This window comes from Nipponia nippon, unplaced genomic scaffold, assembly GCF_047370975.1.
Source record: "Nipponia nippon isolate SJK-2023a ecotype South Korea unplaced genomic scaffold, ASM4737097v1 scaffold_2, whole genome shotgun sequence".
Classification (NCBI taxonomy): Eukaryota; Metazoa; Chordata; class Aves; order Pelecaniformes; family Threskiornithidae; genus Nipponia; species Nipponia nippon.
In genome coordinates this window covers 70,212,972-70,285,060 of record NW_028262336.1, presented here as the reverse complement: position 1 = coordinate 70,285,060, position 72,089 = coordinate 70,212,972, and the positions used below count along the sequence as shown (strand labels likewise).

At 35.7% G+C, this 72,089-nt stretch overlaps 1 long non-coding RNA gene across 1 annotated transcript; it reads right to left on the bottom strand.

The window, feature by feature from the left end:
* Window positions 1-35,255: 35,255 nt before the first annotated feature.
* LOC148055833 (uncharacterized) lies at window positions 35,256-58,238 on the bottom strand. Its single transcript, XR_015705143.1, has 6 exons — window positions 58,151-58,238; window positions 43,482-43,639; window positions 39,358-39,449; window positions 38,562-38,643; window positions 38,211-38,294; window positions 35,256-35,346 (listed from the first exon to the last, which is right to left on the bottom strand). It is a non-coding gene; the product is annotated as an uncharacterized LOC148055833 (long non-coding RNA).
* Window positions 58,239-72,089: the final 13,851 nt, after the last annotated feature.

Genomic DNA, 72,089 nt, shown 5'->3' with positions numbered 1-72,089 from the left:
ACAATGTTAAGATTTTCCATGACTTTCACGCCTAATTTTAGATCACCAGTTTGGACTGGAGCTGGATAGTGGTCTGATTTCCTCCATATGGCAATGGGGTATTACCACCTGCCAAGGACACTCTGTCAACCCTGGTGCTCTTCCATCCTAATAATCCAGTATCCTCCACTTCAGCAAAAGTTAAATAAAGGAAATGCTTGCTAGTCTAAGGATGAATATGAGGCATTCAGTAGAATATAACCTAGTAATAAATTTTCTCCTTTTTATTTTCAGGAATGAGGATGAAACCCTGTACTACTGAAATTTAGGAGGACCATGATTTTAATATGGAGGTCTTTTCTGGAGCATAACTGGATCTAGGGAAAAAGCAGAGGATAAATATAAAGATGAGTGTTGCCTAGTAACACTAATATTTAGCTGATCCTAAGAAGCTTTAGCATGCTTCTGGATAAATAGCTATAATATTAATGAAACAACTTATGAAAAGTACGGATTTGGGGTAACTGTAAACCATCAATCTCTTTTGAAACATTTAAACCTACTGAAACCCCTCTTTTTTACTTTCTCCAATGTTCTCAATTTTAAGTACAAATTCTCTTGTACTAACCTTCTACGTTTTTATTTTAGTAACCACTTCTCTCCAACCCCCCTTTTATGTACATATGCAGACATGTGGTGATGGTTTTGAATGTGGCAGAAGTTCTGTCAAGCTGAGGCTGTTTATGATAGAGGTTAGTAAATATTTTCGTGGTTCAGTTTTCTATTCACTCCAATAAAGGGAGAACATAATGCCTGAGGAAGTGGCTGTGTCGCTAAGACTAAAGGTTTGGTCTCAAAACCATTTCAGTGAACATCTTCAGACTGTGGGAAAGAAGCACCTGAATAAATGCTTAATGGCTAAAATTTCAACCATTTCCATACACTTTTCTCAGTTTTTCCTAAACAAAAAACAATCTTGGAAAGATAGAAAAGCAACAAAAATAAATAACATTTCCTTTAACTGTTGATTTTAAAGCTTTGATCTCTCACATGTGGTTAACTGGCAATATACTTTTGCAAGACGTGACTTTGCTTGCTCCTCAATTATATGAAAGACTTGGTTCAGAAGCTAATAATTTTTGCAGAGGCCAGTTAAGATTGATGTCCAATGCATGTGCAATTCATGGAAGAGACTGTTACAAGAAATAACTTCACATGGTTTTAGAAATTTGGAATTATTGAATTAGTCAAGAAGAGTCTAAATTCAAATCAAGTAAATTAAAGATCACCAGATACTTCCACTTGCTAAACAACACTTTGGCAAGAAAAGTTTTAGAATTAAAACAAAACAAAACAAAACAAAACAAACAAATAAACAAAAACCCAAAACATTTTATTTCTATACACAAAAATACTATTATAGTTAAAGGCTCATTAAAAGGGAAAAAAAAGATTATTGCTATCAAATTGGTATTCTTCAAAAAACAATCATGTTTCCTTTCATATCTTTGTTGGAAATCTAGCTTGCTATAAGGCTTTTATATGGCAATGATGTTATTATGTTCTTTTGCATTGTAATGATGCTATGTTGTAATGAATTTTGATGTCATTACAGCAAGGGAACAGATGCTGCAATTAAGGCCACTAAATGGAATTCAGTCCTTAAAGATTCATATATCCGGTGTGAAATTTTAATACCCTGTGTAGTATTTATGACATCATTGGTCAGAAGAGGATCAATAATAAAATTTGGACTACTGTAATGGTGCAAGGTAGAAATTGTCAGAGAAACTGAGACATCATTTTCTCTTCTCAGACTCTAAAGCAAAATGGAGCTGATTTGCCTTTGCCCTGAAATTTATATGATGAAAAGTGGAACTGCTGCTAAATCAGACTCCTAGAATTTTTCACTCACACTTTTCAGGTGCCAGTGATAAGATAGGGAGAATAGACAACCAGATGTATTAATTTAAATTACATCCATGACACTTTACATATACTGCAGAAAAGATATTTTTTTCTAAAGCAAAGGACTATTGCTAACGTAACTATTTGAATGCTATTGTTGTAAAGCACTTAATTCATACTTTACCCAACAGTTTGTTAGAGTGGTTTCAGTTTTTAAAAAGTGAAGGAACTAATTTTCTCACTAAACACAAAAATCAAATTGCACCGAAACTTCTTTAACTAGTGTTTGGTCTCAAAGATGACTTCAGAGCTCTTTCTACTTCTACCTGTGATGATTCAACTTTGTCCTTGTATTCCACAAAAGTTCAATTCAACAAACAGTTAAGTTGTAGGGGTAAAGTTGAAGCTCGACTCTTTCTCTTGTGCTTTCAAACTATGGAAATTACATCTAAGTTTTAGATTAATTTCTAAGGCATTTAGAATGATTTTAGAATGAATCATTAAATGTTTCTGAATATTTTGTAGATTATTATTGTAAGCAAGTATTATGACTATTGCTACACCTACAGGATTTTGAACTTGTAGGACACAGGGAAGCTTTTATTAAATAGCCATGCAAAGAATAAAGACGATTAAATTTTTCTTTTATTAACTCCTACCACTACTAGTAAGCTTTCTGTTTAGACAATTACTGCTGTGAGACAAAAATGTCAATTTATCTTGAGTGAATTAAGGCTTAATTAACCTTACTTTCCCTCAAGGCCATTGATCTGGAAACAGCAAGTCAGTAATTGAATGTTGTAGCTACCACAAGCCCAGTTTCTTAAAACATGTGATTCATTTTCCTGAACTACCATGAGAGCAAGTGTGTTCTGGCTCTTAACAACCCTTTTTCTATAGCTTTCAATCCATCAAAAAAGATTCAAATTCATGATGGTTCTAGTATGAAAACATTCTGTTCATTTTACGTAGTGACATTATAGGACAAATTTATTTTTGTTTTTTATAATCTTACTTAGTTGAGTTGAATAAATTTTATAGTTATGTTACTATAGATGAAGCACAGATGATAATTTGTGTTATAGGACAAGCTAATGTGTTGAAAGAGAACAAACTGCATTTATCTCATTTGTACTACTTGGTAGGCTGTGATATCAGCCTTTATGCTAGGGATGGAGACGCTGCTGACATTTTTAGAGGTTTGTTATTGAACTGCAACAACAGCAAAACCTTTTCATACCTTTCTTGTTTAAATAACAGCAAAAATGTTCTCTATTCTTTATGGCCTTGTAAAAGAATAACTGCATGGCAAGTTTTGATGAAGTTTTCATTTGGAAGATTGGTAAGTGAAGAGATTCTAAAGGTAAGACAGAGATTTTGCCAGCCTATAAAAAGCTTCTGAATCTATTAAATGCATTCTTCTTATTTTCATTTAAGTTTGACTTTTTTTCTAAGATAGGAATTATCAAGAGCTATTATAAGCCATTGAGAGTGACTGCATGTAGAAAGTGGGTTTTTAATCTGTATTCTAATATTTCTTTTTTGTGAACAGTGTCAAAAAGGCGTGTGTGTAAAGGTAAGAATTTTCAAACTGCCGTATGGATCTGAGAAGCGACAGTGCTCTTTGAGTGAAAGATATACTAGCTAAAAGTATGGGTATCATAAATCCATTGAAAATTTCATGAGAAATCCAAGAAACTATTTTCAACAGATCAGAGCACAGACTGAGAAGTCATAAATAAATTGTTCTAACAGTACTGAAGCTCCAGGCAAAAACTGTAGGATTATGTGAACACAAAACTTTACTACAATAGAACATCAAAATAAAGATATTCTAAGTGTAGCATAGGACAGTGAGCTGTCACACTGACTTCTTGAGTAGTACGATTGAATAAAGACAGCTCTGCTCTCTGAACATAGACGTTTTCACTTATGATCTTTCATTCATGACAGTTTTAACACGCACACTGACGTTACAGTTCTGTAGTTGACATCAGATTAAATTTAATCTTCAAAACTGGCAGTGCTTTCTATTTTGGTTCCAGACCTAAATAGGTACACAGCGCCAATTTCAACAGCTAGATTTTCTGTAGACCTTATAACTTGTATTATTAGGATCAGATTTTTTTATCCTAAAGTATCTTCCCAATGTGGTTCAAGAGGAACCTCCACAGACTGTATTTGCATTGTTATCTGAAGACAGACCTGGCTCTGTCTAGGTCAAATGTTTCTCTCCATTACTTTTACTACCCACAGTATGAATGTGGCATTTCAAGATTCAGGGATTTCAGTGGCATATGGAATCAATCCACTCTCTTCCAGCCTTTATAGGTGGCATAGCAAAGTGTGATGTAGCAACCTCACTCTCTTTCAAACATACACAAACTCATAAAACTGAAGTATTTTCAGTAGTTTGGATTTATAAGTTCCTGTCATCTCTGAACCACTCTTACTGGCTGGCTGCTGGGAAGTAATTCATTCCAAAACGTAAGCTGTTTTTCAAAGTTCATGTAACTGAGCTAAAATTATTTTGCCCTGGTCTTCATTTTGTAATAACAAACTCTGATGCACTATTGGACATCTCACAGCTCATCAGCAATGAATTTTTAGTGTTTAGTACACAAAAGGTTATACATGACACTCCTCCCTGTTAGGAAAGTGTCTGCATGAAAATGCCTACTAGTCAGTTTTGGGTTTGGTCTGTTCTCTGTGAGAGTAATTGCTTTAGCCACTGGCCTTTTATTTCTGCCAGGGCCAGCTGATGATCTGGCAGAACATTGTGATCCAGGGTACTGAAGAGTCCTCATAAATCCAATTACATTGGCCTGAAAGTCTGCACTCTGTATGCAGGCAAGAGAAGATAATGAGTAGTAATAAATGTTCATCAAGGAACACTTGCGTAAAGAATTACTTCAATTTGTGTGTATGTCAAAATAACTTGTCTGTGTAGCAAACTCCGTCTCCTTCAATGCTAGTTTCTGGTCTCAAACTTTGCATGCATATTCTCAGATGCTGTGTTGCTAGTGCAACACTTTTTATCTAGCAGGTGGCTGACAAATGAAAAGACATTCACAGCAGATGCAGACCGGCATCTACAGATGCAGACTGTGATCCTGGAAAAATCTTTAAAAATAGATTCAGCTTTCTACTTTGCATCACCACACGTGTTACATGGAGGAGTCTTCTTGCTGTCATAGGTGTGAGGTGTGGGTGGCCTTAGACTTTTTGCATGTGGGTGTGTGGACATAGGAAGGGTGTTGAGCAAATCATTACAGAGACAGCTTTTAGCTAGACTGAAGCTTCATTTTTCATTTATCTCTTGTTTCATTGGTTGCAATAGATGTAATCATTAAATTTCAAAGGAAGGTGGTTCTGCTTGTTAGCTTTCTGAGAAAACTGAAGAAAATGAACTCACTAGAAACTTAGTTGAAACTTCTCTTTCTTCTGCTATGTTCCTCTGTGTGGCACCTGAGAGCTCCAAACTATTACTTCTTACAAACTGTTTCAGTAAGAGAGTTAATCAAAAGCAAAAAGAATAATGTTCAGTGCTATTTTGCCTCCCAAAAATGAAAACAAAATAAACCAAACCATTCAAAAACACATTTAAGGAATTTAAACACATTAAACACCTCAGACTTACTTGCTGCTAACACACATGGGTCTAGCAAGATCTGCCTGAAAAATTTCTGTGTTATTTGAAAAGTTTTGGTTAAAGCTGTACTATTTTGGAGTTCATATTAAATTACGTCCGTTTGTTGAAGACTTTTCAAGGGCACTGCCAAATATACTTCCTTTGTGTGCAGTGCGAAAAATAAGATGAAGTTGAAATTGTATAACAGAAGGTAAAATAAAATAAACCAAACCAAACCAAAATAAAATGAAATAAAATGGAGGGTTTTTCCCCTTGTCCTTTTTATTGCAATAACTGTATAGATATGCTGCATAAGAAATCGGCATGTATTTTCTTAATTATGTAACACTTACAGTACATGTACACACACATTCATTTAAACAGAGACTTTCTAGTTGATTTCTCGATCCAAAAAGCACAGTAAACACCACCAGAGGACTGACAAGTTATTTAAAGGGAGATCAATTACTCAGCATTGCACAGATAGATTCTGGATTAGGTAGAGTGCTAGAATAACAGAGTGGATAGAGACCACAAAATGAAGCAGAGAACAGCCTAAAGAAGAATGATGTCTGGGAAAAGTTAAATGTAAATATAAGGAGAGAAATCCAGACTTGAAAAGCAAATCCAAGCCCTTCCTGAGAGTTCTCTTGGCTGAGAATAACATTTGTATATGTGCATAATTTTTTCTATATGTTCATAAATTAAAAATATCCTAGTTGAAGAGAAATGTCTATGCAAAGAATAGACATTTATGATGGTTGCCTCTGATAAGCTTTGATCAGAGTAAGGTGGACAGTCAGCATTTTAAGGTTCTAAATAATCAGAAAGTTTCTTTGTTTCACTGAGAATTTCACAGTGAAACGCTCTCTAATGTTAGCTGCCTATGTTTACATTGACTCCAACGACACACAGTTGTCACCAGTAGAACCATGGCAAGTCCTCCCATTCACTGAACAGATTTTGGATCATGGTTCATATGCACAGACTGTTTTCTGGTTTTCTTTTATTTTCTGTTTAACTTTTTTCATTCTAGTAGATTTGTGGCATGCTTCATCTTTTCTGCTTTCACATGTACCACTTTGGGATCTTTTATTTGACTTTAAGTAGAAGTAGGTTTTTAACCGTTATCACAGTTTAAGATTAAGTAACTGTGTGGAGATGAAATGGAGACTCAGATACCAAAACACTTGAAACACAGAGATATGCAATTTCACAAATTACACAAATTTGCTGTTCTGCAAGAGAGATGATGCAGTCCAGAAGAAGAGTCAGGCAGGCAAGCTTAGTCGTATCCAATCTATGCTGTGCAATGCAATGTCTTGGTGTGATAGCCCTGAGCCACCTCTAAATGGACTATTCTATTTTCATGGCAGAAAGTAGTGTAAAATGAGGCTAACTCAGGTCCCAGTGCAGGACATGAGGTCCTCATGATTTCCTTTTCCATTTTGTTATCGCCTTTGGCTAGACAGCAACAAATACCATGACAGTTTGAGAGCCTGGTACTTCTGCTGGGTAACTGAATTGCAAGGTTGCAAGAGAAGACATTCATGTTGGTATGATTGCTATTAAAAAAAAAATATTTAATGCACAAATAACAACTGTTCATGGAAAATTAATGAGGTATATAACCAGGAGAACTGATGTCTTGTGAGGGAATCAAAGAAAGAGAACATGCAGTCATCTAAAAACATGTACAAATTGTACTATTATGTAGCAGGTAATGAGAGAAATACAACTGAGGAATCATAAACCTGGTCAGCTTTGCTTTGTATCGGCCTATCTGTTGACATGATTTTTATTTTTTCACTTGATTACAATAAATTTGAAATTAAGCTGAAATGGCTTTGTTACTATAATATTTTTCTCAAGTAATCATTCAAAAATACCATCAACACTTGAGGAAGCATATCCACAGAAGTTTTGAAAAGCAGTCCCCATATTCATCACCAGAAGGTCCAGGGAAAGACTAAGCAGAGTTGACTATCTGGTTTCTAGACATCTTTCATACCTGCACTGCACTTCATTGTGTGGCATAGGTAAATTCTTAAACTCAGTCTGTGCTGGAAACCTATTTCTTTTCACGGAAATCGAACTGGAAATTGATGAAGTTTCTGAACTGAAGTATTGATCGTACACTGTTTTGGAACTACTAGTCTACTTGATTGGTACACCTATATAAATAAAACATCATACACTTTGAATATTTCATTATATTTGATTTCCCTTCCATTAGGCAGTCCTATGAGATCCCATAATTCTGCTGCACTCAGTAGATTGTAGTGGTATATGACATTTAAAATTATTATTGTGGACAAGAAAGGGGTGGTTACAATGTACTGTATCATTGTAAACAATTAACTAGATGCTATTTCAACAGACAAGTGTCAGCAACAGGATAGTGCTGAGTAGGACAAGAGTAAGAGCTTAGTAGTTATATTTCTGACAAAAATATATGTTTACAAACAAAGGAGAATTTCAAAGAAAGATGTGTAACTATATACTTAGAACTGGAGCATTTAAGTGCAATAAGCATTCAAGAGAGGGGAAAAATACGAGCCACAATTTTACATCTTAGTTTTATTTCATCTTGAACTCTTACTTTTAAAAGAATAAATCTGGGCAATTTCAATCATTTGTCAGAGAAATATTACAATTTACAAGATTAATTTAAATTATTTTTAAGCTGGAAAAGTATATTTTCTTTCTTCATTTGCATGCAGACATGGTTCCTTTGTCAGTGAAGGCAATAGAAATATTGTTAATGTAAAACTAAACTATATTTGAACACTTGGAGATTTGATTACAAACATGGGTGAGAGATATTCTGTCCAGGGGAGTAGAGTCATGCTGTTCTTAACACAAGCAGAATTAACAGCACATCTTTGCCACAGCAGGCACCTTGCTTATGTCACAGCATCCTTCTCTTACTTGATGTGATGCAACAGTTACAGCCATTGAACTCCACTGATTTGTCACACAAAAACTCGCTGTATACCTAGTTGAAAAAAAACCTTCAAATTGGTACATGTCCTTTTCTTGAACCTCACTTAGCATCATTCATTTGACGGAGTTAGCTTGTTAGTTAAACTACACAGAACTTTCCACCAAAGTTGAATGTACTAAGCTGTTAGTGTACCCTATGACTTAAGTCAGAATTTACTGGCAAGGCACAGTAACACATATTTATTTAGCACTGAGCCAATACAACTGCCATTGAAAAGCTTTTTTTTTCATTATCTTTCTTTATCTGCTGAAACAGATACTAGTTACCTCTTATCAAAGGATATAATGACAAAAAAAAAATCAATATTGAATGCTAGGATATCATTCAAGGCATCAGAAGTTCTGGGGCATTAAAATCTAAACTGCACATGTATATAACTTCAGAAAAAATTGCCATCCAGGGACAGGAAGAGAAGGTACGGATCTTGCCTGCAAAGAAGTGAAATAACCCAGACAGCCATGACTAATGTTGAGACAAAACAGTCATTCAATTAAAAGATTTAAGGAAGGAAAACTCCTTCATATCCTGTACCTGGTCCAAATATTTTCTCTGTCTCTCATGCTCCCCTTGAGATTTCCCTTGTCTAGGAGCCCCTCCAAAGCAGTCTACCCCTTGTTAAAACACAAAAACATGGTATTCCCAAAGCAACAGAAAGAATCTTTCTGCATTCCTAGCATGGTTAATAAGCAATGTAACCCAGCAACCAGTGAGAAATTGTACTGGAGATCACAACAATGAGGATCCTCCTACCTTCAGGCCTTTAGAATCTCCAAAGTCTAATAGAAAGCAAATCAATAAAATTTTGAATAGTATAGCAGAAGTCAGTCATTTGGGCATAAAAGTAACTTAGATAGTGCTTTATTATGCACCCCCTGTACAGTTTCAAGCAATCAGACCACCACCACTAAGCTGTTTTTTCAAACAGCAACTATATTTGTTTTTCTACAACCACAGCACAAGATTTACCAGTTAATATTTCTACTTGTGCCTACTAGTGAAGAAAAACAAAAAAAAAGAAAAAATGCAAGGAAAACATAAAAAGAATTATTAAATTCCTTTTTATTTTTATAAACCATATTAAATGTCTTACTGTTTAAATGGTATCAGTGTGCATATGCAAAAATAAAGTAAAAAATACAGTAGTGAAATAACAGACCTTCAAGGGGGCCAGACGTCACACTGTAGATATCACTTTCTTCAAGTGCTGTTCAGTAGCTACTTGTACAAGCCTGGATGTGTCTGGGGAGATAATATAAATAGATGCCAAGCCCTAAAGTCTCTGACTGACTGACATTTTGGCAGTTACCAGTAGATGGCTGCAATTTCTAGTTGCTGAAATGGCTCACTCAGAACTATTCTGTTTCAAACAGCTGCTGGAAATGAACAAGCCACTAGCTATATCTTCAAGACTGTTGCTGCTGGGCTTGTCCTGTGTATGCAACAGAAAAATATGTACCTGAAAAAAAAAAAAAAAGAGTTTATAGACTGCATCTATGTCATTCAGTACTTGTAGGATTCAATAGATAGATACTTACAGCCTCTGGCTCTCAAAGGCCCCTCTTATTCTCCTTTTATGTTAGCCACAAAGTCCAATAGGCATACACACAGTTACAAAATCCATGTGACACCCTCAACCCATGTCCTGCCTCCACCCCCAAACAATCCAATATGCAACTTTCTTTTCTCTGAACAATATGTGCAGAAATTGATATTGCAGGAGAAAACATGTTTTACATTATTTTATCAGAATTAGCATTCTTTTAAAAATAACCACTCCGTTCTGCTGATGTGCTTTACATCCAGTTTTTGAAACAACTTTTAAGTTAGGGATTTTTCTTCATTCTCATCTGGGTCTGAAATTAATGATGTCAGTTTTATTTTAATAGTATGAATATTTAACAGTATGAATATATACAGTCCTATGTTGACACAATAAATTTTTACAGTGTTTTACCTATATCGGTATGATGATGTATGTGAAACACATCAAAGAGCAAATTGTGTAACTGAAGAGAGCAAGGAAAAAGATGGAGAACAGTTACAGACCACAAAAAGTACAATAAAGTACAACAAACACTGTTCCAGTAGGCAGCAACATGGCCACTTCTTATTATTTTGGGAATTTTTGAATGGAGAGGAAAAAAGTGCTGAGGAAAATAGTGTCTCAAGGCCAAAGAGATACCACATGACATCCAAAGGAGACCTTGGTTAACTCCTATGGGGTGCAGATGTGGTGACTAGCTGGGCGTCATGGGCATGTGTTAGGTTACAGAGCAGGACCACATCAGAGCTGGTAGTCAGCAGTCAAACTCCTAGGAGTGGGGTGAAGAGGTTGCAGAGCCTACGGGTGTATACAAGACCCTGAAAGCTTGTTATTTTGTGAACTGAAAGTCCTCTTCCCTCTCCTCTAACAAACAAGTGAACAAGCCAGTAACCATTTCAATCTAATTTTTGAAAGACATTTTAGAAACACAGTCTTAATGACACTGACCTCACATCTGAATGTGCTGAAGTAGTTAGGAAGGGGATGTCATATTATTTTCCTGCTTTCCCCAGCTGGGGATTCAGTGACGTGTTAAAACAGCATGATGTTTTGCTGATGCATGTCTTCTAGCATCTTGGGGGATAGTCAACAAGTATATGGCTGTCTCCATATTTTGTGGAACCTCAAGAGAAGATCTTGTTTTCTCTGAATAATTGACATCATTGCATAGCTCCTATTCAGTGTCATTCAGGTAACACTGGTAGGTAGATTCAATAGGTTACAAATTCTTCAGTTTTCTGCAAGGAGCGCTGAAGATTAATAATAGTGAATAGAATCAGTCCAGCATATTTCACTTCTTTACCAACATATTCTTGAAAAAGGATTAAAAAAAAATATAAAGCAAAAATATACATTGCATCTGCAAAACACGGAACATTTTTGAAATTATTCTTGCTCAATGTGATCACTATTTTTTTTTTTCTCACTAATTACTGGCAGTATACCTTATATCCATTAAGACATTTGTTTTCCTAGTCTTCTGATTGTTGTATGTGTTCTATGTCACTCTCTCCCTACCAGAGGAGTCAGCTCATGTACACACACATTTTGAGAAGCTGGGTATTAATACAGAAATATAGAAAAAGAAATGGTGAATGGTGACACAAAATAAGATAACTGGTATGGACACACGTATCTGTGTATCAAAACTACTATATCATACAAAGTATTACTTCCATGCTATCAGGATAGATAGACTCTCTAGATATTCTCTGTCATAACTATAACAGTAAAACAGAATAAGCACTGTCACAGAAGTGAATTAAAATGCGAATAATGTGTGTGTATGTGTATGTGTCTTAAGAGGGGGTAGATTTTCCTCTTTTGCACTGTTTCTGATAAAATGCTTTGAAGAAATAGTTCTGACACTACTGAAATGCTCTTCTTAGCTGAGAAAACATGGATTGAGAGCAACTTTGCTAAATGCTCATCAGTTCTTAACAGTTTAATATAATTCAGAGTATTGATTTTTATTATTAAACTGTGTTGCAATATTGTGTCATAGAAACAAGTATCTGCAGTTTACACTGCATTACAAAGAAGATTTCAAAATGATGCAGAGCCACTGTCTATCACAAATTTAAGGTGGTAGTTATTATTAAATGAAAAATAATTTTTAAAAGCAAAACCACTCCCTGTATTAAACCTTATTATTCATTGATAGCCTTTGCTAATGAAAGATTACAAGATATAAGAGTAAATTATTTTTACAGCTGAAAAATAGAAGGATAACTCCTTTTGAAGCCCCTAGTAGTGGAAAAGGTCTCAAAAATAATAACTTAGTAGGACCAGGAAAGTCATTTGCTCATGAACATTGAATCTCAGCATATTTGCAGCCTCATCTTCTTTAGATTTAAAGGTTAAACTTTAAAAACTGCTGTTTCTTGTCACCAGTTGTTAGGACTTGCAATATCATCTTCAGATGAAACTCAGATAAAAAATGAGTAACTCTTCTAGAGAAGTTTAATTTCTCTCTTTTTTGAAATCATGCAGGAGACTCTCTCTGAGAGGAATGGACTAAGTTTTTGTATTCATTTGCAGAGCACAAAGTATAATGGTGTCAGTACCTTTGACTATAACCTGCAGATCATGCCATAATGCACATAAATGTCAGTGCAGTTTTTGATGAAATGTAAATTAAAAAATCAAATAACAAAGTCTAACTTTAGAAGCTCTCCTTGATTGTGACCTATTGACTTCACTGTCTTCTCTGCCTGGTCTGTAATTTTACTACTGACATCAAAGAAATAGGTCAAATTGGGATTTCTTTCATTTAAGCAGACGGAATTATCTGTAGAATGTTCTTTGCGAAAGACTCAACAATTGGAATAAGCTGAACCTTCAGTTTTGAGTTTGGAAGTTCACTTGTGAGGAATCTTGAAAAAAGAAGGGGGCTAACTGTCATGCTCCAAGCATGAAAGAGCATTCAATTTTACTGGCTATAATGTACGGGGAAGAGGACGACTGTGGTGAGGCAGGAGTTAAAACTGCTGTTTAGTTTTCTCTTGCTCCTAGAACTTGTGCCAAACACACCTGGAGCTTTGCAAAGCTTCTTTTTTTCTTTTTTCCCCTTTCATTTTTTTTTATTTTCTTTTTCTCCCCCTGGTATTTGCATGAATAAAAGAATTAAATTAAGAATACTGAAGTATATAGTAGAATCAGTAGACAGTACCTGGTACATGAACGGCAAATTAAAATATGAGGATATCTTACGAAACCAAAAATAAAAAAGCCCCAACCACCTACCCTCTCTTTTATGCAGAACACCACTGGCAAACATAAACCAGTGACAATATTGTCACATTTACAAAAAGAATGTGGACTAGAAACCCTCTAGTGCTTTTTATTTTTAATCAGATGCTAACAAATAATCTGTGACATTGCATAAAGTTTTCATTAATTCTGTGCAAGTTTGTTTTTCTTCTAATGGACTTACTGAGCAAGAAAGGTGACACTTGTTCTTACCCATCCCCCACAATCCCCTGATCACTTTTCAAAACATGCATGTCAATTATTCTACTAAGTGTGGAAAAAGCAGTCTGAAACATTGTTAAATGAACTATGTGAAGCCTTGAGGAGACACAGTAGGTGGCTGAAGTGAGAATTAAATATGCCATGTTCTTGAAGCTCACACATTTTTACTATTACCCTTCAAAGCTAGCAATGATGGCAAGATCATTCCAGCCTCATGATATAATTAATTGCTGTAATTTCAGACATTTCAAAAGTGAACAAGACCTTCATACTATGTTAATGAGAAAGAGCCTGATGGAGCTAAACATTTGTTTTCAGGCAGGTTTGGAAAATATCATCAGTGATGAGGGTGCAGGTTGACTCTATTTCTGATTTTTAATACAGAGAACAAATTTTGACTGTTGCTTACAATTAAGCAACCACACCAACTTCAAGACTGTTGATTATTTTAGATTGTTCTCATGTTGCTCTTCCTCTCCAGCTAAACTACTCCATTTTAGAAGTTTCTTGGTTCTGTTTCTCTTCAATCTGCCTACAGATGAAAGCTCCTTTTCTACCTAAGACTATCTGTAATGTCTGTTCACTCTGACACACTACTAAGTAAATTCATTCTTTTTTCTGCTCACCAAAAGATTTCAAGCATGCCAGAGCTGCTCTGAATTTCTTCACTGTTCAGCTTGATTTCTCAAGATTTCCCTGGAAAATATTGATCACAAAGGATTTGATACTCATGGTTTGAAATTAAAACATCATTTTGGTGAGAGTGTTATAGTATCACTTGGCGAACGTTATGATGTACTTCCCATTCTTTGATTGGATGAGCAAATTTATAATTGGGAACCTTCAAAGAATGTTCAAAGGCTCTGAAACTCCAAGAGGAAATAAAAGCAGTTTAAGACTCATGGAAGATTAGTGACTTTTGGAACATTTTAAGGATTTTTCTTTCTGAGCAAGTCATGTCTTGGGTGAGGCGTTATTGCAAGAGAAAACAGACTACTGCAAGATTTACTGGCTGGGTGCACAGTAAAATTTTATTTTCTCTTGTCACAATCATACAAGGTAATTGTGAAGGTACTAGTGGCTTTGAAAAGGTGAGGTCAGATTCTCATCTGGCCCATGTATTTGCCTCTGTGCTAGGGCTAAGCCAGAAGTTTGGGGAATGTTGTGTCAAGTAGTATCCCATTCCAAGTAAAATAACCAAGTGCACTGCATTTACCACTCTGTAACTTTCTGTCATCACTGCAGTCATTAACATAAAGTAACACTTGTTTATACATGGCCCTGTTCTGAAGGCCTTAGTCATGTACTTTGATATATTTACTTGCATCTGTGCCAAGGTGTGCAGGAGATGTGGTGTTAGGAATTTGCTCCTTGCACACACTTTATAATCACAGAAATGATAGTTGACTTCAACTGTCTGTGGGCCTAGTGCATGAACCTGGTGATTGCTGTAAGAATGACAAGGCAAGCTGAAAGGGCTAAAGAGTTAGCTTCTTCTCAAGCCAGTATTAGCATCCTGCACCATCATTTTAAGTATCAAGAAGTATTCCTTTCTATGGCCCTAATGGCAGCTCCAATGGTGTTCAGGTTATTGACAAATAATCTTGTATTAGATGTGAGTATGTTTGTGTGTGTCCTTGTGCGTGTATAACTTGAGGGAGACTGAAGAGAACAATGTGACAGAAAACAGGAACAGTGGGCCTATCTTTGATTTGAAGGATGGCCAGTGAAATCCTCTCTGGGAGCCACTGTACAGGCACTGTGTACTCCCTGTTCCCCTGTGCTGTGGTGCAGGGCATGGTGTTCACATGGTCCATCTGCCTTCAGCAGCTCGCATTTGCTGATACCTCTGTGTTTTATGTCAGTCTCACAGTGTAAGTAAACATCATCAAATGCTAATTTTTCTGTAGTCTTTCTGAAAATTAATACACAACATTTGGCTAAACAAGGCTATGATAATGACATCTAGCCCGCTTTGCAATAGCTCTGACTGGGGGATGTCTCCCCTGAGGTTAATCTGCACTTATCTGAAACACAAGTTTCTCTTGCAGATGCATCAGGCAGGGCTTTACACTGTGCTGATAGCTCAGCATGTATAGATTCCATTTCAAAGAACCCCCTTATCTGCTCTAATTTATTATTTTGAGTTCTAATAAAGCCTGTCTTCAGAGATAACCTGTCTTTGGTGTCTTTTGATATGTCCACTTAAGGTATAAAGTCAGATAGCCCAACCTCACAGCTTAGGCCAATAAAAGGTAACCTAGCATATTTGAAAAAAAAAAAAAAAGAAAAAAGTGAGCAATCTACTTCACAGGAGCAATCATTTTACCTTTGATTTAGTCATTTGAAACTGCTGAAGTCCTAAATAATCCTAGATGCTTTAGTTAACAGCAATAGACACATATATTTTCTTATCTTGGTCAGGAACTATGATGTTTCTTCTAAGATGTGAGCAATCTCCACCATTTATTCTTAATATTTTTTGCCTCTTGTGTCTGTATCTGGAATTAACTCCAGCTGTGGTTGAAGAAAGTTATGAAAACATCAGTTTACATCTAATAAATTCTGGTTCATTACAGAAGCATTTTGGACTCCTGCTTTGTTCCTAGGTGTAATTCAAAGTGCACAGTTTGACTTCTGACTCCATAAGCCTCAACATTTCTGACAGATATGATTTCAGAAATAAAATGTCTTGAAGCATTTTCTGTAGGACAATGAGTGAAATTTCATCAAAATCATGTTCAGAATATGTCAAGATGATATTTTGGTAAGGTTTTAAAATTTCAGATCAGCTTTATGTTTTACTAGTGTTTTTTTCATTTGTAATGGCATGTTACACGGAATGCTTGAATTTATATTGAAGTTAGGGAACATTATCCTTACAATTTCTCAAAACACAAGAAGAACATGCTATAAAATCATGAAATAAAACCATATGTATCAATCCATTCTAGAATTTATTTTTCTCTACAAAGTAAATTAGTGTCAGCATGTCAGTTTCTGCAAGGATGAATACCATGAAATTCTTTTAAAATAATTTTACTGTTCTTGTTTTGGATGTCTGTATTCTCTGTAATTTTTTTTCGAGATGTGCCCTGAGAATGTAAATAAAGGTAAAATATAAGACAGAAAAAGTAAACAAATGTTTCTAAGTGTATTGAAAATGAAATAATAATGAAGGGAACTATATCTTTTCAGAAAACGAAAAAAAAAATATTAAAAAAAGAAAAGAAAAAAAAGACTTAAAATTTAAAATTACTGGTAAGCTGGATATTAGGAGAGGAAAAAAACCCAAACAAACCAACAGAACCAAAAGGCCACTGTGAGCCAGTGAGCACAAGAAAATATGAATACAATTTGCATCTATGTTTTATAGTGCAAAAGTTATTTAAAAAGTCAAATAAATATCCATCAGATAGTTGTTTGGTTTTGTTTTTTTTTTTTTCCTGCTATTAAAAAAACCCTCACACACCCACACTTTCAGGCTCAATGTTCATGAAAATGTTGGAAATAGTAGATATAAAATGTTCAGCATATGGCTTGATCATATAAGACCAGTTTCTATTTTTTTATGCAATGCAGAAATCTCAAAGACAGCAGTTCCTCAGTTGTGGTCTATGAATTTATAATTATCACTGCAAATCTGAGTGGTCACAGACTGCTAAGCCATCATAAAATCCTTCATACTTCCATTATATATGGGGTTCATCTGAGTTTTGACACCAACCAGCTTTCTGACTTCTCTGTGTAGTAAGTGAGGAAAGACTGGGAACTCCAGATGCACCTCTTTACTTTTCAGGAAACTTTTACCATATGAAAAAAGACTCTGTAAGAATATGTAAAAGAATACACAGGAGCTATGTATTGGCTAATACACATAGTAGACATGAGTATTAGACTATCATGCTACTCAGATAATCAGGCTCACAGTATCAGTAGAGACTCCTTGTGAGTTTTACTGTCCAGACAGTTACCAGTCAAGTGAGGAATATTTCCTTCCAGTGTTTCTTGAAAAGGTCTGGTCTGATCCTTGTTTCTGCTGAATTGATGCCTTCTGACTCTGCTTTCTTTCTTGGGCTTTTCACTCTTTTATGTCAGCATTTTTCTTTTAAGTCCTGAAATACTATTAGTCTCAACAGTTTCACTTCTGCCTATGTTTTTACTTCCTTTATCTTGCAAGGTCTTAGCTTGCATAGTCTTTTAGAGTTCAACATTTTTTCTCATTAAGGCTAAGCCAAGGTCACACAGCTGGACTGCACCAAAATGCATAGATAAAGGTCATAAGTAGTTGAACCCTAGCACTGTAGGTTACACAGAAGGCAGATCAAGTCCCAAAGGCTGAAATGTCCTCTGGAAGGGTCTCTTTCCCTGATTAAAGAGAAAAGTAAGAACAGGTAATTCTCTACCTCATGGACCTATTAAACACGTGATATTAAGGAGGATTAATTCAAGCTTTGATATGACTCATTTTTTTCTCCACCTATCAAGCCACATTCAAAGAAATCCACGGGGATAGGAAATATGGTCTTAATAATGCAAACAATAATATTGCAAGAAGTGATGGTGCTATGTGCAAGAGAAAATTAGATGAAAAATGATAAATATATCTCCTAATTAAATTCTAACCCATGCTGTGAAAATGTAAGACTCCATGTTCCAGAAGAATATAAGGTTGACAAAAAGGTTACCTTTCTTTAACTTTAGGATGTCATGAGGCATTCTAGCCTGTACAGGAAACAGGAAGTTCATAGAAATTGTATGTAAAGTGAAAGAAAATAGGCTTTAAATCTCTACGCTCAGTGCTAACTTTTTTTGTCTCATGAATATAGAACTCAAAAAATCCAATTTTACAAAAGGTTTACATTACAATTTCTAAAGATAACATAATTGATTTTGAAGCAATCTGCTATGTCATTTGGGAAAACAGCTAAGACTTTCCAAATCCTTGTTCAAAGCTCCTTGAATAGACAACATGGTCGGGCCTAATTGAAAGGTCAGATAGGATACTAGCAGAGACATACTTAATGGAATATATCAAAAGTTTTTTAGTTTGGTTTCTTTCTGACAATCACTAAATTAAGAGCATTTATTGTGGGATATTTGGGTTTTTTATTTTATACTTTTAAGATAAATAATATTCCTTTATTTTGATAATGAACTGGTAAAAATAATGTTTCAGACAAAATTAAAAACCAACCCATTAGCCAAATTCAACTATTTTTTGTTTTGAAATAATTTCTAGCCTTAATATGTCCTTGTTGTGTGAGTAGTCTTTATGTTCCTCCTGTTTTCCATACAACTTGGAGAACTGGGATATACCGTTAGATATCCTCAAATACTTGTACTTCATACACTGACTCAATGACACTATGCACCTAAAATTTAGATACCTGCATTAATTATATGGACTACACCATGCCTTGTATTATCTTTATAATCCAAAATCTTTTGATTGGCCCTGACTTAGCCCTTCTCAATTAAATGTTTTCCCAGCACTTAGTAGCAATCACAAGTGTTACTAGTGTGGTGTTTCCTTGCTTTTTCATCCAGATGTAGTGGATGAAATGACTGGAAGCTTTAATAACTAGGAGCTATTTTTTCCATATTAAAAATGGAATATTTGTTACACAGTATGTAATTTAAAAACTCATTTTTAGAGTATAGAAGAAATGACTGAAAAGAGGGAGGAACCATATCTTTTATTACTTTTCCTCTCATTATTGGAAGCCGTGTTTTGGTTGTAGACTTTTTTAGTCATGGGCCCATATGTAGTCACCTAAGACATAGACAACTACATTTGACATAGTTATTCTAGCTGATCTCTTTTCATCAATAGAAAGTAATTGGCACTATTTCAGATGTCTGGAGTAAGATGGTGGACAAATAACTACCATAAATATGATTCCATTTACCAGGAATATGAACATTTACAGGCAAAATGACAGTTACTTTTTGCCATTAAAGTTACTTTTTGCCATTGAAGTTACATTTTGCCATCTACAGGCAAAAGGTAAGCTACTCGGTCTGTAGAACCATGCAAAAAGTCGAAGTCATAGAATCATAGAATACCAGGTTGGAAGGGACCTCAAGGATCATCTGGTCCAACCTTTCTAGGCAAGAATGAGCACTTTCTAGATGAGATGGCCCAGCACCATGTCCAGCTGAGTCTTAAACGTGTTCAGCGTAGTGGAGTCAACCACTTCCCTGGGGAGATTATTGTTATGATTGACTGTTCTCATTGAGAAAAATTTTCCTCTCCTGTCCAATTGGAATCTTCCTGGGAGAAACTTGTACCCGTTACCCCTTGTCCTCACCATGTGACTCCTTGTAAAAAGGGAGTCACCATCTTCTTTGAAACTACCCTTTAAGTACTGGTACATGATGATGAGATCACCTCTAAGCCTCCTTTTCTCAAGGCTGAACAAACCCAGCTCTCTCAGCCTATCCTCATACGGCAGGCTTCCCAGACCCTTGATCATCTTGGTGGCCCTTCTCTGGACCCCCTCCAGCCTGTCCACGTCTTTTTTGTATAATGAAGTCCAATGCCTTCTGAAAATCTAGCAAAAAACTGTTGGAGAGGAGCACTGCAAATAGCAGGTCATTCTCTAACTTCTGGTCTGTGACTGACCAATAAACGCCTACAATGGAAGAAGACTCTGTAGGGATGGGCAAGGGTGATGTGCCCCTGAAGTTCAGGGAATCAGTCAGGTTGTGTCTGACCGAAGCTGTTGCAAAGAAGCTGGCTTCATCTCAACACAAAGGGGACCAGAGGTTAGCGTTTGCTTTAGATAAACAGCTATGTCAGTTGAGTGGATCAGCTGGTGGTGTAAATGTTTCTCCCTGAGTTCATTCAAAGAGTGTGAATGTCTCCCTGAGTTAGCCAGGTCAGCATGGCAGGAGTGAATACACAGCTCAGCCCAACTCAGGATGACAACTAAGCAGCTAATGAAAGAATTTCAAAGAGAGCCATGGGCTTGAGCTGGCTTCAACACACGTATTACTTCCTGGCAATTGGGGATGCCCAGCATCATGAAGGTGAGCATATGATAGAGACTGGTAATGGAAATCACATTGTGACTGAACTATGTATTGCAATTGCTTTATTTTGTTAAGCGTGACTTAGATTTGTATTGTGTTTTCAGTATATTTTGTAACACCCTGCTACATCAGAAATCCTGTGTAACATCAAATATCTTCAAATAAGTAAATTTGATATTAAACATTACACTCACCGCATGTGGAATATCTAAAAGAACCTGGTAAGACAGTGTGGGACTCTGACACAGTCCCACAAAAATTCTGAAGGCCACAAAAATTCTGAAGGCCAATATTTCTGATGGTTGACATTTGATAAGCACAATATTCATAAGGCTCTGTAACCTTAATTTATTGACAGGCACACTTAATATTAATGTCTTTTTAATAATGATTGTCCTTAGTGCTAATGAATAGAAAGGTATTTAATTAATCAGATTAATGTATACAGAAAGGGAAAGAAATCAGATTTATATCTACACATTTAAACAGTCTCTCTCAACACCTCTCTATTTAAATGCTGAATTCCTTAATTTGTGAGTTCTTTCCTGATATTCCTACTTAAAAGAGTATACACAAACATGCACACAGGACAAAGAAGACTGATAAAAACCCTAAGAAATTCTTTGCTGATTACTGTTTCAGCTAAGCTTCTATGGGAGGCTTCATAGTTCTTGTGGGATCAGCTCTGTGAATAAATGTCTTTCTTTGTAATGCCACCTTTTTAGCACTGAGCTACAGTTATACTCAGGGCATTTTCTTGTGGGAGCAATCTTTCTCACTTCTTTGCATATCTTATTTTTATACATGGAAATCTTCACGGAAGATGTATTGTTCAGTTTTACCGTGGAAAGAAGACAGATAGCAACAAACATGACTCTCTCCAGGCAGCCTTGTGTTTAACATTTAGACAAAACTGTATTTTCTCAGTCTTGTAGTTTGAACTGGGAGCCGTTAAAAAGAGAATTGTCTCTGATCCTTACTTATGATAGTATAAGTTAATCCATCTCTATAGAATCATAGAATCATAGAATTGTTTAGGTTGGAAAACACCTTTAAGATCATCAAGACCAACCGTTAACCTAGCACTGCCAAGTCCACCACTAAACCATGTCCCTAAGCACTACATCTACCCGTCTTTTAAATACCTCCAGGGATGGGGACTCAATCACATCCCTGGGCAGTCTGTTCCAGTGCCTGACTACCCTTTCAGTGAAGAAGTTTTTCCTAATATCCAACCTAAGCCTCCCCTGGCACAACTTGAGGCCATTTCCTGTCGTCCTATCGCTTGTTACTTCGGAGAAGAGACTGATCCCCACCTCGCTACAACCTCCTTCCAGGTAGTTGTAGAGACCGATAAGGTCTCCCCTCAGTCTCCTTTTCCCCAGGCTAAACAACCAGTTCCCTCAGCCGCTCCTCGTATGACCTGTTCTCTAGACCGTTTACCAGCTTCGTTGCCCTTCTTTGGACACACTCCAGCACCTATGAATAATAAGCCAAAGAATTCGTACAACAGTGTACTGTATTTTGATTCTTTATTAAAGATAGAAGTCTGAATTAAGGTATCAGTGTTCTTACACAGTTCAGAGCACTGCAAATGTGTGACAGAACTAAGAATAAATAAACTGAATGTGTTTCAAATCATAGCATGGTTATGATGCAGCACAGTATATGTTTATCTCTGCAGATTCTGAATTCAAGCTTCAAGCATTAACATAAATCTTTTTAATGTGTCTGAATAAAACTTTTGAAGTCCTGTGACTTCCTAGCATTTCACTGGATATATTATCATTAAGTTTGCCATTATAAATGTGATAGAATAACAGACTTCTCAGATTTTTACAATCTTTTTCAAAGCTCTCAAGGAAGAAAGAAACATTCTATAACTGAAATACATTTAGAAGACCTGTGAAATCTTCCACAGAAGCATAGCTATATACGTAGACTTTATAAATTTTTATACCTATAATACTTATGAATTGTTTAGTTAACAATCTTAGACGAATTTCATAACAAAGTGTTTTGAAGAAATTCTGGACATCTGACAGATATTTTCAGAAGGTGGGGAAAAAAAGAAGGAGATGAAACAAGAACCCAGGTTAAAAAGAGAAAATAAAATTATAATAAGAAAAAAACAAACAAACTAAAGGAGTTCTTCCTAGGGTTACAGTACATGATTTGATCACCATCAGTCTTGTGGCCTCTAACAGTTAACTCATAAGTCCATGTAGGGTTTTCTGCTGATATCCTCTTCTCAATCACTCACATATTTATTCAAAAAACCAGGATATTCTGCATGGTCAAGTAGGCCCAGAACTTTGAAGAATCTGGATCATTATGTTCATAGTGGTCCTAGGGCTTGTTCAACGAACTCAGACTATTTAATCAATCAATTAATATATATTATTTTAGGTACTTAAAAAAAACCCAAACAAACACTGTGTCATCTCCTTATGATTATTAGAATTTTTATATTTCCAATAAGTTCAGTAAAGTATGCATATGTAAGTATATATCAACATCTCAGATTTATTTTTTTTAATTCACTTAGTATTCCAAAATTGATCACATGAAGAAAGTTTATTTTGTCTCTTTATAGGGAAGTCTTCCAGAATTAAATAATATTTTCCCTTTAAAATACAGGAGAGTTCAAAATCACACAGGAAAGTTAAAAAAAATTGTGTCAGTGAGTGTATGCTATGCTGACTTTTTTTTCTTTTCTTCTAGGAGATGCTGTCATTCCTCTGAGGGCTTGGTTATGCTTCACAGTCATTGCTTTGAGTTGTGAGTGACAAGGTATTAAATCCATTCAAAAGAAGCTATACAAAATTTTGATAAGTTAGGCCAGTAATGGACAAAGACCAGTCTTAAGTGGCTTATCATATATCTTATCACATAGCATGAAAGCACGTTCTGTGTCTAATGGCAGTCACATTATAACATTGAATCAGACAGAAAATACCCCTCTGTTAGAACCGCTTCTATCCCTTGTAGCTCTCTGTCTTCCTTTAAGCACAGTCATGGGGACAGTGGCATATTCCTCTGAGTGTGAATCAGGAGATGGTGCAAGGGTCAGCTGAAGGAATGCCTGAATGTAGGTTTTGGGGAAAGTGACAATGGCAGGATTTTGCAAGATGGTAGCATTTCTGTAAATGTCATTTGAAATCAATGGATGCATCACTATTGGTAGTGTTGTGTTTTCATCTCCTTGCCTACTCATGTAAACATGTTCTATAATTATCAGGAAGAGCTGTACCCATTTTAAATATATATATGTATATATAGTTGACAACTTTATGTAAACAAAATTCAAGATCTCATGTATGATGACACATCTAAGGCCTCGATCTGACTTTTTTGCTTTTAGCATCCCTCAGAGGGATGTCATGGATTCTGAACAATGTGGGTTTAACATTTAAGTGGTGCTTAGCAGCCTTGGCTGATGCCTAATCTTGGAGACAGTTTACAGAGTCAGGGATCAATGACATTACAGCAAAATGAAGAAAACCTTAGGTCTGGACCCATTTGTCCCACATGTTGCTTAGCTAACATATAATCTGCTTTTGGTACCTTAGCTAGCTCAGTTTACTCAGTATAGGACTGCATTGTGGATAAAAAACCACACGCTTCTAAGGTTTTGATTTTACATATCAGGTACATTACATTATTCACCAATTGTGGTACTCGCAGGTATGACATATAACTAAATGTCTGGTGTCAGGAAAAATGACTGGTTTTTTTTCTTCTCTTTTTTTTTTTTCTGATTGGTTATGTTTATGCGTCATTTTGTTTCACTGACAGGGTTAGGGGGGTGCAGTTTGCTTGTTTGCTTGCTTTTCTGAATCCTCTTTCTACTTCAGTTTGAAGAAGCTCAAGACTGTCTATAGGGATTGAAGTTGTTTTGGGTTTTTCTAACCTAATAACTGATCTGGTCTGGGCTGCAGAGGAAGGAAAAAAGTTATTGGCATTATAGTCCAGCCAGCTCGCTGGCTGCTGTGGAACATGGTTTTAAGTGTTTGATTTTCCATATGTATTTTATGCTTTGCAGACGGTACAGCTAACCTGCTTCCAGTACCTTAGGTGACTAAGCTTACTTCGCATGGCATTCCTAGGCTACCCAAAATCTGCGTAGTTTGCATATCACTGGGCACCTGAACATTATATACTTCAGTGCTCGAGTCCCTTTGCAAATGATCCTAATCCATTATTTCCTATAAAACTATCAAACTATCTAAACAGTCACTTTTTTACTTTATGTGATAAAATGTATTTTATGTGTGCTTTTTGCTAAATTTTACAAAATTCAATAAAAAAGTTTGTCAGAAGGTTTCTTGTAGCATGTGCAAATAAGCAAGAAGCAGGTTTTGTTGTAGCCTTCATCTGCTACTGTAAAATTACTACTGATGTGACTGTTTTAATAACAAACCTATACAATTTACCAATACTTTCACATGTAACTGCATGAAATATATATCCTACTATTTTCAGTACTCTTCATTTGTAGGAAATGTTTATATTGTCTAAGTTTGAGCTTCCAATATGAGGAGCTGCAGAACTAGTCTACACCCTGATTAAATCAATAAAATCTCCATAAGGATATATTAATTCACAAATAATTTGTTTTAATATTAATATGAATACTTCCTTTTATTAAGCAAGTAGATTTATTCTGCCAGAAAAATGATTTCCCTGACATTTTTATTATGCTACTTATTTTAATAGGGAAGTAACAGTTTCCCTGCTACTTAGCGTCATTATTAGTATTTCACTTTACAAAACTTTTTTTGCATAAACATAAGTTCAGTGGAGATTAGGATGAAGAAAAAAAAAGGATATTTTGTTTTGCCATATTTACATGTTCATTTTGTGTAACCAGCATGCTTAAATTTTGAAGTTTCTAGTTAGAAAAATAATATATCTCTAATAAATTTTGGATTTGCCTAAGTTTTTCTGATAACATACATCCATGTAATTTTTATTTTTCTTGTTTCTATTAAATATAGTGCTTTGCTTCTATAAAATAAGAGCTACCATTTTCTCATTTAGAAGTATGTTAATAAACCACCACTGGTATAAGTGAGAAAAACAGAGGGGAAATGATTTCTATTTCAAATTTCTAGGAAGCATATTTTCAATGTCATTTATCTATGCATTAAGTACATTCCCTTCTTCCATCTGGATAATGGTGTGGTGGGTTGACCTTGACCTTGCCCACCAAGCTGCTCTATCACTCCCCCTCTTGAATAGGACAGGAGGAGAAAATATTATGAAAAGCTCATGGGTTGAGAAAAGGACAGGGAGATCACTTAGCAAGTGCCATCATGGACAAAACAGACTCCGGGAAATTAGTTTAATTTATTGCCAGTTGGTAGCAGATTAAAAAACACTTCTAAAAACACATTCCCTCCACTCCTCCCTTCTTCCCAGGCTCACCTGTACTTTCAACTCTTCTACCTTCTCTCCCCAAGTGGTGCAGGGGGATGAGGAATAGGGGTTACGGTCAGTTCGTAATGTTTTGTCTCTGCTGCTCCTTCCTCCTCACACTTTTCCCCTGCTTCAGCATGGGGTCCCTCCCACAGGAGACAGTCCTTCATGAATTTCTCCAATATGGGTCCTTCCCACAGGCTGCAGTTCTTCACAAACTCCTCCAGTATGTGTCCTTTCCATGGGGTGCAGTCCTTCAGGAACAGACTGCTCCAGCGTGGGACCCCCACGGGATCACAAGTCCTGCCAGCAAACCTGCTCCAGCGTGGGCTTCTCTCTCCACGGGTCCAGAGGTCCTGCCAAAAGTCTGCTCCTGCATGGGCTCTCCACAGGGTCACAGCCTCCTTCAGGCATCCACCTGGTCCGGTGTGGGATCCTCCACGGGGTGGATATCTTCTCTACCATGGACCCCCATGGGCTGCAGAGGGACAGCCTGCCTCACCATGGTCTTCACTATAGGATGCAGGGGAATCTCTGCTCTGTGACCTGGAGTACCTCCTCGCCCTCCTTCTTCACTGACCTTGGTGTCTGCAGGGCTGTTTCTCTCACATTTTTTCATGCCTCTCTCCCAGCTGTTGTGCAGCAGTTTTTACCCTTTCTGAAATATGTTATCACAGAGGCGCTACCAATGAGGCTGATTGGCCGAGCTTTGGCCAGTGGCGGGTTCATCTTGGAGCCAGCTGAAACTGGCTCTGTCCGACATGGGGGCAACTTCTGGTGTCTTCTCACAAAACCACCCCTGCAGCCCTCCCACTACCAAAATCTTGCCACATAAACCCAATAAAAATAGCCAGGATGTGGTTATGACAGAGGGTGTTTGTCTTGTTCTTTCTGGGAAGCACACAAAAAAATTTGATTCTGTTATTACCCAACCTTTTCCCATGCTTGTTCTCCTGCTGAGGTGCCTTGGAGAAGGAAAGATAAATATAGCCTACAAAGATTCTTTAAAAGTTCCCCACTTAAACAACTAGATTAGGGTATAAGTGGTGGGGGTGGGGGTGTTTGGGTTTTTTTTTTTTGGTGGAGGAGGGTGTTGGTGGTTTGTTCCCCCCCCCCCCCCCCCCTTCACAGAGTGTATAAAGCATTTATTTTTCAATAATGTAGCCTCAGCCAATATTCATCCTGCAGTAGGTCTACACTGAGCATGCGGTCATGCTAGGAGCCTACTACCTCCCGGCTGAGAACTGTTGCAGGATGTGTCCTGATGTGGACAAAACAGCAGCAGTTCTCTGAGTTCACCAGCTTAAAGCTCAGAGTTCAAGTTCTGGACAAATATTCAGTACAGAGGGTTCCTCTTTTTACTTTTTTTTTTTTTTTTTCCAAATGAGTCAGGCAACTATGGGAATTAAAAAATAAAGAAATAGTGACATAATAAAGCCACAGAGAGAGCTGTAACAAGGGACTGGGAGTAATAACCAGATGTTGAAAAGGAACATTGCCAAGAGTCAATAAATAAATAAAATACAGTACTTCAAGCCAAGCCATTAAGTCTACTTTACCAGTTCTTTAAAACTGTGTCCTATTCAGATCTTCTTCAGACACAAAAATTTCCTTATATTTTGACTGCAATGGAATCTTTGCACATATGATTAAGAACATTCTTTAAAATATAATAAAGAAAAAAGTACCCAAATTAAAACAAAAAGAAAAAACCCAATAGTACTATGAAAGATATTAGAATAACTGAAATTAAACATACACACAAATGTCATGCTACAAAAGCACAACTTTTTTACAAAAAGGAAAAATGCAATTAACTTTTATTGTAAGAACAAATTAAAGTGGGTTTCTGAGTTCTGGGGAACTTTTAAGGCAAAAGGCAGATTTGCTGAGTTTTATTTGTTTCATTTACCTGTCCTTTAACAGCTACAGCAGGTAAGAAGTTACAGTTTCACTGGGTTTCATATCATCTCAGTACAACTTGCTGTAATCAGTGTTTATTTTCAGGAGCAATAATTCTGATAGATTTTTCGGAAATCAGAGTAAAGGAGATAAAGTATTACATTATGTTTTTAAAGTCAGGCCAGCCTTAGCACTTGAAAAACAGACGACAACAACAACAACAACGAAAAGAAGAGGAAGAAGAGGAAGAAGAAGAAGAGGAAGAAGAAGAAGAAGAAGAAGAAGAAGAAGAAGAAGAAGAAGAAGAAGAAGAAGAAGAAGAAGAAGAAGAAGAAGAAGAAGAAGAAGAAGGAAAAATGAGCAGCCTAGAGCAGTATAATCATGGTGAATAACAAATTCACTGCCTTAACTAGAAAAGAAAGGTCTCAGAGAAACATCTGTGACTATATTTATAGCTTGTTCAGTGAGCAGGACTGAGTGGATTTCCAGGCTCATGGCACAAGTAGTCATTCCTTTGTTATGTTCATTTTTTTCCTCAGAGGGAAAGGCAAGGCAGATGACAAGGTACCCAGGACAGAACGCGAGGAGACAGATGGGGCTCAAGGCTGACTTTGTTCCTTCATTTGTATTTTTAGCTTTGCCCTCCCTGGTGAGATGTGATTCTTCTGCCTGAGTAGGTCTGGGTATGTCCCTCAAGTTGAATATCGGGGAACAGACTGCTAGCTGGAGAGCAGGACCGTTGAACCTTGGTTCTTCATTACAGGATCCATGCAATTCACTGAGGATGGGTACACCACAGTGTGTGAGAAATCTGCCTGCAGCCTTCTTTGGTGTATGGAGCCTTAGCCACTGAAAGGATACCCAGGAATTTCAAATCAGCCTTTTAATAGAGATACTCAATATTTACTCTGCTAATGCAAGTACTACACAGTGCTTTTTGTACTAACTGTTACATCTCTGTTAGACAGTGGGTGCTTTTCTGGGTGGTTTAAGGAGTATATGGAAGAACTACTTAACTATTTCTTGAGAGGAAATAACATAGCCTATTAAAAGGAAAGGGTATGTCTATAAATTCTGCTTTAAGGAACAATTTCTGAATAAATATTAAATTAAACAAAAAAAAGACAAAAGATAAAGGAAAATAATTATTTGTAGAGTCATCCCAGCAAGCAGTTCCAAATTTGGCATGTGATCCATATTTAGTTAGGCTATCAAATGAAATGGGTGTGACTAAACATGTTCCTTATCAAATTGCACTTATTGTACTGTAAATCAGATTATAAGATGGCTATATAAGTTTTGAAAACTTGATGCTGCTGTTTTTTCTAACCTAAAATTTACAATGGGGGACTTGAACATATTTTGGTATTCAGCTTTCAAAATCTGATTTTAGTTGTCGATGATATACAAAACCAGCTCTTTGTTACTATTGAAGTGTAAATAAGGATGAAGAAAATGAGAAGTATGAAGAGTGAAACCATGTTACAAATTAAGTACATTATTAAAGCTACGCACTTTGACATAAGAGCAGGTAGTCCAACTTTTTTTTTTTTTTTTAAGAAAGATAATACAATCTTTCTTACCAGACCTGGATGAATTAATTTTTTAAATATGCCATGGATAGGTTAGGCACTGGGACAGAGAAATATAATGAACAAAGTGAATGTAAAAGTAGAAATATTGATTTTTGCAAAAGATTTTGACTAAGTAAATTTTTGACTAAGCAGTAATTTTGATAACTATGAATGGATATGAGAATTATAATCTTTTGGAAAAACAGAAAATGTTTTCACCAACACTTCCTGATAGTGAGTTCTCAGAATAATTAAGATGGGCAGAAAATTTAGGAAGAACAAACATATGTATGTCCAGATTTATCTATTACTTCAGGTCCCTCTTGATCAGTTCCAGAATTTGTATCAACTGTTTGTACTTGACCAGTTGCTACTCCATAGGAAAGGCAAGAAAGACATTGCCTGGTAATCACTGACTGATACAACCTGCATACCTTTCAATAATCCAATATTCTTCAAAGCCTTAAAGTTCACACTAGGCCGAGGGATGAAGCTATGTAAGTAACTTTTGGATAGGTAAAACTAACTCAAGAGATTCAGATGTCTCAGATGTTGTGTAGTGTTTTGAGAAGGAACAGACCTTCTCAAATAATTATTTTCCTTCACAAAAGATCACACTGATATATATACATGATTTTCAGGAAGGAAATCATTATACATCTTATAAAATCAACCTCTAAATCCATGTTTTGTCTTTAGCAGCCAATGTATCAGATTCCTTCTAAGTCTTGTTGATCTTTTCCTGAGATGAGTCAGCTGAAATTCACAGCCAATGTATATAAATTCTTCTTTTATGTAGTTTGAATTATAGAGTTTTCTTTAAGAAATGCTTGCTGACATTAAAGTTTCCAAGAGCACCCATAAATTTTTCAGCTATAAAGCAAGGAACTTTTCTTCACAATGAGTACAACTTACTATTCTAATATTATCACTTCATATCTGACCTAATTAAATTCCATCATCTAATACTGAAGTTATAGCTGCATAACCCTTCATGTAAAGTGCTAACACAAAATCTATCCTATGAGGTTATGATGCTCACTCTTACACTTAGCTGGAAACTTAATCAAAATGTATTTCAAAGAATAAAGCTTCAACAGAATGAGAACATTTTTGGTGTTGATTCTCTTGACTATTGCAATGCAACGGTTTCTTAGCCCTCAGAAATGACAGAATAGGTCTCCAACAGACCTAATCAGAGACACCAGAAGAGGAGACTAAGAAAAACAGATTGGGAAAGTAGGACTGAAGGAAATTGTTTTCCATTACGAGTGGAAAAAATTATCTTTCGGCACTGTATTGCTTTACAAAACCCCATAAAAGATTTTGTCTTCATTCCAAAAAAGAACAAAAACAAATGTCAAAACCATGGAACGTTTGACTTTCTGTCAGCTCCATTCACAGCTCCTGTGCAACAACGTTGATTAGCAAGGTCCAGACTTAAGAGTTTTTTATTATAGATGATAACTGATTAAAACTGGAGGGTATTCAAGGGACATGTTGGATATTGATGTTTATTAAATCTTCCAGCAGAAACTTCGGAAATCTTCAGATTTTCCTGCCAGCCAGACTATTCCGAAACTGGTGAAACCTCCAGAATATAACTGAACTCAAACTTTCTTGTTGTTTCACTGAAGACCTTGGTACTTCAAAAGTCTTGGACAGCTCCACTCTTTTGAGGATTGTGAAACTGCTCCTCCACCAAAACCCAGTCAATCCTAGAAGTCCTAGGCTCAATGTGAAGGTGTTCAAGCTTCTCAATATTTTTGCATAACATTTAGAATCATAAAAGGGGAATTTTTCCCCCCAAGACATCTCCATCATGTGAATCAAAGACTGCTGTGAATTAAAGAGATGACCAGGTGATTCAGTTTAAAAACACATTTTGAGCCTAGCTAAAAGCCTATCAGAGATGTACACTGGTTTCCACAGGTCCTAAAGTAGCCAGCTGCATTTGAAAGTTGTAGGAAATGAAATTTATCACTTAACTGAAAATAGATTTATACGCAAATAAAATCCAACCAGTAGCATTTCATGATACACATATACTCATGTCTGCACTGAATAAGACCTGGAGACATTAAATAGCTCTGAATTTCTGAGTTATTTTACAAGACCAACAAAAACTACCCATTTAGAGTAATTTACTTTCATATTCAGATCATGATATGACTTAATGTGATTCACAAAGCACACTTCTGTAATATATAGGGTAAACCACTAAAATACACAAGTTAGGAGGCTACTACAACATTTCATTCAACAAAATGCTTGATTGTTTCCTCAGATAGCAAGATCTGTTCATGATAGTGCGGGGAAAGCAGGGAAGAATGTACCGCTTCACAGAGCAGCATCTCACTGCTGTACTTGCCTGGATGCTTTGAGGTGCAACAATCAATGATCCCATCTCTAGAGACGCTCAGAATTACTCGTGAGATAATCCTTCCCTGACATTATAACTTTGCACTCTTGCATTGTTGTTTTCAGAAATTTAGAGAAAACTTAGACTGAATTCTGTTTCAATTAGAATGTCAAGATTTGTTGCAATGTCTTTTCTCCTGTTAACTTACCAAATATAAACCAAGCTTTTTTAAAAACTTTATCTTGAACACCTTTCTAGAATAAGATTATCTATAAATTATATGATGTTTTAGTCTTGTTTATTTCTATTTTAAACTTACAGAGTTTTAAGGTAACAGATTAACCGCCAGTAAGTTACACTTAATTTAGTTTGCTACTTCAAATATGTAGCAATGCGTACAAGTTGCACCAGGAGAGGTTTTATTTTGACATAAGAAAGAATTTTTTTATAGTAAGAATAATCATTCACTAGAACAATCTCCCCAGGGACATGGCAGAGTCTCCATCACTGGAGGTTTTAAAGATATGATTGGATAGGGTGCTAGATAATCTCATCTAGGCTCACACTGAACCAGATCTTTCAGGGTCCCATTCCAACATGGAATGTTCTATGACTCTGTGATTCTAATTATCTAAGAGTAATTCCAATTGGAATAGTTTTTGAAGTATTTTTCTTTCTTTTCTCCCATCTATCTAGTATAGAATACAGACTGGCCTGTGATAAAATTAAGCTTCCCAAAAGCCATTTGAATGAATTTCTGTTTGGAACGAAGAAGAAATTCAGAAGTAAGATACAATTTTTTTTACAATTATACAATACAATTATTTTTAACTTGTTCCATTACATCTTGTGGGTGTAAGAGATAAGACCTTGTTGTAATGAGGTGAAATATGTGCAAATTTCTAGCATTAATATTTGGTTTTCTTACTTCTGCAGTAATATTCAAGTTCAGAACACTATGTATCATTTTAATATTTATTTTTATTTTATTTAAATGTTTAAATAAAGAGTGCATGAAATAGAAATACAAAACCAATGTGCACTATTTGTCTGGATAGTCAATAATAATGTTTAAGCTCTTTAAATGCCCTGTGGATTATTATCGGTATGTGAGAAAGCATGAAAGTATGATTATCTGGTACAAAGATTTACTGCTGTAAATTTGAGGGAAATGTGTTTTTTGTAAATACAGATGAAACAAAGTAAATACCCTGAAAATCACTTCAGTGCAGCATGGACTGCCATATACTATGAACCGAATTATTCTAGATATGGAAATAACCATTGAAAATTCTATTTCAAATGGTAGGAGCATTAATGGACACTACATATTACTAATCACTCATTCAATGTCCCCCATCTTGTCTGTCTCACACAGACTTCTAGATTTTTAAGTTTTCTAGGACAGAGTATACAAAATGGACAGTTGTATAGTAATACTTAACATAAATTCTCTCCCAGCCTCTCATAATTTTCAGGTTAAGAATTTCCTGGGTCAAGATACTATATTTGTAATGTAAGAGACCTTAGTGGATTATTTTCAGGAATTTTCCTGTTACTTTTTCATTTTATGTACATTTTTACTATGCAAAGTCTCCTCTAGCAGTAAGTTCCACAACTACAAGAACTTCTTTCACTTGTTTTGAACTTAACTTGTTGTTATTGAATTTATTTTCCCCTTGCTTTTGAATTGACAAAATGTGCCAAAAAAACCAACACCAAAACCCCACCTTTTAAAATAAAAATCAATATGATTGTGAAAGGGATAATATGATGTAGTGCCTAAAGTAAGAGAGGAGTCAAAATATTCTAGCTCTACATTGCAGTCATCTAAATATTTCAAGTTGGGGACTGTTTTGCTATGTTAATTTGATATAATCTGCATTAATAATATTGTTATTACTGTTGTTACAAATAATCTGCTGTTAGTCTGCTTCTGTAACACTAAAAATTCATGATTCCTGAAGTTACTGGAAGATGAAGACACATTTGTGAAGATATTCAAATTGCTATTGCCTAGAAAAGAATTGCTCTGCAAGTAAATGGAAGATGTCACCTTTCAGGTATGTCAATTTGGCATCTCTTATGAGCATTAAACTCAACTAAAGAGAAAGAAAAAAACCACAGTAAATAAAACAAAGTGATAAAAGGTGTTCTTGAGTTTTATGCAAAACATAAAAAGGATCAAAAAGTACTTAATGTCTGTATTTTGTTTGCTCCAATATCCAATATAGATCTGGTCCAAACATACTCTTTAATGGTTTTTGGGGGAGGAAAAATCAGCTCTGGTTTATAGCCTTAACTGCCAACTTTGAGCCTGAAGGAAATTTTTACAGCTGAGTTACAAACTCCTAAATATCGGCATTTATAATGGCAAGGTTGACAGGCCTTTAATTTCAACACTAGCCAGCGACAGTATAATAATTTGAAAAAGATAATAATTTCAATGAGGTCAAATTCAAGTTAAAAAAGTGTCCCTGGATCTTGCTAGCCCACAAGCACACATATATCCTTAATTGCACTCTCACCTAATTTAGGACTGCCTAAAAAATATAATGTTTTGATTTTTTAACTATATCATTATTCCCAAATATTTCTATGTCCTGACATTTTCTGGCCAGACTATAGTCAAAATCCTGAATGTGTTTTTTATGTAATCTTGACTGCTTGGTTTTGGATCTCCAACTATTTTTTCTTCTGCTTCCTCTCTGTATAAACAGAGCATATGGTAATTTATTAAGTAATTAACAGTTATAAAACATGTAAGTCACACACACATTTAGTCATAAAAACACCCTCTTCTTTACTACATCATGCAGCATAATCTTATTTATTGCCATTTTTCCTCCTACAGCTCCCACACAACTTTCTTATTTCCCCCTCATTTCAACACCTCCAGGGTAGCTAGCCTGAAAGTATCTTGGGTGAGGCAATACCCTGTCTGGCTTTTGGAGAATTATAATGTCCTCCTCAATACTGGCAGAAATAACAAATATAATTCTTACTAATAACCTCTAGACCTCTGAGATCCAGACATGACCCCCGCTCCCCTTCAAGATCCAGAGAAGATTTCCTAGCTGTCCCTAACCATACGAAACCTTCTTCTCTGTCTACAAAATCAATTCTCAGACCTATTTTCCCATCTTTTAGTGTCTTTGTGCATTGTTCTAGGGAATAGATTATTTTTTAAGGATTCCTAGTGTACTCATTAAGAATGACATCTCTCTGATTATGGACTGCCTTGATGCTACCTGTCTCAGCTATGAAAAGGTAAAATGCAGAGAAATCTTTTTGTTATAGATATTCCAAATACACAAAGAAGCTTCATATATTTATGAAAGGCATATGTGAGTAAGTAAAATAAAACCTCGCCTAATCTACTTATACAAAGATCTTATCTAAAAGGTGCATTCCCCTGCATGCATTCAGCTGCCTTGTTGAACACAACTTCCTGGTCTCTGTAGTCAAGGACTCTTCTTCTGTCACCCTCCACATTTCAAGTTGTATCTGTCAAAGGATATGCACAACACTGATATCAAAGCAGGCCAGAGAGTGAGTTTCATCACGTGACATGCATTGTCCATACTGTTTAACTGGTAGTTTAAATACTGCATCCATTTGCTATTTGCCAGGAAAATGTATATAAAAGATGTTAGCCTTATGCAATGTGGACCTGCCAGCACCATTTGGTCTCACCTCCCTAAAGATCACTCCCTGCTCTCTTTCATTTAGAGAGAGAGAGAGAGATTGAGATAGGCAAAGATAATCATACCAGCCATTATGGCCAATCTTTGTCTTAGCCTCCTTTGTGAGTTTCCATCCACTTACTGTGTCTTTCCTTCAAAGCCAATTCAACTTTCACCACTTCAAGAGACAGTATTGATTCTTTTTCGACTAAGTTATGGCATATGTCATCTCACTTAAGACATGCATACTACTTTCTAAGTACAGGTGTCACATCATATGCATGGTAGATCTATTAAAGGTTCCTTGACTCAAAGAGTTAAAATGTACAATTTTGTGTGAAGTGTCCCTACTTACTGCACATTATGTTTTATATCTGTAAATAATTGAGAAATTAATGTATACACAATAGATCTTGATTTAAATCAAGCACAAAAATAATAATTCATTTTTATATCTAGCATCCTTATGTGACTGATATCCAAAATTTCTCCTAATGGAAACCACAAAAATAATCATAAACAATAAACAGGAATAAAGACTAAACCTTGCTGCCCTGAAAGTCAGTAACAAAACTTCTTTTGATTGTAGTCACAAATTAACTATCTATTGTACTTTTTCAAGAAAAAGATATTATCTTTGTTGCATTTTATGAACAAAGTCATTATGAGAGCTGAGTTAAAACCAAGGTTTCATTGTTCATGTTCACTTTGACCCATGAAATCACCTGCATTCAATCAGCCAACAGAAACAGCACTGCAGACCATTGAAATAGATCTTGAAAAATATATCGGAAGCACATAAAAGAACACAAGTTGAAATTTAGAGATGGATATTGTTTAGCTCAAAAATAAACGCCCATCTCACACATTTCTTATGCTAGTTTGTGAACAAGTATTTTTTTTTGTTTAGGTTCTTTTTTTCTTATTTTTTTTCCTGGAATTTTTCTTTCTAATTCAAATCTTTCTATAAAGAAGCAGATATAGTCTGCTGGGGTCAGAACAGTCACGCTGGGGTAAATGGAAGTTTATTATGCCTCTCTTTAAAAGCTTTTCAGCATTCAAAGAATAAATCAGAAGACTTTAAAGTTACCAGGACTAGCTACTTTTATAACCTTTCTTGGTCATTCTGGTTTGGTGCTTGGAGGGAAGCTATCTGGTTTGAAAAAGCTGAATGTATTTATTCATAATGGTTAAAGTGGTGAGCAGAATGCTTTTTGCTCATTTTGTAGTGATTTTTTTTTAGTTGTAGTATATATGACAAGGAAATTCAAGTTCTTCACTAAGACAGTTTAGATAGATAGTTTAGAAGAGATCAAATCAGATGGAAACTAGAAATAATATATTAGCATTTGCTTATGCTTGGTTGGACCAGTAGTAAGACAATCAGACAGCACAATAAGACCTGGACTAGAACAAAACTTGATAATTAGGCTACATATCTCCCAGAATGTTTCCACCTCTGTGGCTGGTGAATGAAAAGTTAGATTCATTTGCTTTGAGACAACCACCTCCAATGTCCATACGATTTAGGTGAACATGTAAGAAATGGAACAAATTCTTCATTGGCACAAACCTAAAGAGATGAAATTGATGGACATAGGTAAATTTAAGACACTGCAGAATTTGATTCATAAGGACAGTCTTTTTAGGGTTAATTGCGTTTCTACTCATTCAATCACTTGCTATTGAGAATTAAAAAAAATACTATAATATTTAAAAAAATTTGGGCCCCCAAAACCCCAAGCTTCTTTTATTTTCTTTTTGCTCTTCAGGATAGCTTTAAAAGATTGTATTTTATAAATATTAATTAAATATCAAAGGAGATTATGAAATAGCAATGACAAAGTTATTGACTGAAGAATCGTGCTCCCAGACATAAGCCTCTTCTGAATAAGCAGGTTAGGGAAATCAGATACGTATGCTTTTGCCTTAGACTCAGGGACAGTTAAAAATACACAGCAAAGTAATTTTAACTTTCAGCACTTTTATTTTTATAATAAGGCTATTTTAAGAGTGAAAAAAAAGAGCAAACATCTTTTGACAGGTTTAGGAAGCTTCTATGAAATTATGAACTTGTATGTATGTACACTCTCTCCATCTACAGAACAGATATAGAATCATAGAATCATAGAATTGTTTAGGTTGGAAAACACCTTTATCATCAAGTCCAACCGTTAACCTAGCACTGCCAAGTCCACCACTAAACCATGTCCCTATGCACCATGTCTACCCGTCTTTTAAAGACCTCCAGGGATGGGGACTCAACCACTTCCCTGGGCAGTCTGTTCCAGTGCCTGACTACCCTTACAGTGAAGAAGTTTTTCCTAATATCCAACCTAAGCCTCCCCTGGCACAACTTGAGGCCATTTCCTCTTGTCCTATCTCTTGTTACTTGGGAGAAGAGACTGACCCCCACCTTGCTACAACCTCCTTTCAGGTAGTTGTAGAGCATGGTAAGGTCTCCCCTCAGCCTCCTCTTCTCCAAACTAAACAACCCCAGCTCCCTCAGCCGCTCCTCGTATGACCTGTTCTCTAGACCCTTCACCAGCTTTGTTGCACTTCTCTGGACATGCTCAAACAATGCACATTTTGAAAATAAGAGAATTGTCAGTAGATAGATAAATGTAGTTAATAAATCAGTTATTCTTACCCATAAACAATAAAGTAAATTTGATTTTCTTTTACCTTTCTGGGTACTATGTTCTCATCTAGAAAATTTATCTTCTTCAGTTCTTCCTGGCTTTCCTTCCATCCCTTGCCCACGTTCCACTGCATTTAAACAAACAAACAAACAAAAAACCTAACCAAAAAACCCAAACAAACCCCCCAGATAAACAGGTCATAAATATCTGTGTGTTCCTATTTGGAGTATTTTGTTTATTAGTTTAATATGGTTTCTAGCTGAGGGCTTAGTTATCTAGAAAAATGGAACATGTGAGCTAAATTCTTCCTTATCAAGGTCAAATTTTTCTTTACAAGCCTATTGGAAGTAAGAAAGAATAAAATAGACTAAATACATACCTTGCAATCACTTACATGTATTTGTACCTTTAACTGGTGCCAATGGGATTATTCCATCTTGTGAAAATCTGGCAGACAAGTATATGTAGTGAAGACACTATTGGCAAGAGTAAACATGAGGAGATAGTAGTCACTTCTGTTTATTAAAGAACACCATTCCCACATCCTTAGTTGATACTGGGTAATTTCTATTGCTGTCAGTCTATCACCTTTCAAGCATACTAAACACACATTTAGAAAAGGAAAAAAATATTTAGAAAATTCCTACTGGAAATGGCAACTGCATTAAACAAAAACCTCCATGACCTTTGCCAACATTTTCCAAAGTCCAAATTTTCTTCACACTAAGAGAAATAAATATGACTTTAATCTGAAACACGTCAGAAGCCCTAACTGTTGGTTTGTACTGTCTCCATACCAGCTATTCATACCTAAATAACTTCTTAAGCCACATACAACGTCTCAGCTTTGAGCATATGGTCCTCAATTTGAATCTAAAAATTTAATATTTTCATGATATTTGAATACAGTCCTTTTATGACACAGAATACTACACTAGATTCGTTTAATGTAACTTAAAATGAAAAGGAATATTTAAGGATTTTTAAGTTTTTTTAATAAATAGAAAGTGACACACTGATTTGGAAGGACAAAGGTGTCTCTAACACATTCAAGTTCAGACAAACTTCATTTGCTTAAAGCATAATAGTTTCTATAGTCAATGGCATGTCAAAGAATAACATTGACAGCTTTGGGCTCCACCCACTTTGATTATCCAGTGTAAATGATGAAGTAACCTTTGACAGCTTACTTGGTCGGAATGACTGTTTATGTTTCCAAAGCTGGTCCTGGCTGGTAGCAAGACTGCTTATGTTCTGTGGCAGTGCTTAGGGTCCTATACCCCTGTGTGATGAACAGAAAGGTGAAAGCTAGAAATGAAGACATAAAATGAACAGCCAGAGCGAGAGGTCTAGTTAGTATGAGACTAGCATTATTTACTATTCAGTGTTTGTAAATTTTGTGTTTATAGTTGTAAGCTGTGATAAAGGCTTCAAACTCATGTCCTTGGAAAACAGATCTTTCACGCACCTAAATATTTTCTGACCATCTTCTAACAGAAAAGACCTTGACATTTCAAGAAAACACTTCAGTCATATTCGTTTTGTATATGAAGTTCATAAGAGCTTCTGATTTACTGTTGTTACATTTTAAATTGAGTGCAGCTTTCATGTAAGAGGTAGTAGGCAAAAGCACCTCACCTCAGCTAAATCTAGAGTCTAACAGGAACTTCTTTTCCTCTTTTTCATTCTTGGAAAACAGACTCAGGGATGAACTGTGTAGAAGCAACTAATCATAAAGAGTGTGCTGGGAAGACTTCCAGAAGGCTTTCTGGCTGTGACCTGTCTCCTGTTCAAACTACATAAAAAGCCACAGGGGATGGCCTGAGCTATCCCTGACTGTTACAGACCTACAAGAGGTTTGAGACATACATAAGAGGACACCTAATCCTGAGGGACTTCAAATCTCAATACCCTGCAGTCCAAATGCACATGGCAAGTTTTCTAAGCTGCATTCTATGAAAAGCAAACTTAACATTTCTTATATTTCTTTTTCCAGTAAAAAGGTGAAAACAAAAATAAAGTTTTTTTCTGTGGCAAAATAAAATACTTAGAAGTAAAACCAGAGGACTGTGTTTCTTTAAATTTCTTGCCAAATACGCTTATCTTTTTGGACCACATTTTCAAATAAATAAATAATGAGAAAGAAGTTACTACTGATCTGTATCACTATAGATCCACCTCTAAATGTTGCTGTTAACCTTTTACATATATGAAGGTTAGAAAGTTAGAAATTTCTAATGAAGTCAGTTTTGAATTATTCGGGCTGTCAGCTACAAGTGTGTGTTCAGAGTACCTTCTCAATACTGCTAGAGATTTAGTAACTGGTTATTACAGAACATCCTTAGTGCCAAAAAACTGAGAGACTTTTCTTTGCCAAGATAAATCAGAAAGGGTCATGTCTTCCACTTGTATAAATTGTTGCAGCTCAGTTAAAATCAATGGATCTTAAGCATATTATACAAGCGTGGGATTTCATCTAGTTTGTTTCTTCATTTCTTTGACAAAAGAAACCCATCAAATTAAGGAAAAAGAAACTTGTAATGAATTGTTTTAAAGAAAAAAAAAACACCAAACAACAAAACCCAAACTTATTTATCATTTTCTTGAGTGCAAAGCACCTTTAAAGCCTTCTGCATGTTTGATAGCCAATTGAACAAAAATTTTATGCATGAACTTTGCTTTAAAGCAGGCATATGTCTTCCCTACTGAATTGTAACCAAAGGAATGAAGTGCCTATTCCAAGCAAGGACATGATTATTGTTTTCTAACACTTAAAAAGCATTTTATACATTATGCTTTGCAGACCTAGCAGGATTTTTGTTTTAAATAACAGAATTTCTCTTTTTCCTTTTTTTTTTTTTTTTTTTTTTTAATTTGTGTGATGCCATACCTGAAAGCAATTAGTCAGTGAAATCTTAGCTGTGAAAGTTAAGTAAATATTGTGGTCAAAGGAACGTCTCCAATTTAGGCATTCAGAATCAGATCTTAGTTGATGAATCCAATCTTATTTGAACTTGTAGTGTGGTATCAAGATCCCCATTACACTCAGTCATAATTATTTATATGTTACTGGCTGGTCAATTATATTTGTAGTTGATCAACAATTTGATTAATTAGCCTAAAAATGTATTTGCACTCCAAATGTCCACCAAACAAATGTAATACTTGGGTCAATAGATAATTAACTGAGAATGAATGTAAAAGAAAACAGACTTTCATCTCTGCCTGGGACTGCATTGCATGGGTTCATAATTGGGATTATTCTTATTTATAAAAGATTGTAAGACCTCATGAGATTTGAGAAGCCCAATAAATGCACTTCCCCCCCATCTTGCACATTATTGTTTATTTTAAATAATTAATATAATATTTACATTACAAGAAATTTAGTACCATACCTTTATGTAAAATCAGGTTTGAAGCTGATTTTATCAAGATTATGATAAAGCAGTAAAAAGAGATTAAAAATTATTAACTTGTCTAATATGTAGTGGAAATTTATGCAGCCACAAGCTGTCTGTAATAAATGTTAATTGATTATAATTTGTATTTTTGGTCTTCTTCCCAGAGACTCCAAGCTATTAATCTGACTTGGACACAAGCAAAATACTGTACCACTTCTTAGTCACTAAAAGCCTTAAGGGGAATTCAAATCTGTTAGAATAAATGTAATAGCTTTATCCACCTTAAAGCAGAGAGTAAGGACGAGAGGGAAAGGAAACAAAGCAAAACAAAACATTTTAAAAAATGTATTATTTAAATTTAGTGAATTTTAATAAAAACCTGTTGTGCTTGAATTTGAGAAATATATATCTTCATCTTTTTAAAGTGATGAATATGTATGTCATTTACTGCACTGCTAATGTAGAGTTAGACAACATTTCTGAACGTAAAGGGCTGTATATCAAACAAATGGCTACCTATAGTTATCGTTAATCATATTATATACAGTATTCATATACCGTATTACCACATGCAACACTGCAGGCTTGGAGAAGAGTGGCTGGAGAGCTGTCTGGAAGAAAAGGACCTTGGGGTACTGGTTGACAGCTGGCTGAACATGAGCCAGCAGTGTGCTGAGGTGGCCAAGAAGGCCAATGGCATCCTGGCTTGTATCAGGAACAGTGTGGCCAGCAGGACCAGGGAGGTGATAGTACCCCTGTACTCAGCACTGGTGAGGCCGCACCTCAAGTACTGTGTTCAGTTTTGGGCCCCTCACTACAAGAAGGACATCGAGGTGCTGGAGTGTGTCCAAAGAAGGGCAACGAAGCTGGTGAAGGGTCTACAGCACAAGTCTTATGAGGAGTGGCTGAGGGAGCTGGGGTTGTTTAGGTTTGGAGAAGAGAAGGCTGAGGGGAGACCTTATTGCTCTCTGCAACTACCTGAAAGGAGGTTGTAGTGAGGTGGGGGTTGGTCTCTTCTCCCTAGTAACAAGTGATAGGACGAGAGGAAACAGCCTCAAGCTGCACCAGGGGAAGTTTAGGTTGGATATTAGGAAAAACTTCTTCATGGAGAGAGTGGTTAGGCATTGGAACAAACTGCCCAGGGAAGTGGTGCAATCACAGTCCCTGGAAGTGTTCAAAAAACATGTGGATGTGGTGCTTAGGGACATATGTGGTTTAGAGGTGGACCTGGCAGTTAGGTTAACGGTTGGACTCGATGATCTCAGAGGTCTTTTCCAACCTTTATGATTCTATAATTCTGTGATTCTATGAGTCTACTACAGATTATTTTAACCCTATTGAGTCGGTGTCAAATGTCAAAATATCCTCCTTGGTTTGCAGTCCTTGGTACCTCTAGTAGGCTGGAGAGATCTGTAATAACAAAGTACCTAGTTCTGATCTCATACACTCTCTTTTGCATCCACAGCTGCAGAAGATCACCAATGACAATGGAATCACATATATAATCATCTCATACTCAGAGTTCTTCCTTTTCAGCAATAATTTTCTCTCTTTCCCCTTTAATGGCTTTTAACTGATGCTATATGTTTTATAGTATCTTTGTCTAATGCCTCAGCATTCTCAAACTTTAGAAAGGTAACCAAATGATAAAACAATAATAATCTGAGTTTATATAAAGTTTGGGTTTTTTGTTTTGGTTTGGTTTGGTTTTTAATTAAGATTTTCATCAAGGTTTCCATTCTAAAACAACATGATCAATTGTATCTACTGTATAGTGAAACTAAAAGTTACCTTTACCTTTTCCCATTTTGTATCATCTGTGGATTTCTTGCAAGAAGCTATCATTTTATCCATCTCACAAATTATTTTATTTTTTTATTTTTTTTAAATATAAGTGAAAAGTACAGTACCTCATTGCACATTTAGCAGCCTGGTCTCTGCTTCTCTTTGTTCACAGACATTTAAACAGTAAGTTCAGACTTGTACTTGATACCAACGCTCAACAGAAGTCTACTTTTCATTAACTGTACAAAGAAGAAGGAGGATGGGATATCCTCTTCCTTAAAACCTGGAAAAACAATACAGATGAAAGATCACAGGTCTCACAAAATATTCAGGAATGAGGTGCAGATTCACAGACGAAATGATGATGTGCAGCAGGAATCCCTGTGTGCTCGCTCTGGGATGTTGAGAGGCGCTGGCTCCAGCCACAGCAGTCAGGTAACTAAATTTTTCCCGCTAAGTGCAAGGTGACTGCAACACCCCCAGAGGGGGATCTGAAGGAAAACAAAAAGTCTGTTGGTTTTGCCATCAGGAAACAGCTGAAAACAGAGATCTACATGAAAGCTGGACTTTGTCCAAGGGATAGCCATGGTGCTATTAGCATTAACTTGACTCACCTGAAATTTTTTTGGGCGGAAAAAACCCTCTCAACTTGCATGGTTTAAATCTGCCCTTGCCAGGCCCTGTGCCCATCCGGGGGTCCCTGTTCCCCTGGGCTGTGGCAGGACTGGCCATATAATGGCCTCATGCCAGGCTGGGATGGCTGGCCTATTACCTCTTCTCATTACAAGGCCTGTCCCCATGACTGCACATTATCCCTCATTGATAGCCACCCTAAACAACCTTCACCACCTTATCAGAAGGATAAATACCCTCTCAGAATGAACAGGTTTGACTGTTGTACGCACACACAGTATTTGGGCTCTCTCTCATCTGTTGCTCATCATGTTATCAAGAGGAGGACATGCAGATTCCTTAAAATTCATATTTCAGAACTGATGTAAAATTCACTTGCTTCTTTACAAGTAAGCAAAGAAACAGAGGCAACTGATCTTCTGTTCCCACCAGTCAGACTACTTGGGTAGGAAAGTAATCTGAGGCCAATTCCCTTCTTACTCTGACAGTTTTTGCATCCATTTCTTTTACCTCATGAAAGAATGAGTTAATCTGCTCCGTATGTGCTTGTTGGGGTGTAGTGGGCAGAGTGAAAGGCAAATTAGTTGGCTGTTCAAGTTGTCCTGCTCTGTAGAGAGGAATAATTTGAACAAGACAAAGAGAGAGATGAGGGAGCAAGAGAACAAAAAAGCACGAGCTTGACAAACCAAGGGAATTATGACATTTGCTTTAGAGAACAAGAAATTTGCACTCCTTAAATGATCTGCAATTCAAGGTGCCATCCATCACAACCGGTCCATGGATAGCTGAGGTGACCAACAGCAGTATACACAGTCAATGGCTGCCAAAGCTCTCCTGAAAGCTTCAGGTGGCGTCCCGAGAAAGGCAGGATGCCTCCCAGGTCTTCTGCAGTGTGCCATAAGTGTATAATGAGTCATTTCTCACTAGAAAGTCTAAATGAAGTTAATGAGATTTCACCTCAATATAGTCTTCAAGAAGTACATTGCTCTTGCTAAAGAGATATGTTGAAAGGAGAGATGCTGATAGAGAAATTTTGAAAAGTGTAGAATGAAAAAAAACGCCCAACATATGAACATATAAGCCTTTAAATGAGTAGAAAAACTTCACATTTTTATAATCCAGACAGTAATTCTTTTACCTGTTTGACTTGCCTGCTGAATTTTAGGGTTTGTCTCACACACTGTAGATCTGTTGTTCCTGATGTGTGAATGGACTAACTTTGCTCCTAGCATGTGTTGTCCTATTATTAGAGATCACCTATACCTATGTTTTTCTAAAGAACAATGATAAATTGTGACAGTTTTTGCCAACTTTCTTAAGACTCCAGTCTAGTGATTAATTATAAAGGCTCATGTTCAACATAGCTATGCATATTCATGACAATGACAATGGTTTTAAAGAATCTGGAAAAATGTGTCACAGGGAGGATGCCTGCAGAATCATTAAACATGAATCATCCTTGGGTGCCTACTCAAATGTAATTAGTGGAATGTAATTAGCATCTAATTATAATATCCCATATGAAAAATCTTGGCTGCCTTTTGCCATATTCTAGCCAAAATATGGCAGGAAGCACCCCAAATCTTAAGATGCTCTTCTTTTGGCCAAAGAAAGCCCATTCTAGCCTTCGAAAATATGCTTACTTGCTTGGATTTAAAACTTACTGTTTTCTTGTTGTTATCTGAGGAATCAATGGGTGATAGCAAGAATCCAAAGTGGTTAAATAAATAATTACTAGACTGAAGCAATAAGCACAGCCCTAGCAATGAGATAGTGACAGGAAGTCAGCCAGTGAAATGGAGACCACCCTGTAGGCGTCACTCTGGAGACAAACCGCAGTGTTATATGACTGCCTGGCTAAGGGAAGTCCTTTTTGTGAGGTAACTTAAGCAGTGTAAAATATACTAAGAATAAGATCAATCTAATGAGCACCAAAGTGTTTAAAATATAAATAAGATTCTTCAATGGATTTGGGTAATTTTATCTCATAAACCAGCCATGCTGTTGATTTTTCTGAGACAGGCTGAAGAATTAAGAAATCAATTTGGAGGTAGATTAGAAGAAATGGAAAAGGTAAGAAAATAAACAGAGACATGGTGGATAACAATGGGAAAAAGGAAAATACATTACAAAAAATAAACTTATTTGATTATTTTCATTAAACTGAAGTCTTAAAGAACATAGTTTAATAAATGCTCCCTACATTATGTATAGGAAAACAAAGAACATCCTGCTAAAATGAAAATATTATTATATTCTCAGATAATGAAGAACTGCAAATCCGTTCAAATGAAAATGAAAATATTTTCCCGCAAACCTGCATTTAACTGTATGAATGTCTAACTCCCCATTCCTAGAATCTGGTTTATGGCTTTGGTGCTGAGTTCTCACTGCTGCTGGGTTGAGGATTTTGTTTGTTTTTTTGTTTGTTTTGGGGGGGGATAGCAGATTTCATTTGCTAAAAGTAACAACACCGAAAAAATATGGGATGACAATAGCAGCATTTATGTTTAAATTATACAAGTATCATGAAGTCAACATCATGAATACTCTATATTTTATATAGTTATACATTTTAAATGGTGTAATTTGGAAAAATGTTAATCTTTTCTTATAAAATTATGAACCAGCATAAACCTAGAGTTTATACGCCAATGGCTTAGGTTACCTTTTTCCGAATGAGACTTCTCTTCAAGGAGAGTTAGCAGAATTAGTACTGAATCTCCTGTAGTCTTTGTTAGATTAAAATCATAATATAAAAAATATATTTTTATGCCATCTTCCTCCTTCTGACTTGCTTACAACTTTTAGAATGTTACTAAGCAATTTTGTGAAGCATTATAAAAATGGGTGTTTTGTATAATTTCTATTTTCCAAAGATAAGAAAGGGCAGTTGTTATGAAAAATAAAGCAACATTGACTCTTTAGTTATATTTCAAATTAATTATATTTAACTACATTTAATTTGCATAGTTAAAATGCTTTTGCTTATTACAATAATTAATAATAAGAGGCTGCATAACATACTTCAATTATATCATGTACGTGTAATTAAATCAACAGTGAGCATTTAAATTCAGACGAAAGCTATTTGCTTTCAAAAGTAATAGTTAAACCGTCTGTCTGTCTGATAGTAAGCTTTACAACCCTATGCAAATTTTAGAAAATGTTATTTTCTGAATTGTTTTCCAAATACCTTGTTTTCAGATTACTCTTTTCTTTGTAGCTAGTACCTTCCTAAATTACTAAGAGGGCACAAAATAAATAAGCATGTGTACATCTTTAAATAAGCATGTGTGCATCATATTAGACATGACCAGCTATTCTATATTCTCAATGCCTACTCAAATGCAAACTTAAGGAATAGCAGAGAAGGCATTAGAAAAAGTACGATGCTGTGGTAGATACAGTATGGGTACTATTCATGATACGTAAACTATTATTATACAAGCATACGGTTGCCAAAGTTTAATTTCAGAAAAGTGTTATATGGTACATAGAAAGTGAAGGAAATTACTTTCCTCCATTCCCCATATCTTTTTTTGATTATAAAAGATTTATTTCTTTTACTTTGCTCACTGGAACTTATATTCAAATATAGAAACTGCCATGGCCTAAAAGGCTATATTACCAGAACAGTGGAAGCAGAATTTTAATGTTGTTTTAAGATTTTATAGGACCTCTAGTGCTGTGTATTTTACTGACAATCCAGTGAGAAAAATAAGTCTTCTCTTAGTCATCCGTCCAATGCTTCCATTTCAAATCTGAGTTTGCTAGACTGGAAAGTCTTTTTGGACATCCTTTAACAGATTGATGAAAATTGTGGTATAATTTCTTCATGCATGGTCAAGTTAAGTTTGGGGTGGTTCTTCTCAAAAGGTGCATACAAGGTCAAGCCTGCTGGTTACTGACACTGAGAGGAGAAGGTTGCTGTGGTCTAAGCCTGTAAGAGCTATGTAGCCATCCATCTTCTGCCAGTGTCCTCTGCTGAGGCGTAACTATTTCTGTATCTGTGTAGTGGGGGAAATGATAGTGGTACCAAAGAAAACAAAGCATATATCTCCTATAGGCAGCTGTCCCTAGAAGACTCACAGAGAGGACAAATGAAAAGAGTCCATGGCTAAACAGGGAGCTTATCACATATCCTGGCAGCTAAAAGACAGCACATCACAGACCTGGTTGTTTTCTATTATGAAGATTTTAAATAGTTAATATTTTTTAAAAATAATGTAAAAGACTTTTCTGAATGGGTGCAATATTTTCCATGATTAGTTTACATAACTTCTTCATATGTAAGTTCGAACAGAAACTCAGAAAATTTCTTCCTTTGATTTGGTAAAGAATGCACAAGTATAGTTTGTTTCTTCTGTGGCAAAACCTGAATTAATCTTGTAGATGTTTTTAGTTTTTCTTTAGGGTTTGATGCAAATGATAAATAAATAGCGGATTTCCAATGGCATATATTAGATATGCTCTGACATAATAGCATTAGCCTGGAAAATAATGTTATTAACATTACATAATATCAGTATGTTTAAGGAGTGTGGCTCCAAGCTCCTGTGATTTTTCATTATTAACTTTCTGCTAAAATAATCGTGTCTGGTAGCAAATGCTTCTCCATTCAGCAAATGTTTCTCTGTGTTGGCCAAAATGAACAGCTCATAAATAGAACGGCACATCACCATGAACCAGCTATAACTGAAGTTGCTGCAAGTTGTTTGTTAATGCTACAGCGCCTGCAGGAGAATTAAGAACCTCTGACAAGATTCTGCTTTGAGGACTTAAATATCAATTTTTCCCACAGAATGCCACTGGACCCTGGCAGAGACTGTCATTCAATTCCTTGACCTCTATGGAGAGTTAAGTCAGGAGATAAATTTCAATGATGCCACGATCTCTATCTTCCTGCCAACATGGAAAATCACCTCAGCTCTGAAATCCAGACTAAGGTCAAAAGAGAGGAAAATACTAAACTTTGTCTTTGAGCAGTTCAGGTGTAATTCCCGGCAGCTACAATATCAATCATTTTCTGAGGACAATACTATAGATCTGCTCTGCTCAGTATTCGGTTTTATCTGTATCTTGAGTCCTGTGACACCCCATACACTCAAATCACCTGCACACCAGTCAGTTTACCATAGAACTTTGAGCAAAAGAAAACAACAAAACGGCAATTATCTGTTATGCCCACCCTTGGTCTATGTCTCCTGATCTTAAGGTAATCTTTTGAGATGTGATCATCATCTAGTTCTCCCTTGCAAATCTTGCTTCAGAAGTGACAAAGTGAAAACTGGGTCCTGCACAGTCCTGAAGAGCTGAAAGCAAATAGACTAGACTCACTCATAACTGAACTCACTGAAAGCCAATGCATTCTTGGCTCTGAACTTTTCTGGGAATGAAAACAAGGCAATGCCAGCATAGCATTTAGTCCTCTATTAGAAAATACCGTTCTGGACTAAATATTTTGATTTTTTTTCATATTATTAGCATGAATCTCCACAAGACGCAGATTTTTGTCTGAATTGTTAGTCATACTGTTTTCATACAACATACTAAATGTCTGAAAGAGAGAAGTTTCATGAAAATCAGCAGCAATAACAGATTTATATTAAAAAGGTGTTCATACAAAAAGAAAAGAGACAAGGAAAGAAGCATAATATTAATAATTCAAAGGGTTAAAACAGAGGTTAAAACCAGAATGAGTGCTGACTGGACAGAAAGAATTCCCAAAGGTGACTTCTCACTTCTTTACAAGAAGCTCTCTTATTTCAATTAGTTTGCTTTTAAGACCCATTAAAATGTTTGCAAAGGTCATGGTTTTGGCCCAGATTTTTTAAAGGTGTAGCATGACCTTTGAAATTGATAAGGATACTAAGAAAAGACTCACACACATCTAATATTTTTGGACAGAAAGAGAGATTTCAATAAGTATTTCAGAAACAGGATAATAATATGATAACATCCTAGTGAAATCCTTAACCACTATAAATTTAAACCACATGATATTAGTTTACTCCATTTAAGCAAGTTATAAAAAATCTACAACTTAATATACTGTTAAACAAAAATAAGCGGCAGGGAACAAAAAGAACACGTAAAACATGGGCATGAATTTATCCCTCTCTTACTCTAGATTATATGTTGTTGTGCCTGGTGAAGTGGATGGGTCCATTAATTACTCATATGTCATCCATCTCCTGGATCTCAAGCATGATAATTTACTGTTGCTTTGGTTGTTTGAAATGAGAATATTTGCTTACTATCCTTATGGTAGGCTGTTACTACTAAACCCTTCACCTCCAGTCCAATTGGTGCAATGTCTTCCTTAAAGTTATTTCCCATCTAATGACAATCAAGTCAAGTACATTGATATACACAGCTTATCAGTGGTTTGGAACAACAGTCATTATTTTTCATTTTTTATATAATGGGTTCCTAATCTTCCATATGAAGATGGAAGATTGAAGATATTGAAGATCCACACCACTCTCCAAACATCAGTATGCTGCACTTGAAAATCCAAAAGATTTTTTGGTGCCCTTAAAATTGACCCTTTGCAAATAGCGTCTGTTTCCACTCCTTCCCTAGTCCTAAAATTTCAGTCCTAGGTGTAAGGAGGCAGAAGAATGATGTAACTCAGTTTCAAACTTCCCAAATAAAACAAGTTAATTTTAGTAGAAATTCCACAATAATACCTCCTCCTTAGGATTTTTTAGAATACATAAATTGCTCCATAATAGCTAAATATATTCCATGTGGGCTAGAATGATAGCCAATTAAAACAATCTCATGACAAACTAACAATTGGGACTGTAGCAAAAATGCTGATACACCCATCAAGCTAAATGAAGACTGAATCTATGTTTAAATACAGATGTGTCTAAGAATGATAAAAGCTTGTCACAAGAAAATAGATAACTGTTGTCTTTATCTCACTTTATTATGTAACTGGATATTTTTTCATTTGGAATCAGACCTTGCAACATATTTTAAAGAAGATTTCTGGTCCTTTCAGAACTGAACACCACCTTTCAGCCAAAGAAGGCAGTAGCTGACTTTACTGGGGTTTAGATCAGTCTTTGAATTCTAACCTTCCCCATGGTAATGAGAACACAGGCATAGTTTTTAGAAAAATAACTGGCTAAAAATGAACCATTAAAGGTAGTCACAAGCTTTTTTTAGAAAGTGTTGGTGGTTAGGGGAGAGGTGGTTAGAAACGTGATTATCTGTAATTAAAATGGTTATCTATACTGAAAAATTGTGGCTATATTATCTACAACCATGTTAAAATGGCAAAAATATCCTATACTTTTGGGAAAAAACAAAACACAACAAAACATAAATACAAGTTTCTAGTAGTCCAGTCTAAAAATTGTCATGGTTTTTGTAAATCACTATAGAGAAGCCTGTAAGTCAAACTAGGGCAATAAGTTTCATCAAAGAAAATAACTAAGAAACACTGAATTTTTGTTGCTTCACAAATTGTTTATGAGTATCTTGGAATATTTGGGATTGTTTTCCTAATTATCTACTGCGTAATGCCAGCAAATAATTTCTGGCCATAAATCACTCATAAGCAGCTCATTACAATTAGCTGATAGTCAGAACCCAAGATGTGCTAGTTAATTTTGATTGGATACATAGGACTATTGGTGATCAAAAGACTTGAGGACTTCCCTGTATGTCTGTATCTCTGTCCAAAGGGACAGAACCTAGCACGGTTGTTTTCCACTAGAAAAAAATCATGAAGGCTCTTATGAAAGTCAAAATAAATAAGCTGCCTAAAATTATGAAACAATAAAAATCTTTTAGATCTTTCTGTAGACTGAGTAAGGCTTTCTCAATAACTTACTCTGATTCACTCTAACAAAGTTTTATGGGACTATGAAGGAATCAGTATGTTGATCATCTTTCATCTAGCTACAGTCTTAAGTGTATGTTTGGAAGGGGACTTGGTGGGTTGAATCTGAGCACATCTCAGCTGTATGGAAAAATCTGAGATATACAGCCTTCTGGAAATGTGTAACAGTGACCTCCCAGAACAATTGTGGGAGATGAGATCTATGAAGAATGGGAGAGCTTCAAGGAAGAAACAAGGTCTTCCCTGCCTTCTCTCCCACCCCTTATTTAACTTCAGATTTCTAGGGCAATCACAAGGTCATTTTGGTCTTTGAATTTAAATTAACTATGAGTCTTTTACGTGGTTAAGTACTTCCACAAATACTTAAGTACTGGAGTATTTAAAAGGGGAAAACTGTTCCTCTGCTTTGTAACCCATTTGACTGCTAATCAAGCCTATCTACTCTTCTTTACAGCTCACACCTAGGCACTGCTGAGCAAACCTTACTGTTTCACCCTTGCAGCTTTGGATCTGACCTGGTTCAGCCAGCACAGCTGTGAGTCGGTGGAGTTCTGCGTCACAGTATGTATACATGTGGTTTAGTTTAGATCAGATGTACTTAAGTAGCAAACCACCTGATCATCTCTACTTACTGTGTTTTCTTTACATCATGGAGAGGTCTTGGAGCTCGTGAACTGATTGTTTTAGGATAAAACTTAACTGAAAAATGCATCCGAGAAATGCTTCTAACCTACTCCAGACACAAATGGGCACACACTCTGTGAGACCAGCTGGACTAGAGCTGCTCTGGAAACCAAACCCTGAAATAGTGAGTACAACATGGATTTGGGGTCCTCAGTACCAATTATTTTACTCTATAAATCCAGTCTGGTTGTTTATAATTCCTATCTATTGTAGCAATAATTTGTAGCGTCTACATGGGTCTATCTGGCTTTTTTTTTTTTTTTTTTTGGCCATAGTTAGACCTTTTGGCCTGTTTTAATCCATTCTTAGTCCAAAGTCATGGCTATTTACAGAAGAAGTAGTCAATCTTCCTTGTGTTTGTCCCTGCATCTGTATCACAACTTCTCCAGTATGTCAAAAGCTCTATTTCTGATTAGACAGGAAAAGGGGAATGTTTCAAACCTGGTACCCCAGAGGAGTAGCAGGGATCAGCTGAGATTTCTGAGAATATTCTATGACCTTTCTTTTTCTGTCTTTAAGTGCATAAAACTGGAAGAAAAAACCCTCAAAGTGATCAAAGTGAATCTGCTTGGAGCGTAGTAGATGTGCATCTTGGGCTTTCTGAACCTCAATGGAATTGGTCTCTATCTTCTCATAAACCAAATCCAAGACACACTGAATTGAATAATTTTAAATTTGCCATTTTATAAGCAACATTGTCATTACTATTGGTCTTTGGTTTTACAGTGTGTTTTTAAGGAAAAAAAAAAAGTGGCTTTTTTGCCAGCATTAATATACGTTTGAACAAAGTTCACAAGAAACGAGTGTTTTGGTCAAATTCAAGAGAGGCATAAATAGAAGAGTGGCATGTCAGCATACTTGTACTCAGAAGAAGAGATGAAATGTTGCATATGACAATATTTTCTAGATTTAAAATGATATTTTAAGGTAGAGCAGAGTCAGTGAACAATGCCCAGAGAAACTGATGATAACAATGAATGGAGGTATGTGGGAGTATTCATAGGCTAACTATCTCTATGTTCATGCTTGCATTTTTCTCTCTATTTCACATTAACAGGCAAAACTTAATTTCAATATATTAAAAATTCCTCTACAAATTAGTAAACACCAAGAACTGTAAAAACAAGAGTTGTTAATGTATGTTGTTTAGGAAAACCAACATAAATGGATTAATTATTTAGAGTTCATTTCCATTCACCATAAGAAAATAAACACCAGGATTTGTATTATTTTCTTAACTTGGCATTCTGATAAATGGAACCCAAAATTTAATAAATGTGAATGTAAATTTAAAGATTTGATTACATTGGCTGTTATGGCACAACATCATACTGAGGGAAAATCATTAAATAGAAGTCCAAGTAAGAGTGAGGATTTGACCAATTTATTTGTTTTATGCTTTTATTTTTGTTGTTGTTTAGGTGGGCATATATATAAAATTATACTTTGGTAAATATATAGTATTTTGCTTCCCTGATTAAATATTTTGGGGCGATAATTATTGTTATTGGGGAGTACTAAATAACAAATAAGAAAAAAAAATTAATAACAGAAATTGTGCATAATTTAAAACTCTTTTTCTTAAGTGACATCATTCTGTTCCTTTTTATTCTGACTTCTTTGTCAGAAGGTGTAGGAGCAGTACCATTTTTTTACTAGTGATTTGTAGTATTATTAGTGTTTTTCCAGGTGGTGAATAGACTCCTGTGCAAACAGTAAAGAACGGCTGACATTGCTAACATTCACTGGTAAATAACAATGACATTTAGGAAAAAAATTAATCTCTATCTTTGTCCTGCCTTTTGCTATTTCTCTCACAACCCTAGCACTGACCTGATTGCCAGTGTATAAAAAACAATTAGCTCCCAATTATCCCACTGTTGTTCAAGTACACATCTTTTACTTTTAAAATAGAAACTTGCAACAAAAATAGACAATGATTTCACCTAATGATTGGTTTCTTAAATGAAAATTACACTCCTGCATGGATCAAGGAATTTGTGAATCTTCCAAACCAATTTTCAGTATTTGTCATGCTCCAACTACAAAGCTCTTCAATGTCTTGGATTCTGCCACAAGTAGCTGGGCAAAGGCTTTTATCCCGTTCAGTAGTACTACTTCCAGTACAATCTGGACTCCCTGCAATTTTTCTGCCAGGTTTATTTGTAGGTAGGCAGTCTTCATCTTCTACTTGATCCATCTCTGCTAGGGACTTGTTTACTTCAGTGTAATAAAGCCTTGGACAATAAAAGTACTAATCCTGACCCCAGTCACGTTATTTACAGAAGGTTATTTTCCTAGTGCAGGATAAGGCCAACACCTATGGACTCTTGTGGCTACTGTTGCATTTCCAAGAACACTAAATTTAAACTCTTCGATAGTTTTCCAATGAACTGATCACAATCGTCAGTGTTTGTATGACTTTGAGTTCAAAAAAAGCAGGTGAAAGCTGGTAGTACTCAGGTTAATTTATATCCAAAGCTGACAAAAGAAAAACCTCCAGGGATGAAAAGCTGTATGAGCCAAAACTAAAATAAAGAATTTTATTAATTCTTAGGAGCCTGTATAAAAACCTGATGAATATCAAGCAGCTCTAATGCTCCCAATGACTTGCAAATGCCTAAAAAGACTTTCTTTTCTTCTTGTTTTGTGGCAAAAAAATTCACTTCACAGCTGTTGTCTATTACCTTAGAGACAATGCTAACAGTTGGGATACAATATACTGATGATAAAGGGTGTAAGTGTTATCACATCTAACCCTAACAGTGTGAATGGTCCAACTATAGTAGAGCAAATGACCTGACAGTTCCTACCCACTGACCATTACCACCCATCACCGCTTCACCAGCAGCAGACCAAAGGACAAGAAAATTCTCATTCTGCATACAGTGCCCCTTGGGAAAAACACAGTCCTATTAATTTACTGGTGGCAGTGGGAGAACAGTTGTCAAAGTGCCTGGAAGCAGACCAGCAGACTGTTGACTTAATTATGCCAGACAACAGAGCCAACATTTTAAAGCTGTGAAAGATGGCAATTTTTCACACTTCACCTTCCGTCATTTTTTTCCTGATAGCCAGACTTAACCAATTCAAGTCATTCAAAATATTAAATATTAAATTTAGAAATTATCCTTGTGCCACTTTCAAATGCAAAATGAAATAAACCCTCACAACTAGAATTAAGTCACTCAGTAGTAACTTTTATGTTAGGATTCAATGTGAAGACTGATCAAACTATTATTTCATAATAATTTCGTAGTTATTTCATAATAATTTATTATTATTTATTATTTTATTATTTCATTATTATTATTTCATAATAAGTTTGAAGAAATAAAGTACAACATGGTCTACTTTTTAGATCCCACCTTCTGAGTGTTACAGGAATGCAGCCACAGGTTTATAGATGTTAAGCAGAAAGTAAAATGCTCACACATTCTGATCTCATACATCTATATTGTCCAGGCTTTTTGTTGCACTTATGTAAATTTTCAATAATGGCTTCTAATATGTCCTCTTAAGTCACCATATAAGGGCTAAGAGGTTCAACTTTTCCTCTGTAACTGGGCCATATAAGGCTTACTTAGGTTTTTCAGTGCCTTCTCCTCAAAGGGCTATGCTACTAGACCATACTTCAGATTTGTCTATAATTAGCCTGAGGGATTTTTCTTTCTGCATAATGGCTCTTTTCAGTATTATGTTTACATGACTAAAGCATTTATAAAACCCATCAGCTGAACTACTCAGACAAACATTAGCTTGTTTTTCAGGGCTTCTTCAGCTACAATCAGTATTCTTCAGCTACAATCAGTATTCTGATACATTAGAATTTAAAATACATTTTAATGATTTCATATCTAAGTACAGAAACAGTGAAGGACTACTGGGTCAAAGTAGGAGGTGCTGACTGCCATTTGCCCTATTATGTCTTTGTTGATTCCAGCTACGACTGGAGGTAGATTTCATTATAAAGGGTGCATCTTGTTCCCCTTTGAAGCAAGAAAGAAGCGGATCACCAGTGGACAGCATTTTCACTATGCTGAATTCTGCTTATAAATAACCTCTTTCAGGCAACTCCTAACTGTGTGTTCTTGTTTCTAAAATAATGATATTTAATTAATTTTGGCTCAGAGGTGGCACCCAAAACCACAACACAGTCAAAGCACAGATGTCCTTATAAAAGTACACTGGACAGGATTTACTCTTCAATCCAGTTCTTCCGAGTGGTGATGTTTTGATGAGGTCTATAGAGAGAGGAATAAGTCTTAGAAATTGATAGAATTTGAATTTACATTGGTTAGTAGATGTTGTTCACCTAAACCTGAGAAAACTAGACTGTTCAAGTCTACTGTGTAGTTGAAACATATGATTCAGTGCTCTTCAGCATTACTTCCTGAATCTCTGCTCTCTCCTCACAGTCTTAACTCTTACTTTAGAAAAGATATGCTTGAATCATTGTGGATCCTTGATACCCTGCTGTAACCATATTTCATTTAAAATGGATAGGAGACTTGTTATAAAACATTTTAAGTACTCAATTGTACTGGGTTTAAAAGGGATCTATAACAGAGATTTAACTCTGCATAAAATCTGAAAGCAAATAAAATACTTCTACTGACCAGTATTTTTATTAATTCTCCTTGGAGAATATGTCTGTCCTTGAATAAATAGCTTTGATTTCTCCCAGAACACTATATTTTGTGTGACCCACCATGTGTTTAAAACATCAGTGTCTGTTGCCATGGAATTTATTTCTCCGCTGGATCAAGTACAAGAAGAAAGCTTAATTTAAATATGTAGATCTGAAATATAGAAAAATGCTGAATACTATGTATGGAAAACAAATGGGGAAAAAAAATTGTCTGAAGGACTAAGAACCTTTCTTGGAATACAAAAAAATATGCAGGACCAAATTCTCCCAAAATTTCAGCAGCTTCTAAAAAAAGTTTGTAAGTCATCCATTTGCACTGAGAAATCCTGTTTCATGCATGTTTGAGCCATGAGTGTTGATACTATCTCTGTTTGGTTTCTTTTTCCTTCAAAAAATTCTAAGGGAATTAAAACTGTAGTTAACATTTACCTGTTACTCTTCTAATAAAAGCCAAAAGAGGGACAAAAAGACAAAGTTGTACGTCATAAATAAAATGCAACAACATAGACTCCACCTCACACCGCTACCTCATTAATGGTCACATTAATGTCATGAAAAAGATGTGAGAGTTAAATAGGAGAGCTTCACCATGTAATTTTTTTTTCCTGAAACAAGTTACACTGCAGTTATATAGTTTCAAAGCAAGAATATTAAGACTTGAGATTTCAAGTCATTATTGGGAATATAAACCTTTCTAAGTTAAATAGATAGATGTGGAATTTCATCTGCATACATCTGTGGGTGTGACATCAGATAATTGTGAAATAGTACAAAATAGGAAATAAAACAGGCAAGTTGCAGTGGAATAGGTATCAAGAAATGTAACAAACTTTCAATAATTTAATAAGTTAAATTTATTAAAGGCTGAGATTTATGTCTAATGAAGCTTGTCATTATTTCTGGTGAATGAAGAATGGAAAGAAGAAGAGAAAACAGTGTTTTTCAAAATAAAATAAGTGACTTACATTTGGTGTATGCCTTGAGGTTCCTGGAAAACTGCAGGTGGATGTGAAAGCTGGATGTTAAGACGTCTCTTAAGGTACATGTTAGGATTTTTGCCTGAAGGAGTAGCAAGGGTGGATAATAGCAAAAAGGTCTGAAGAAGCATCATAAGTAATGATAAATCATAACTATAAATAAGTGGAAAAAAAAATCCTTCCTGCTTGTGCAGTTTTGCCTCACATTTGTTTTAATCATGTCTTCATTCTTAAATAAATGTGGTTTTTTGCATTCACTGTTTGTTGGGTTTCTTTTACTGGATGTCTATGTTGCAACAGAGATAGATAACTTTTCTTTTTTTCCTCTCCACATGATTTTACCAAGATGAAAACTTTTTCAGTCAGTCACTTGTTGTTTTGTCAGCTCACATACAGATTACTACAATGTCATTCTGGTCTCTTGGTGTAGCATGGGGCTGTAAGTAATCATCAGGCAGTACTTTCCATGGTGGAACTCTTTCCCACACAAAGGTCTGGCACACAGATTAGGCAGCACCTAAATTTGTTTAACTGTATTCTGAGAACTTGGAGAGGCTTTACATGTTTTATAAAGCCAGTACTGACTGTCTGCACAGGAAGGAACTTCACAAGGAAACCATATGACATCTGTGCTCCAGAAATTATAGTGCATCATTCAGAATGCTATTTTTGCTCTTTAAAGCATGTCATGTTTAGTTGGTGTACATTTTCAAGTCTCTCTTTCCTGTTGCCTGTACTCAAAACCTGAGAACTAGGGTGTTGATGCTGACAGCACCTGATATAGTCTACAGGGCACAGGAAATAATGACTGCGTGCATAGTTTTAGAAGCACGCTTTCTGGAAGTGTGCAGCATAGGGTTAGGGGATAAGCAGAAAGCTAAGGGATTAGACATCAGTGAGGAGCACCATTCTCAAGCTGCAGGACTCCTCAGACCAGACACATAACCTTAGTTTAATCTGCTCTTAAGCACCTTTTTCATGGGCTGGTCATTACACATGAAGATGAGCATTCATTTTGTAGGAACAGGACTGGGACACCTTCAAAAATCTATGCAAGTTCCCTAATTCTTTCAGATGCATGAGTGATGGGAGGCAAATTGAGTCTGCCCACTCCATTCTACTTAATTAGAGGTGATTTTATGTGCTTCCATTGCAGCATTAAAAACACACACTAAGAACTGTCATAAAACTAAAAAGAATAATACTTTTAATTCCAAATATTCTGGCACCAAAATGCAATGTAATTGCACAATTATATAGTCTTCATAAATCTTATTCCTTCTTTTTCTTTCTGTAGAACATATTGGTAGCAAGTCCTGAGGTTTTATATTCTTTTTTTTCAATAATGGAACAGGAATTCTTGCTAGTTGTCAATAAAACAGCAAAAGGTTTGCTGTTGTGCTGTTACAGCAGATTTATATCTCGTTTTTTAACTAAGACAAAACAAACTGGTTTTGGTAAAGGTAAAATACTTACAATCATAACTGTTAAACAGCAGAACTGAATCAGGTATATCATCAAGTAAATTGTTAATTTTCCCAGTTTCTTTTTCCTTTCTGATCCTGGCAACTTGTTGTCATTTAACCCAGCAAGCAGCTAAACACTACACAGCCATTTGCTCACTCCCCTGAGGTGGGATGGGGGAGAGAATCAGGGGAAAAAAAAGCAAAATTTGTGAGTTGAGATAAAGACAGTTTAATAGGACAGAAAAAGAAGGGAAATTAATAGTAATAATAACAACAACAACAATAATAATAATAATGATGATGATGATGATGATGGTGATGGTGATGATAAAAGAATATACAAAGTAAGTGATGCACAATGCAATTACTCACCACCCGCTGACCAGTGCCCAGCCAGTTCCCAAGCAATGGTCGCTGCCCCCAAGCCAACTCCCCCAGTTTATATACAGAGCATGATGTCATATGGTATGGAAAATCCCTTTGGCCAGTTTGAGTCAGCTGTCCTGGCTGTGCCCCCTCCCAGCTTCTCGCTGGCAGGGCATGAGAAGTTGAAAAGTCCTTGACTTGTGTAAGCACTGCTTAGCAACAACTAAATCATCAGTGTGTTATCAACATTATTCTCATCCTAAATCTAAAACACAGCACTATACCAGCTACTAGGAAGAAAATTAACTCTATCCCAGCTGAAACCAGGACACAGCTTCAGAATATCAATTTAGTAAGAGATCTGAAAGTGAACATAGAACATGAATTTCACTGAATGCACTCACAATGGAGATTCACTGTATTTCACAATATCAGAAATTATAAGAAAGGGTTAAGAAGCCAGAAGAAACTTCATGTACCTTATACTGATACTGAGGTCCAAAGCAAGATCCATTATTCTGAAGGTAAAGCCTCTAAAGCAGTTCTAAAGCAGTATTTTCACAGAGGATTCCTTTAACTGAAGTTCAAATGGCTCTGCCTGGATGTCCTGTGGGGCCAATGAGACCATGCAGACAGACTTGTCATTTATTTTGATTAATAGTCATTTTTATTAATCTTTTTAGAAAAAAATAAACAGAAATACTATGCCAACTTTCACAATCTTTTTGCTAGTTTCATGATATGTGATGTTTTTCTAATAGGTCCCGTTCCTAGAGTCATGTGACTACACCAGACTCTGCTTTCATTAAAAATATACATTTCTACTCCACATTGTTGCTGAGAATGCTTGAAAATATGACTCTTAAAGGATTAACATCAAAAAGGCAACTACCTCAAATACAGTATTTAAAAAAAAAATTTATGATGCTGAGGTCATGATTTATTAATGCTTAGGGTTGGTAATGCTTCATTATTAAAAACAAAGATAACCTATGAAATGACTTTAAGTGAGCAGTGAGAAGCATAGAAAAGGGTCTGCAACTAGCTTCATTACTGAGGCTTTAGCCAATGCAATAGTACTGTAGCTGCCTAGCTTATTCTCCTGCTAATCGGTAACCTCCACCCAATGTTTTTCAAATCCTTGTACCACCTTCCTGACTCTAATCTGTCAAACTGCGTACTTAATCTCACATAGATCTGAACCACTCTCATTATTATTGTTGTTGTTGTTGTTGTTGTTGTTATTATTATTATTATTAATATTAATATTATTATTAATCCTTCTTCCACTTCTCCCTTTCATTGAAGTTCTGGTACTATTTTAAAGAATTAGTTGAACCTAAATTGGCACTGAATTTAAAAACAAATCCACTTACTGATTTCAAATATCAGTTTGCCTAAAATCTTTCATGGTACAGGAAAAAAAAATCCTTTTAAAGAGATTTTTACAGCCTAAATTTATCATTGATTTTCTTTGGTTCATTGTTTTATTATTTCAGGTATTTTTCTGTAGCATCTTGTAGTCTGCTCAAGATGTGTTTTCACTAGTAAAATATTAATGGGCGATCAACATACATATAGATGAGACTACTGCACATTAAATAAAATAATCACTCATGATGGAGACTACCTGGAGACAGCTTGTAGCTTTAGAGAAAGCAGCCTCTCAGTGTTGAAACTGTGTATAGACCTACTTGACAGAGAAGTTAGTTTGAAGCTCAGTCTCTCATAGCTTGTCCTTCCTATTCTTAAGAAGAAATTGTGACTAGTATACAAACAAAAGTAACTAAGTATTATATCTTGGGGCATAAGTATACATAAATAGCAAGAGATACTTGCTTTTTAAAAGTATTGAAGATATTTTTGCTTGGTTGGTTCAGAATGAAGACTATTTGTGTTAATTTTTAATGACCTTCCATATTCTTTACCTATCAGCATGGTTGATGACTAAGCAAATAAGAAAAGCACAATAATTCATTACTAATTTAATCTGCAGGGAGGGTGAATGAAGCTGTGGTATACTGAGATACATTACATCTTGTGTGTCATGCATTTGTTGCAGCTGGGCATCTGTGAAGCAACATTGACACCAGACATAATCTCAAATACAACTGTTGTTGGTAGTCAATTTCTTACTGTAAAGAGTCAACATATCCAAGCCTATTAGTCAATTCTACTGCCATTTTTTGTGTTGTTGTTTCTCGGCTTCTTGATCTGATGGGTTGAACAAGTGCAGGACATCATAAACTATCTAGAAACAATTATCAACTCCTACATTTTTACAATGAAAATATGAAGTTAAAACTGTTCTATGTAATTTGTATATATAGAAATATTACTGAGACTACAACAACCAAGCTGAGAATGAGCAGGACTTTCCAGATCCCAAAAGAGGACCCATTATGTAAATTTAATAGACACTCAGTGTTTCACAGAAGAAATAAAAAATGCTAGGCTGACGAATGTTTTTCAAAAGACTAGTAAGTAGTCAAGACTGTGTCAATAGACCAGTGCGTGTTTTAATAATCATGTGTTGCATAGTAAAATAACTTGTACATTTTAAGTATTCATGAGTCCCGTTTCTCCCTACAGATCATTGTTGCATTCCAAAACTAGAAGATAATCATACTTCCTAAGGAGATATTTCAAACCTGAGTCCACAAAAATGAGTTATCCTGGCAAGTGAAGGTGGTACAGTAGGAAGTAAAGGCAGTCATTTCACCTAGACAGGTAGCTACATAGAGAAATTACTCCTTCAAAGCTTGCATGCTTTCAAAGAAAGAAGAAAAATTTGATGAGTAACAAAGAAAAAACTCATCCACATGAGCAGAAATTTCTTTTCCCCTTTTTAGTATTTGTTAAGAGTTCAACCAAACTATAGCTAATCAGAGCTCCAGATCCTCAAGTAGGACTTTGTAACATGTACACACATGTAGCTGTAACACAAGAAGCTGAGAAGTCCTTGGCTAGTGTAAACTCTACTCAGCAAGAACCAAAACATCAGTGTGTTATCAACATTATTCTCATCCTAAATCCAAAACACAACACTATACCATCTACGAAGAAGAAAATTAACTCTATCCCAGCTGGAACCAGGACACATGTAGTGGGAGGACGCTCACCTTAACAGCAGAAACAGAATTTCAGAAAATATGGCCTGTAATTAAGACTGATAAATAGATGGCACAAAGCGTCAGACAATAGCTACAGCTTTAAACATTTTAAGCATAGGAGCATAGTGATATCTGTGATTTTTACAGGACACTTTCTGGAGTAACAGTTGAAGGCCAGGACAGAGTAGGACAGTTGAGTTAGTTCTAGAAATGTGTGGGCAAATGGATCAAGCCCTATCTCATACAGAGATGCCAACATTACAAATACATAAACCTAAGTGTCTGAATCTGCATCTGAATCCGTCTCTTCATTGCTAAAACTGCAGCCAACAGACACAGTGTGATACAGAATGGAGTCTGAAGAAACAGACTCATTTTCCGAGGGTGAAGTCTGTGACCAGAACGATACACTGATACTCAAAATAAATATCTAGTTCATTGCTTATGGTAAATTATTCTGAAGACTATTGCAATGGGAATAACATATGTCTAAGTGTTTGAAACATTTGTTGAGTTTCAAAAGATGATATTCACCACATTCAGCTGTACTCTGTAAAACAAGCAATGGAAAACTTGTCATGAAAATAGTGTGATTTGCTACTGAGGCTAAAGGTCACCAAAGGACCATCTGATTTATTATAGAGAGAAAGGGAAAATCCAGAAAGACCTATAAGGTGGAAAAGAAATTGGCATCATGAAAAAATTGAAAGAGACAGAAGATGTTCCTTCTGAATTCAGTTCAGTTCTTCTTGATGACTTTGAAGCTAGTAGCCAATAACATGGTGAAACAATGGACAGTTGCTTGCTTTGTGGTAAAAACATTAGACATATGTGAGAAGTAGATAGAAATAAATAGTAAGAAACTATGAAAGATTGATCTAGTAGATTACATTAAATTTACAGCCTACTGGAACGGATTTTAGAAATGTAGGATGCTTGCCAAGATGTAGGATGCTTGCCAAGACCATGGCAAGATCTTCAGGTGAGCGAATATAAATTGATACAGGTTCTGACAGCTGACAGGAACTAACAGCTGCTCTGAAGCCTGACAAATCATCAATTTCAAAATGTTTTAGTATCAGAGATCTTCTACAGAGATCTTCTAGCAGGCTGAAGTGTTATCTGGAAAACTCAAAATCAGCATCAGGGTCGACAGAATTTGAGTGGAAAGTGTGGAAAATCATGGAAAATAAGTTAAGAAGTAAGCCCGTGAGATATAAACTTTAACTGCTGTTCTCAGAAATTAACAAACCAAAGAGGATGTCAGTGTGAAATGGTCAACTGTGACATAGTACAGAACAAAATTATTCTGATTCTTACTGATATAGAAAACAACTGATTTTAAATCTTCTCAGCTCAAAAAACTTGTTCAAAATAGTACTCATCTCTTTCTGACACCCAGCCAAAGAAAAATGGACTATTTATATATTCATTTGCAAGGGTTGCTGTTGAAGAGAGATAAAAGCTATCCTGAACCACTGAAAGATTCAAAAATATCAAGGTATGAGCTGTACCAATTGGCTCCAGTTATCTTGTCCATGCCAGCAACTCCAGGGAGTGTTGAATTGGCATTTTTAGGTTTTCTCACTGCAAAGATTCAATATGAAGGAGGTAATCTTGAATTATGCAATCTTAGTGAAACTGAAGAATTTTAGAAAATTGTAATACTGTCAGTAAAACATAATATAAAACCATTGCCATAAGCATTCATTTCTAGTCTTACTGCATCAAATATGTTCATGTAACTGTTAATATTGATCATTCTTATTAGTTATATTTTTATCAAAAAATATAAGCACTGAACAAACATGAAATATTAATTCTCATGTTAACATGAGCCATGAGTGTTCAATTTCCTTCTTTTCTGATTTTATCAGACGTGATTTTTTTCACTTATTTCTCTTATTCAGCATGTGATTTTTGATGCTCTTATCTAGTAAAAACACTATTGTTGTATTATTGTTGTAACATACACTTAAGATACATTCCAGTCCCTTAAATGCTCCTGCCCTTATTTCAGCTTCAACGTTATGATAATAGAGCAGTCTCAAAATATATGACTTGTGATACTTGCTCTTAGTTATCATCACTTTCTCATATTAAATGGTAAAAATGAACGCATCTAAATTTCTCATGTAAGTGCTAGTTACAGAAGTGTTCTTGACACAACATCAGCCGTTATCAGTGTCCCAAATGTATTTATTTCTGTCAGTGTGAACCAGTTAAAAATGGTGGGGATGAATTCAGCCAGTTATTGAACGTTTCTTGATCTAATCCAGAAAGACTTTAGTTACAGCTGAACCTGAACTTGAACTCATCTTAAAAACAAACAAACAAGCAAAATACCCCAACCATTTTTAAACTCTTGTTAAAGAAATTCATAACCTTTTCCTCTCAATGTGTGTGTGTATGTAATAATAATTAAGACAGTATCACAATGAAACACCACGCATTAGTGACTGAGTGTGTAAATTACATGTATGTATACACTGGGAAATTACAAAAGTGAATGTATTTCACTGTTGGGTTAATATTTATCAGACAAACTTTTTTTACTGTGTCCGTTTAATTGGATGGTGATTTTAGGGGGTTGAATATACATAACTTTGAACAGCCTTGCCCCCAGACTAGTTTTTCAAGAGTAATAAATGGAAGGTATTACTGTGCTAACAGCCAAGATTGTTTAACAATAACTTTATTTACTTAAAGCAAACATTATTTCTGTGATTGTGTTGCTTGTTTTAATGAGTTTAGGCTGCTTATCTTACATAATTCATATTACACCTACTCTCTCTTTGCAATAATGTGATGCTTAGGAAAAGAAAGCTTGCTACAAATGTTTGAAATCTGTATCTATGTCTTACAGTAATGTTATATTGCAATAATTTTCACATTAAAAAATGTAGACAAAACCAGTTACACACATTAACACAGAAAGAGTAGCAAAGGAAAATCAAACAAATAGATATGCATGCAGAAACACACACAACTGAATGGCTTTGCTACTACTACTAATGGTAGTATTTTCTGTTTTGCAATTTTCCCAGTAAATGCAAAAACCTCATTTTTTTTTTATCTTAGTATTAATTGCTTACCAGCTACTGGCATAAAGGAAAGAGTCTATTTTAAGAAAAAAAATTATTACTTAAAAATGTAATTCACTAACAGAAATTAGAATTGCTGATCAAACTTGGTACTACCGTTAAAATATCCTGTAAGTGATAAGAGATCCCTTCCCATGCTGCTCTGTCAACATCTACTTTATCATAATTTACAAGTAGAATTGCAAGTGTCTCCATTATTTGGATAAATGAGTGTATTTGATGGCTGGCCTTATCCCCTAGATAATGTCACAGAAAGCAGACAGGCTCCCTTCCCCAGTGTAATTGTTACTCGCATGGGCAGACCAAATGTGTGGGAGAACAGAAGTTCAGGTTTGAGCAGAACAAACTCTTAAGGAAATAGTGTGCTATTACACAATTGAGTGATAGGCAAAATCTACAGATTTTTTTTTTTTGCTTTTTAAACACCCACAAGCAGATTTTGGTTTCTGTTCATGAGTTAACTATTTTAAAACATAAAATGATAGATGTGAATGAGTATGTTTCAGGCAACAAACAACGAAGCAAGAAGTTATGAGCAATCTCATACACACAGTAAGTCGATCACAAGTTTCTGTGGTGTGCAAAGTAATTATTAGCTAAAAGTGAAAGAAAGATCAGTTACACACTTTATTTTCATGTTGGAGATCCCAGTAACCCTATGGCTTCCCATTTGTTAAAGCTGATTCTTATTGTCTCTGATATAGGACACTGAAATATTGAAAAAAGAACTGGCATTTCTTCTAAAACATACTGAGCTCCTTTCATTTCTATAAACACATCTATACACCCACTGGTTCTGGGAAGTATTCCAGCTACAATGAATTCAAAGTGAGGAATATGCACAGTTGGGTGGCTTGTAAGGTGGTTGGCTAAAGATTTATCAGAGAAAGAAAGAAAAGGAAATAGAAAAGGAAAGTCAAAAGAAGGCAGAAAAAGCAAGGGAGCCCTCAAAAAGGATGGGGGTGATGTTTAAAGGAAGAGATGAGAGTAAACACTTGCTGACAGAAGAGACAAGACGGGTTTTGAGGGGAAAAAAAGGAAAAAACTGTAAAAAATGAACAAAGAGAAAATAAATATGGAATATGATGAATATAGGTGAAAATTGTTCCTTTGAACCTATTTCTCCCTATTCATGTTTTTTTTTTTCCTTTTGGTTACCCATGTTCTGTGTCTTGTGACTGAATCTTCTAGGATTATTCCTAAGGATTTTATGGACTTCACAACTATGACTCAGAACTACAGTTGTGAGTTAATTTTGAATCATTCTTCCCAGGAGTATAGACACTCTTCTCTATGCATCCTTATGGAAAGTTTTTGACTCAGTAATGTCACACTTTCCCCATCCCCCACAATTTTTTGAAACCTCCAAAACTGCAGAGTATTTTTATAATATAGATATATATACTTAATAAAATATTGACAAGTTGTCATAAGAACTTATAAGAGTTATAAGATTCTTTGCTAAAATGCGAGGCAAGGCAGCTAGCAAAACTAGATTGGGTTTCTAGATGTTCGAAAGTGCAGAAAAAACTTTGACTTCTAGAGAGCTGTGGTGTTGTATCTAGTTCAAATGGCTTGGGTACACATGAAAACACTTTGCTGTCAAAGACTGACCATTCAGTCACACTCACAGTCATATGAGAACAGTGAAGAACTGAAGTGTCATGTCTGCTGGATATTAATTTGAGAATGCCTGTTTTACATGAAGAGGAAACACTTCTGTTTGTTAGAAAAGCATTTCATAGGATCATCCCATCTCAATAATTTTATGAAAAGAAGATAGAAATTTACTACTTAGCAGGTGAAGTAAAGAAGAAACATCCAAGTAGAAGTCATATTTAACCAGGGATGGTTGTTCCAAGCAACACTTTTTTAGTCTATTTATGGGTTTGTGTTTCAGTTGAATGTTGTCATGTGCCACGCAAGTGATGCTATCATTATGGAAAAGTTGATGCATCTGTTCTGTCAGGATTCTACTCCACTCACTGCATGTGTGTAACCCATATCATCTGTCTGGTAGGTGGAAGCTTTAGAAAACCCTTAGAAAAACTAAAAGATTTTGTTTGAGCTTTTTCTCAGCTATTTTTCAGTGCTAGGAATAGAAAAGTTAGCTACTGAGATTATCTGAAGCAATCTGGCATCTGATCCAGTGGGAAAATCATGCAAATTACTGTGTTGCTTCTAACATTTAGGTAGTAGAAGTAATGGCAGCAGTAGAAAATTCAGCTCTGAACTATTTGAGATTAACCAAATGATGAGACACAGACACTGATACGTTTCATTCCAGTGTGACTCAAGTTTGGGGATAAAGTGTGCGCATGTATATTATACATAGGATACTTTCAAAGCCAAAAGTCATGCACAGATTTATATGTCTGGAGAAGATGGAATAAATATTATTGTAAATCAGTCAATTTACCTCAGTCTCAGGTAGAAGCTTTTAGTAACTCCCTTGATATTGGATGACAACCAATGTGTCTCTGCAATGTAACAAATATCTCTTTAGGTTTCTCAGTAAGAACATGGAAACTTTTTAGGAGAAACTTATAAAATACCTTATTGCCAAGAAAATATAGTCATGCAGCTAGACATTTTGAAAATGTGCAGAATTTTCTAGCTAAAGATGGTATCAATAAATACAAACAATCCAAGATAGGGCACGTTAAAGAGCTACTCTGACTTCACTGTTAATGTTCCTCCTGCCGAATCTATCCTTTCCACTGATCTTTTTACTCTAGATGCTACTTGTAGCTATGTTTAAAAGGGAACAATTCTTCACTCTTCTGGCTGTGATGTCCAAAAGAAGAAATTAGAAAAATCAACCTTAATACGAAAAACAAGGTAAAGACACAGTCCCTTTATGAATCAGGCAAAAAGTCCTAGAGAAAAATTGTGTTTATGTTGTTACTGGGTCTTGAACAATGACAATGAACAGCACTAAGAACCTAGACACATAAAAAAGGACTTTTCTGTGTATGTAATATATTTGAAAGGAATAACTTAATTAGATCTGCAACACCAAGAGAAATTCCATATCCAGCAATCTTGAAAATCTAAAATGTCTTTTTTTTTTGAATTCTCGTAAGTAGGCAAGGTTGAGCTATAGATAACTGTGGCTTATGGCTAAGGCTAAGCACAAGCAAATTCATTAAGCTCACCTGAATGCATGAATCCTGATATTAGACCTGTCCTGCATGCTGAGGACATGTGCTGTCATACGGGGAGACCCTGAATCCTGCTGTGGGGTCCTACTCCATCACACTTCACGCTGAGCTGGTGTGTCTCTTCACAAAGATTCCCTTCACATAGAAACCTACATGCAGAGTAGGAGTTCATGCAGGCTGTGAGGACATATCTTCTGTATGTACTCTGGAGATATGCAAAATACAACAAACAGAGCATTAGGCCACTTTGGTACACCTAAGCCACAAGAGTCATATATACCTGATTGCTGCTTCTGCATATAGTGTTGGTATAACTGGAGAGGACCAGAGGAGGGTGAAGATTCAGCTAGAAATGTGATCATGGCAGTTTCCATTTCCTTCTGTTTTCTGATGTAACTTCCACACACCTACCTACAGGCTGTTTTGTTCTGCTTTGAAGGTAAATAGGTAATAAGTAACAGTCCCTATTTTTACTATTTTTTGCTACTTTTATTATTCTCCTGCATTTCTTCTTTACTTAAGCTAAAATATGTATTATTTATTTCTTTTAATTTCTGATTCTTGGTTTACAATTGAATGGTTTTTCTACTCCAGTCACTGCCACTGCTTTACTAAATCCATACTGACTATAAAACTAAACATTCAGCTAGCACTTTACCACTTTTCAAATGCATGGCTCCCCTTCCATGGTGAACTGTTTGATCTTCCCTGGATTTTATACCTTCTTTGGATAAGGCAGTTTATCAAAGAAGTAATATAAATACCGGGAACAAATGTGCAATTGTTCCAGTGGCTAATCTTAGAACAGTCTGGTGTCAAAACACAGTGGCTAACATTGAGGGCATGTTAGCCCTGGATAGGGGATCAGGATAGGGGAAAGTAAAAATCAGAAAGGCCAGCTGGTTTAATGATGCAGTTACAAATGTGTTCTGAATGTTTTTTATGATTTTTGATGGAAAAGAAATCCCCACAAAAAGGTCTCAAAGTCATGGGCAATGGAAAACTTTTTTTAAAAAAGAAAGGGTTAATGCTTATGGATAGCAAAGTGGCTAAATGAAGAAAGGAAAACTCAAAGTCATTTCTGAAGGGCAGATATTGGCTGTCAGTTGTAGCAGTCTAGTCTGAAGCAACATGAACACAAGCATTTCTGGATCCTAGAACCTGATAGCTAGTTATCACTGCTTTTAAAACTGGATATGTCCATTTCAAATTTTTCGTTTTGTATAAAATATAAGTACCTTTCCTGTGCAGAACTGTGCTGCAAAAAACCTGTACTATTTATAGCACTTGCATGGTATTTGTATGTATATGATCTGTGACCAATTATTTCTTTTCAATTCTGGTTCCTAAAATGTGTCAAAATAAAAATCAAAACACTTGCAAAAATGTACATTAAACAATTAAACATTATCCTTCAACTTGATATATATTCCATCAAAAGCATATATCTATGCTGTAGGGGATAGATATATGAGCATCAAAACACCTATAGATTGAATTACCTTATTAACTTTTCACTTCGTCCTGTGGAAATTGCTCTTGCCAGTTTCTACTTGACTAAAAGGGACAAACATGTAACAGGCCAAAACCAACATCCAAACAGGTGGCTGTCACAAATCATAAACAACTGAGAACTGATTTTCAGTCTATCAGCACATCTAAGAGAAATTAAGAACATTATCAACTGAGAAATCTGATAAAAGTGGTTTAAGATGTTTGACAAACTTTTAAGAACAAATACTGTAACAGGCTGAGGAGCTGCACTACCTACTAGTTTTTAATTTCACAAGCTCAGCACTCTATTATCATTGGCCTTTACTTTTTCTTTGAGCTAGAAATAACAAAATTATTTATAATAGCACAAAGGAATTTAGGAAAACATTCAATAAGTTTATACATATCAGGAGACAGACATATATATTATACACACCCTGAATAGCACTTCTCCGTCTTTCAACATCTGGGAAATTTTGGCCTATCGGTTTATTCAAAACAGAAGTAATTGGAGCTTAATAATATTGGATAAAAACTTTGGTTAAATGTGATTATTTGCTTTATGCTATTTCTGAAAGACTTCTTTGTTTCTGTCTTTTCACTAATAACTTTGAGTAGAAAATATCTAGGTAGGTATACAATTTATTTTGACTGAATGACATATAACTGCAGGTGACATGCTTGTGATACTAGTCCGTATTTTATGCTATTTTAAAAATAAAAGCTGAAGAAACTGTAATTGTATTTGATAAGGAGAAAATTAAAGATGCGAGAGATTAAACTAGAAGGTAGGGAGGTGTACCTTTTCCTATACCTTCAGTGTAAGCCTTTGTTGTACAGCAAAAGTGAAAATGAATTCAGATATTCTTGTAAGTTTGAAAGAACAGCTGTGCTCTTTAAATCATTGATATCCACGACCAAGGTACCTTTGCTTTCTAAAATTCTAAATTTCAACTAACCTGTGTATATGTGCAGATGTATTTTTACACATAAACATTTCTCCACCTCTCTTGTATCTCCTTTGTTCCAGGATGCCCTGGAGTTTTGGAGCATATCACATTCAGAGCTTCCCATAACTCTCCTTGCCTTCTAAACCAACATGGGGAGTCTAAGTGATAGGATAGAGGATGTTAGGGTTAAGGTAAAGCTCCAGACCTGCGCATAGGGTGTTTGGTGACAGGGAGCAGGTGCAATTGTGCATATTATTTAGAGGGTCGACA